Raw genomic sequence first — 72,089 nt, forward strand, 5'->3', positions numbered from 1 at the left:
AGATACTACTATGTAACTCCTCCTCACCTTGCAGCAAGTACAGCTGAGCTGGCTCTCTTTATGATCGGATCATACAGCTGGATTCAATACTTGGATATGCTAAGTTAAACTGTATTATCTCCCTTGCTGATTAGAGATCAGCCTATTTTGCTTCATTTTTTTCTCGTTTCTATCTGTTTAGACTTTGCAGGACAATACATAAAAGGTAAACTATTTCAGCCTTGAGTTGCTTTATTGTCCCCACAATACATTATGTTTCTCTCAATGTGGTCTTAGAAGTGTGAGCAATATTTTAGCCACAGTTTAACAGTGTTTGAGAATTTAACAGAAGCAGCAGCCATATGACCCCTTTCTATGCCAAACATGTAAGTAAAAAAAGCAGGGTACCCGGACACAAATGTTGAAAACTAACCAAGTTAAAGGAACAGTAACACAAAAAGATGACAATGTTTTAAATGATTGCCAGTATAATGCCCTGCACTCGTAAACTGATGTATTTGCTTCAAAAATCACAACTATAGTTTATATAAACAAGCTGCTTTGTAGTCACTGGGGCACAAGGCTACACAGTAGACAACAGATAAATTCTCAGATAAGAGCTTATCTGTTATCTGCTGTGTATCCTGTGCCTTTTCTTTTTTCAGATGTGAATGGCTGCTCCCATGGTTACACAGCAGCTTGTTTTTATAAACTATTGTAGAGTTTCTGAGGTAAACACACCAGTGCAACACAATAGTACATTATAGTAGGGGTTCCAAACTTTTTGCAACGAGGGCCAGATTTGGTGAAGTGAAAATGTGTAGGGGCCGACCATTTAGCCCGACATTCTTTGAACCATTAACACCATTTAACTCATTTAAACAAGGAATCGCGTAGACGTAGCAGTAATATTTGGGTACGTGAAATGATCTGCCACTTGGTCTATACTGCTGCCTGTGTGCTGAAGGTGTTAGTAATAGACACGTACTGGCACGTAGTGAGGCACCGCTCTCGCATACTTCTTTAGCTCTGAAGGTGCAATAGCAGTAGTGACGTGCCAGTACAGTAAAGACATATGCGAGAGTGGCGCATCACTACTTGCCAGTACGAGTCTATTGCTAACACCTTCAGCACACAGGCAGCAGTATAGACCAAGTGGCAGATCATTTCACTAATGTGCCCAAATGTTACTGCTACATCTATGCGATTCCTGATAGAACTATGCTGGCGGGCAGATTTATTATTAATTTCATGATGGAGGCTGAGGGCCAGTGTAAATTTGATAAAGAGCTGCAATTGGCCCTCGGGCCGCACTTTGGACATGTCTGCATTATAGTGTCATTATTTTAAAAGACTTTCATTTTTTGGTGTTACTGTTCTATTAAGATAATGGTTCAGGCGCACCAGCCCCAGACCATCAGCCCAAGTGAAATAGAAATAGGTTACATAATGGCTTTGATTACTTGCCTCCTGGGTATAAAACAGGCATGGCTGAGATGGAGCTATACATAACCTCTAGCGTGCCCATTGCCTATTTTAGCTTTCTACGCCAACACTGATTTTATGGTTAGGCTCCTCTTGACTGGTTGCATATGAGCCCCATATAACAGAAACTAACTTGTCATGCGAGCAGGTCCAGACTGAGATTCAAAATAGTCCCTAGCATTTTAAGTACACAGAGGTCCAAATAGTCCCCTATTGGCCCAAGAAATAGTGAATGTCTATGGCAGTGCCACTGGTATTTACCAGAATCTACAGACTGTCAGTTTTGGCCTACATATGGGATAGTTTATACTACAGAGCAAGTTCTGGGTACAACAAACTTTTTCTTCATGAAACCGGATATTAGAAGAGGTTTAAAACCGAGTGAGGGAACATTGCTTTGTTAGACAACAGCTTGAAAATAATTTTGACATGCATCAAATTTTACACTCGACAAATTTTACACTTGCAACTTTTTTGCCCAAATGCATTAAAGTCAATGGGCGTCAAAATTATTTTAACGTGTGTCAATTTTTACACAAATTTTTTAGGCGGCGAATTTTTGCAGCAGTTTTGGGGAAAAATTTGCAGGTGGCGAAATGCAGAAATTCGCAGCAAATCCATGCCTGGCGAATGAATTCGCTCATCACTAATGGTGAATGCAAGCTGTTGGGGTGACAAACATAATAAACAAATACACCAAACAAATCCTAAATTGGATTCTTCTAGCTGAAACATATAGTTCCATGCTTCACTATTATGTAAAAGAAACTTGTTTTTATAATGATGTATCTACTGTTTAAATATCTTCTTCATTTTTCACTCCCCCAAAATATTGATAAATTATTTTATTTCTTCTAGTGTAGTTGGAGCCTTCCTTTTAAAGTAGCTTTTATATACATACAGGGCAACACCACAAGGTCGGAGCTTTATTCCATTCAGTAAATCAGCAACTTTCAGTCAGTCTGTTGATATTTGTCAAATGCAAGAAGGGCTGCCATAGACCGCGACTATTGGGCCTGTGTGGCCTCTGTGTACTTGAAATGTCATGGCCTATTTTGAATCTCAGTCCAGACTTGAATGCAGTCCTCTAGTAGAGATTAACCCTACATCATCAGGGTGATAACAGGTTTTTAAAACCAGTAAGTGGTAACATAATATTGTATCACACATACAGAGGGGCACATTTACTAAATAGTGACTTTTCTCTTTTCCTCTTCACCAAAGTTCACCTCACTTCTCCAGGTGTATTTTCACAACAAATCTCCATATTTACTAAAAAATCGTAAGTTCACTTTTTCAAGAGAAATGTGGTGCATTTTCTCCTGGCGTTAAAGGTAAGTCTTTTTGCATTTGGGGGTGCCAAATGTTAGGCTCCCCCAAGTGATTGTATTTACTTACCTGAAACCCCGGGCTGGTGCTCCTATCAGCAGAAAACTGCATCCGCCTGGGGGTTATTCTAGTGAGCACCACGGAGCGATCCTCTTCCGCCTTCTTCTTTCTTCAAATTTCCCAGGGCAGACACATGCACAGTAGAATGAAATAGCCGACTTTTTAGTTAAAGTTTGGCTTTTCAGTTTACTGCACATTCGCAGCCGCGCAAAGAAAGAAGATGACAGAAGAGGATCGCTCAGTGGTGCTCATTGGTATAACCCGGGCCGGTGCAGTTTTCTGCTGATAGGAGCACCGGCCCGGGATTTCAGGTAAGTCAATACCATCACTTGGGGTGCCTAACATTTGGCACCCCCAAGTGCAAGAACACTTTCCTTCTTTAACTCTCTACGAAACTGTGCTAGTATATTTCCCCATACTATAGTAGTAGGGAACATTGTCTAGAGAATTTTTGCTATGGAAAAAATTTGTATGGCAAGGGCGATGTTGATTGTGATTTAAAAGCGGCTGCTCTATCTATAAAATGGGTGTTCGCCAGCCTGAACCTGGTGAACTACACTTTGGTGGAAAATTTTGCATTTTGATGAATTACCGCAGTTTCGATTCTTTGACAGAGTCAAAATTCGCCCGGGCAAAACAGTGTGTAAGTTCTCTTATACTGAGCTTTTTCACTAGTGAATAGTCTTATTTGCCGCAATGTTGCTGCAAATTATCTTTTTAGTAAAAATTAGGGATGCACCGAATCTAGGATTTGGTTCGGGATTTGGCTTTTTTCAGCAGGATTCGGCTGAATCCTTCTGCATGGCCGAACAGAATCCGAATCCTAGGGGTGAGGAGGGAAATCGCGTGACTTTTTTTCAGAAAACAAGTAAAAAATGTTTTCCCCATCCCACCCCTAATTAGGTCGAATCTTTCGCGAAGGATTCGGGAGTTCAGCCGAATCCAAAATTCGGTGCATCCCTAGTAAAAATTTGGCAATATACACAATTTGTTCTTTAGTAAATGTGTGAGTGAATCTTTTTAGCCTAATAACATGAGGTTATTTTGCTGCAGCCAAGGCTGCTATAGGGGTCTAGTAAGGAGAGGCCTTGGGGCCCAAGACAGCATGACTAGTCTAATGACTATCTCAGCGCTGACAGGAATCTGGCTAGTGGTCCACCACATTACAGCACCAAGAGATGTCATCCTTAACATTAACTGCATGGGGCCAAATTCTACTGATCGCCTGGCTGGTACCCCAGCCATAGTGAGCAGATTTCAATCGAAAGCTGACATTTGCAGTTTACAACAGCTGGTAGGCTGCAGCTCTGACTATATACTGTATATTACATTTACCCCAGGGCTGGTTCTGGGGAAGAGCAGAGAAGACATTTGCTTTGGGCACATGACCACTTAGGGGCCTTTAGAGCAGAGGAGACAGAGAATATTTGTAATATTTATTCATATGTCATATATATATATATATATATAAACACGCACACATATAGTAATATGTCGAATATATATATATATATATATATATATACACTTCAAAATAAATATATGAATAAATATTTAAATCTATTTTCTATCTCCTCTGCCCTAAAGGCCCCCGGGAACACAAATGCCTTCACAACAACAGAACCAGACCTGGGAAAACTCACATCATTTCAATACCAAGTTCTTCATAAAATTCCACTAAGAAGTGTCGGCTCAGTACGTCCTCACGCTGCCCCGTCCTGCTAAAGGTGCACGTCTAATAAACCCTCCGACATTATCTTTTCTCTCTTTCTCGATACCAGCCTCCCATTTTATCAACCACCCCCAATTGCGTGCTAAGCCCATATCTCCTGGCAATGACGTTTCCACCTCACGCCCCGCCCCCTCACGGCTCTAAGCCCCTCCTGTCCGTGCGTGGGGTTTCCCAGCGTAGTCCGCAGGGTTACCGCGCCCATCTCCGCTTGATGGCTGAAGGGAATTGAAGGGGAAGGCGGTGTGAGCGCGTTGGTATTTTGGTGGCAGATTGGGGAGACGGAAGCAGAACCGAGGCGCACGGCGGGGATTCAGAAAGCACCTTTACCGGAGACTGAGGGCCAAGAAGAATCTGCAGAAAGAAAGGCCTTGCGCTAAGCAGCAGCCCTCCCTTCCGTCACCGCCCAGCACGTCTCTTTTTCCCCTCTTCCTCCCCGTCCCCCCCACCCCGCTCCGGCGCCCTTCACCTCTCACACGCCCTCCTTTCTTGGGACAAGCCGCGGGGCCTCTAGGGGAGGAGAGGGGCAAACGAGTAAACCCTAAGGGGGGCCGCACCGACACATCGCCCGGAGAGGCCCCGGTGGGAAAAGAAAGCGAGTGGTGCGAGCGAGGAGCCGGTACCTGAGCTGGGGGGAAGCCGTGGATGGTCACATCTTCGTAGGGCACAAGGTAATCATTGGTCCTTGCCTCGTAGCCATTCATATAGCCCCCCTCCCCCAATTCCTTCCTCTTATAGCTTAGCAACGTCCAGCTGCTGGAAAACTACAATACCAAGCGTTCATTATCCAGCGGGGGATGCTGGGAGTTGTAGTTCTGCATGAGATTGGGGCTCCTATATTTTTGTTCCCCAGAAAACTCAGTGGGCGGATGTTGAGAATGTGACTGCATTTCCTCCCCCATCCTGCAGAGAGGCAGTCTCCCCCACATCTTTTTATTAGCCCAAAGCCATACAGCTGCTGTACAAGCACAGCTCCAGCATCCCCCCACCCTGTGCTTGTGGTTGCACCCTGGCTGATGCCTAGGGATCACTGAAGGGATCCCAGATTTTTCATCAGGGGGTGAACCCCTTTCAGCCTCTGTTTGAACTACAACTCCAGTATCCTTCGATGTTGGAAGTTCAGCAACAGCTGGAGGGCTGCAGGTTGGACATCCCATATTTAAGGGTTTCTTCCCCACCCCAGAATGACTGCAGAGAAAGAGAGAGCGGAAACCAGCTGGTTGTAGGAAGGGATGTTTGTTTTTCTATTTATTTTGTTACAATGTAAATCTCCGATTTCGCTGTAGCCAGGCGGCACTATTTGCATCTGGGTTCCCAAAACCTGGGTCCTAGCCATAGAGATAAACAACGCTGTAAATGGAAATCAAACAATGGTGGGGGAGGAGGTTGGGGAGTATCTTGTAGGAAATCCATAAACTGTGCTTGGGGGAGATTTACTGCTGGACATTTGTGAACTGGATCTGTTCTTTAAAGGCAAACACCCAATGCTCATTTTGGGGAAACCATTTGTTCTCTGTATGTGCTTGTAGATTTAATTGATCAGCTTTGTGAGATGGCTTGAAAGCTTTCCATGGGCAAGGGCCATGTCTTAAAGCTGATTGGATGGTAAATCTGGCTTGATAGCCCTCCAGGCAACAATCAGGATTTCTGTGCTTGCCTTAAACAGCTGTGTGTATATCCTTCCTGGGGTGCTGGTCTGTATAGCTGATATGTGTAAGGATCCAGTGGATGCTAAATAATGGTGGATTTTGCCCTCCAAGGCAGCGGAGAAAGGGAGGGACCTGCGAGGCAGGAATATCCGTGTATGTATCATGGAGGAGGGGAGCGCACCAGCTTTGTGTGGCAGTCTCCTCTCGTCAAGCCTGTGACTCGTGTGTGTGTGTAAATACACAAATTGCTTCATATCGATTTCAGAAATAAGATCTATTTGTAAGGGAGGTTGGTTTGTGCAAGGTTCCCCCGTTTTCCTACAGAGACTCGGCAACACTACAGGATTTGATACTTTAACGGAGCGTCTGCACTCTGATTACACGCTTAATTCAGATGCACAGAGGAACGTTTCAGTTGTCTTCTGTTTTTCTCTGTAACAGGAAATGGCAAAATGGGGAAGCAGTGTCTTCAAACCTTCGAATCCTGCTCCTTGTAATCAGCAGTCTCTCTCTGTGGCCTACATATCATACACTGAGAATGATTCCATAGCCGTTTTGTCTTCTGATGAATAGAAATGGGCTTTTGTAGTCATAGACGGGCACCGTGGCAGCACCTCCTTGGAAGGAATATGTTTCATTAATGTACGCTGCTTTTATTCAAGGCTGCACTGGATGTTTTACTTTAAATCTATTCCTGAGTGTGGCTTTTCTTCAGCTGTGAATGAATGGGAAGTGTCAGATCTTAGGCCCAGCTACTGCAACAAGATGGCGTTTCAGCATTTTGGTTTTTCATATTGAGCTCCTTTTCTCTAGTGTGACAAGGCAGCCTTGCTTCCCGTCTCGGCCTCCTTTTGTTGCCTTTTTTTTGGGCAGGTTTTAATGCACGGCGGCGGCACCTTCTGTCTCTTTTCTGTAGCAGCTCTGCCGGGTTTTTTTTTTTTTTTAACGATTTCTATCCGTCAACCCTCCCCTTGTTTCACAGAACCATACTTGTAGGAGGAGTATGCACCCATAAATGATACACGATTAGGTGGACACAAAAACCTGACTATTAAGACTTTTAGCATATGTTTTACTGTTTTTGGCCTCAGAATATGAAGCTTGTGCATTCAGTTTAAAGGAGCTGTGAAAGATACATGAGAATTTTATATTTAGTTTAACTCTTTACTGGTAATGTCAGGGGCTTCTTGGATTCTTTTGTAGCAGCATTTACTTATATCTGATCTGAATAACTGCTTTTTGCATGCGCGTAGCAAATTGTATAAAATGCTGGATTTTTTTTCCTTGTCAGAAAAGCAGATTCGATTTTCATTTGCCATTTGTAATCTTCATGAGAAAGGGAAAGTCAAAACTGGAGGAATTACTACAAATATGTGTATTTCTAGCTCGGTGTAGTTAAACTATTATTGGTTTCTATGTTGAATGAATCTAGTTTAAAAAGTACTGCACTGTCTTTAGATTTAGAATACTGTTTTGTCCTTTCAGATGCTTAATTCTTTTTAAGATGTAAGGATCTCGTAGGGCACTTTTTAATAGACAGGAAATGTACCATGACTTGTTTCCTGTTTGCCAGCAATATACAACTAATTTATTCACTTTCTGGCACACATGCTTCTGTCAGCCATTTTGATTTTGTATCCATTCTTCTAATTGAAAAGAGCTGCAGAGAGATTCCCTACTTTGGTAAAATAACTTTCATATAGTGGAAATGGTTACTAGGCCCACTTAGTGTTACTCACAGGATTCCATATTATTTACTAGTTTTACTAGGGAGCTTTTACAGGTTAATGGGTAAGAGGAAATTTCTGTGACCCACGTTCATTTTACAGGATTCCCAATCAAGATGCATCATTAACAAAGTAATATCATAAGCAATTCATGTAAACAGAAGCAAATAACTAAAGAGCCAAAGCTAAAAGCCTGCTGTGCATTTTCATTTAAATTGAGACCACCAGTTCTTGGACTACATTACACAATGAGCATTCCTCACTATGCATATGTAAAGATTTGTTCTCATGTTCAGTAGGGTGTTCGTTTATTCAGTGTTAAATGTTATGCAATGAAGGGTTTTAAATAATATAATTTAGGATTAAAATCTACCCCCAAAAATGTGGTATAGGTCCCATTATCCAGAATCCTCAGGACCTGGGGCTTTCCAGATAACAAATCTTTCCATAATTTGGATCTTCATACCTTAAGTCTACTAGAAAATCAAGTAAACATTAAATAAACCCAATAGGCTGGCTCTGCTTCCAATAAGGATTAATTATATCTTAGTTGGGATCAAGTTCAAGCTACTGTTTTATTATTACAGAGAAAAGGGAAATTATTTTTAAAAGTTTGGATTATTTGGATAAAATAGTCTATGGGAGACTGGCTTTCCTTAATTTGGAACTTTTTGGATAACAGGTTTCCGGATAACTGATCCCATACCTGTAGTATAATTTTAACCAATGACTAAAGTTATGTAGGAATGTAATTGCAGTTGAATGCAGCACTTGTTTATCCCATTAGATTCTGACTGTTGAACCATTGTAGCAGAAGTCCGTTGGCTTCTGCTCAATTGTTTTAGAAGTCAGAACCAGTAGTGCAACCACACTATTTTTAAATAGGAATTACATTTTAAAATAACATCTATAAAATATTAGTTATTTAAAAGTAACTAAATAATATTGTAGATGAGAGCAACATAGTTTTGATGACTAAACACATTGCTTCACGGTTCAGATAAGGCACAGTTAATTGTCTATTTACATGTTAATTCAGCCAGAGGATCTTGTACTCTGAGCTGTTCAACACTGATCAGCATTAAATGGTGTTATCCCTTTATTCGCTGCCCTCTAAAGCTGGCCATAGATGCAAAGATCAGATCGTACGAATCATCATACGATCGGACTTTCCCATCTCCCGACCCGCCACTAACCATTCAGATCAAAGTCTTACCAGTCAGATTAGTTAAAGAACAGATCAGCAATGTTCTGCCCCTGACAGCAATCGTACGATATCTATGTCCAACCAAAGCTAGTGACAGTCTCCCACTGAAAATCCTACGATCGGCAATACACGCAGAGATATTATCGGCAGCCGACAGAAATCTTTTAACCTGTCCGATCGACCAAACGACCGATCTCCGCCGGACGAAAAATGTCGGGACTCTCCACACATGGTCCGAAAATCGTACGAATCCTCGATTCGTACGATCAGATCTTTGCGTCTATGGCCAGCTTAAAGTGGTCAGCAATGCATAGATCTGTAGGAAAGTCACTTGACAGATTTTTAGTCTAGTCTTGGTTTTTATACATGCATATGCCATTTTCCTGTGTTTTTGAGTTTTTTGATCTTTTTTCTAGCATAGTGTAGGTTTTTGATTTTTCTTAACCCTGCACAATGCATCTGTTTTTAAGTATCTACAATTTTTTATTTTATTGAATTGGGCAGCAGTGCTATAAATCATAAAATATTTTTTCTTACATTTCAACTTTTGTGTTTTGTGTCTTTACATTGGAGATTTTTATTCTGATTTCCTGAAGAGCACAGTGAGCATATTTACCCTCTGTTTATCTTCTTGTGAAGTAACCAATTTACTTTCAAGCAAACACAATTTTTTTTTTTACCACCAGCACAGGGTAGCAAACCATATCTATGTAATATTGTGCTTACTTGCCCTTTATTGTTGTCGACAAATGTGTTTTACCTCTTCAAGCGCTTTTTCTAATGAACAGATGTTTTGAGCATGAAATCTAAAATCCCCACTTTCCATTGGTACTTATTGCCACTGAATGTATCAATCATTGTTAAGCTGTGCTCAGAATAACAAAGGTCATTTTGGAATATGGATCCTGACTCATGGTTTAGTCCCTAAATTGGATTATATTCTTACTGGATTTTGGCTCTATCTCCGTAATTAATATTCTTGGTTTTAATATCCAGTTATGAGCCATATGGCATGTTTTGTGTAGACACCATTCGTGTATGCGTGTTACATAGATATATCGAACATAGATGTACTTAGTGATTATTAAAGCACAAATCCGTATCTTCCACGTTTACTAAAGAGTAGTGGCATGTGAAGATTTCACTGCTCCATTTTGTCCTGCAGAACAGAACATCATAAATCACTTGGAATTGCTTCCCGTTAAAGGGAATACAAAACCACCAATAGACATTTCCCTGATTATTAAACAAAGACTTGCTCACTTAAGTCATGGGAACTGCTGGAATATCTCCAGGTTCCATGTTGCCCAACAGTTTCCATTTATTAGCATAGGGCATTCTAAATAAATTGTGCATTGCATTTTTTTCTGCCTGTGTTTGTTTTTTTTTTTAGAGCACTGACGTGCCATGCCAGTCTGTGCATACTGAAGACAGGTGTAAGGCAGCAAATTGTCAATTTTTTGGGGCACAGCATATGTATGCCAATGGAAAATCGTCCGATCCCAGGTTTAATATTTGTGAGCGAAAGCTATAAGGCATAGCGTAGGCAAATTAAACAGACACACAGGTATGGTACCTGTTATCCAGAATGCTCGGGACCTGGGGTTTTCCGCATAACTGATCCTTTATGTAATTTGAATCTAAGGTCTGCTAGAAAATAAAGTAATATTAAATAAACCCAATGGGCTGGTTTTGCTGTTAATTTTGGCTGATCCTATATGTATGCAGACACACATATATATATATATATATATATATATATATATATATATATATATATATATATATATATATATATATATATATATATATATATATATATATATATATATATATATATATATATATATATGTATGTATATATGTATGTATGTGTATGTGTCATACTTCACAAAGAATCCGCACTCTTGGGCGTTTTACTTTGAAAGCATCAAGTAAGTTGCGGTTAAATTGTAGTCTCTTTGTAAAATGTATAATGAAGCAATTGAATTCTTAATGATGCAGATGAAAGTTGAGTGTAGGACTGGTCATACCAGCGATGACTGACATAGCTGGCCAGCTTAAATATATTGCAATATATGTTCAAACAATCACTGTTTTGTTTAAAGGGTAAGGCATTTTTATAGCTTAAAGGAGAAATAAACCCTAAAGAAAAAAATCCTACGCCGCTGCTCTACATAGACATGTAGACTTCTCCCCCCCCCCCCCCCCCCAGCCTAGCTGCTACCCCGGGCAAATGCCCCTAACTCTTTACTTATCTTTCCGTGCAGATTCTGTCCAGCGGAGTTCACGGTAGCCATCTTCTTCTTTTCGGTAATCTTCGGAATGAGATCGAGGTGGCGCATGTGCAGTTGGTGCATTTTCTGTTTTGCAACAACTGCGCATACACTGAAATTCACGATAATGGCCGAAGCACCAGTCTCATTCTGAAGATTACTGAAGAGGGCGCCCGTGAACTCCGCTGGACAGAATGTGCACGGAGTGGTAAGTAAAGAGTTAGGGCTAGCAGCTACGCTGGTAGGGAGGTGGTCTATCCACCTGGAGCACTCCAAAAATATGTCAAGGTCTATTAAGGTGAAAAAATCATAAATGCAAAATCAAAAATAAAATCATATTTATTTCAAGCCGTTCCTGAGGACGGCTTGAGTTAGGAGCCGAAATAAATATGATTTGATTTTTTCACCTTAAAAGACCTGGAGTGCGTTTTCTTTGCTATTTGGCGATATCAATCAGGGCAGCCTGTTAGAGGGCCCCACACACAGGCCAATGAGCTGCTGTCGGCAGCTTTTATCAGCCGTATATGACCAGCTTAAATGGTTGTTCTTCAGCATAAACAACATTCTGGTACCACCACTTACTGCTCCAGGTGTGCACAGACTTGAATGTGTGCCTGTCTCCACACAAGTGAGGTGGATTTTGAGCTCCAGGTGCCCAATTTATGGCTTTATGGCCAAAATCTGTCCCATGTATGTTGTAATAGATCTTTAAAACCAGGTACTTCACACATTGGGCAGAAGCTGCATTTTGGTCTCTCAGTATTTTTCTCAGTGTATTTGTACTAGTGCAGCACAAGTTAAGGGCTTTTCTTTTTTTTTGCCAGAAAGTTATCAGAAAATGTATTGTATGTGAGCATGACTAGTTCCAATGACATTTGCAACACTAAAGTCACATATCTTCCAACTAAACTACTTTTAAAATATTACACATTGCTCTCCATCAAAAGTAAGTGGTTATTCCAAATACCTGGACATGCAAATCTAGCCTTGGGTTCAGGTGTTCCCCATTGAAATGAGCAGAGAATTTTTACTAGCGTTTTGTTAATCACCCGGTCCTGCTCCATGTACCATACTTTCATAGCAAAGTTAGTGATTATTAGGAAAGCACTGAATCCTTCATGAAAGATTTAGCCAAATACCGTACCGAATCCTAATTTACATGTGCAAATAAGAAACAGGAAAGGAAAAAGTGGAAAAAAGCACCTTGTTTTCTGACAAAACGTGATTTCCCTTCCCGACCCTTAAGGTGGCCATACACGGATAGATCCGCTCGTTTGGCGATGTCGCCAAACGAGCGGATCTCCCTCCGATATGCCCACCTTGAGGTGGGCAATATCGGGCTGATCCGATCGTGGGCCCTAGGGCCCAACGATCGGATCCTAGCGTTCGCCAAACGGGCGGTCGGATCGCGGGACCGCATCAACTAACAGATGCGGCCGCGATCCGACGGGATTTTTAATCCCATCCGATCGAGATCTGGCCGACTTTCGGCCAGATCTCGATCGGGGAAGCCCGTCGGGGGCCCCCATACACGGGCCAATAAGCTGCCGACACGGTCTGTCGGCAGCTTTTATCGGCCCGTGTATGGCCACCTTAATTCGCGAATGCAAATTAGGATTCAGTTCAGTCAGGCCGAAATCTAATCTTGCTGAAAAAGGCCGAATCCTGGATCCGGTGCATCCCTAGTGATAATAGTGAGGTTTCTCTCATAGCCCCCTTGATCCCTAAATTGTGGGATAGTATTAGCCAACTTTAACATGGTAGCATAGTAAGTTAGGTTGAAAAAAGACATGTCCATCAAGTTCAAGGATACTTGTTTTGAGCATTGGGGCAAATGTTGCCAGCCATTGTGTAGAGTGTGTGTTTTTTTTTCAAAGATGTCACTACCTACCTATTTTATTGCTGTGAGGTGCAAAAAATAAAAAAAAAAGACGTTAATAGCCCTGACGGTTGCACGCACTATCCCAGTTTAGGCTAATGACATGCAGGACTAATTGTGGATAAACAAAGGCCGAGAATCAACCCCTACACTGGCATCAGTTGTTCCCTATGCCAACATAATGGCTATATGGAACGCAGTTCCATTCCCATGGAGAACTACTTACATAGTAACATAGTAAGTTACGTTAAAAAAACACACGTCCATCAAGTTCAGCCTTTTAACTTTTTTTTACCCTGCCTAACTGCTAGTTGATCCAGAGGAAGGCAATAAAACCCCCATCTGAAGCCTCAGTCTACAATTTGCCTCAGGAGGGGGAAAAAATCCCTTCCTGACTCCAAAATGGCAATCGGACCAGTCCCTGGATCAACTTGTACTATGAGCTATTTCCCATAACCCTGTATTCCCTCACTTGCTAAAAAGCCATCCAACCCCTTCTTAAATCTATCTAATGTATCAGCCTGTACGACTGATTCAGGGAGAGAATTCCACATCTTCACAGCTCTCACTGTAAAAAAACCCTTCTGAATATTTAGGCGGAACCTCTTTTCTTCTAATCGGAATGGGTGACCTTGTGTCAGCTGGAAAGACCTACTGGTAAATAAAGCATTAGAGAGATTATTATATGATCCCCTTATATATTTATACATAGTTATCATATCACCCCTTAAGCACCTGTTCTTCAGCATGAACATCCACAATTTTGCCAGTCTTTCCTCATAGCTAAGATTTTCCATACCTTTTACAGCTTAGTTGCCCTTCTCTGTACCCTCTCTAAAACAATTGTGTCCCGTTTGAGTGAATTTCATCTTTAGAATTTTTTTAGAATTTTTAAAATATATATATCTCCAGTAACATCTCTAGGAACTGCATCTCAATGTGGTTTCTGCAAAGTGGCCAAAATATGACTGCATATGTGGGACATGGTGCTCAAGAGAAGCTCCTCGCTATGGTTTATCTGGGCTGTGGTTGTGACTTCTAGCATTAGCGGAAGAGTTTGATTGGCCAGTTAAAAATGATTGTATGCAGACCAATTTGTGTATCACAGTGATATCATTCTACAGCATAGAACCAAAGCTTGTGTTTTTCTATAGTTAAAAAATTTACTGGTGGATTTATTGGTTTCTCTGAAGTTGACCTTTGAGTTGTGAAAGTGCTACAGGGAATTACATCGGATAGCCACCCATGCAATTTCCAGCTTGGTGCATGCTTCTTGATGAACATCCATGGAAATGATTTTACCCTGCCAGGGCACCTATGGGTCAGGTGACTGCTGCTAAAACGCTCAGTGATGAATTTCCAGGTACTCTCCTAATCCATTGATGCAGGCCAATTGCCTGAAAAATTGAGAAAAATGAATGTATTTTCAAACTTATTTTTAACTGGAAATGACGCGGGCAGCAAAATGTTCAAATTTGTTCCTTGTATTCTAGGGTGTAATTATACAACTTCTTTTCATTTGGTTTCCATTGTTACTATGAAAGTATTATAAACTCTGCCCATAGTGTAGTCTTCACCTAATATTATATTATTCTTATTTTGTATTGTGACAGTTGCCATATATACAAGCCAGGGAGAAATTTACAAGTGGTGTTTGTCAGGTTTATCTTAAGTAGACGTTAAATCAAAATATCCACTTTCTACTTATTTGTACTGTATATCCGAATTTCCCTGTTTGCAGGTGCGTTTTTAATAAAGGGATTAATATGCTTTCTGCTGAACCTGGTCTCATTGAGTAGGGCTAAACTTTTTTTTTTATTTTTTATCTATTTTATTTAACATTTCTGGATATTGTTATTTCTTGACTGAAACAGGCCCTCTGTATGTTTTTTGGCTTTACTTACCTGGCAAGTCCCAGCATGAGCGCTAGCTGAATCGTCGGATATACAGGTAGAAACAATAGAATTCTACCTGTATCTGACGATTCAGCACTAACAATAGCCCATGTTCGGGCGCCCAATCAAGATTTTCCGGCCTGATCGACAAGCCAACCAATATCCAAGTCTTCTGCCGATATCGGTCTTACCTCCCCCCCCCCCCCGACAAATGCCCCTAACTTGTTACTTACCCCTCCGTGCAGTTCCTCTCCTGTTGAGTTCATGGCAGCCATGTTTGCCCGTGCCCTCTTCTTCTTGTATTCACCGGCATTTGGTGGCGCATGCACAGTAGAGGGATTTACCCGTAAGTATCTACTGCGCATGCGCCCGAAAGTCACGAAGTTTCTGATTTCTTTTTTCGTGACTTTCGGTGCATGCGCAGTAGATCCTTACCGATAAATCCCTCTACTGCGCATGTGCCACCAAATGCCGGCGAATACAGGAAGAAGAGCACACGGGTGAACATGGCTGCAGTGAACTCAACAGGAGAGGAACTGCATGGAGGGTTTGTAACAAGTTGTGGGCATTTGCCCTGCGGGGGGAGGAAGAGGGCAACACAGGGGAGAGAGAGGGATTTTAGTGCCAAAGGGGTTGAATTCTCCTTTAAGAGAGCAGCTCTGCATTTGTGCACATCACTGATCACAGCTGAAACTCGCCCAGTGTAGATTAACTAGGCTTGTTAGCCATTCTCCTTACACAAGATGTTTGTGAATGCTACTGTAACAACTCATCACAATCTGTAAATTCCATCTCCCCTCATCAACTTGCTTGTATGCTTGACCTGCTAGTCATCTCTCTTCTTGCAAATCTCTCTGTAAACCATGTGGATTTCGTAAGCTTTTAAAATGGTTTCAAGACTGATAGAAAGATATAGTTGGAGCTAGATGATCTTTTTTTTCATGCTTTGCTTTTTTTTTCCTCCTCACATGCTTCCTGGACAAACAAAACGAAAGGGAAGCATTGCACACCCTTTTACCAACAAAGTACCAGTCACTTTGTAGCAATAGCCCTCACTTTTTTCTAACTTACCATACAGCTGTACCAAACAAGAGCAAATACTTTTTTGTGTGTATGTTACTGTAAACTCTGACCTAAAGCTGGCTGTTCGAATCCTCGAATGATCGCACTTTCCCATCTCCAGACCTGCCACTAACCATTCAGATCAAATAAAGTAGTAAAAGAACAGATCAGCCGATGTTCTGCCCCTGACGGCAATTGTACAAAAGTTATGTCCGACAAAAGCTGGTGACAGTCTCCCACTGAAAATCGTCCAATCAGCAATACATGCAGAGAATTTTTTGGCAGCCGACAAATCTTTTAAACTGTCCGATCGACCAAACGACCGATCTCTGCCAGGCGAAAAATGTCGGGACTCTCCACACACGGTCCGAAAATCGTACGAATCCTCGATTTGTACGATCGGATCGTTGGGTCTATGGCCAGCTTAAGGGCAGATATTGGACAATTCATGGTTTCTCCTTGTAGACTTCAATGCTTAATCTAGGTGTTACATCTATCCATTGTGTATCAACTGCAAAATGGAATGCACCATACCTCAGCCAAAGCTTGTAAAGCCTGTGGAGCATGCATTGTGTCCATCTGTTTCTGCATCTTGTTTATCTTTAGCCCTGGTAGTCTCCTTACAACTGGTAGTGAGCTTGAGCAATAAATGATGAATAACCAGTTACTACGTTAGTTACGTGATTCATTTATAAACATCATGTTAAATGTGAATGAAAGTAGAAAGGACTTCTGCCCGCTCTTCAAGAGAAAAATCTGTTCTTAAAGGGGTGGTTCACCTTCAAACAACTAGTTGTTTTCAGATAGATGACCATAAATAACGACTTTTCCAATGACTTTCTATTTTCTATGTGTGAGCTTTGTCTAATATTGAAGTGTAAAGTGTCTCTTTTCACCTTAAGAAGCAGCTCTGGAAGGGGGGGGGGGTCGCCAACCCTGTCAACTGCTCTAAATGGTTACATTTAGTTGATATATTGCTTATCTTTGTCCCTGCTGAGCAAAATTGTAACAGTTTAGAGTCTGCACGTGAATTACTGAGCTGCCAAACACCAGAGACAGGAACTTTTAACTTTGATTTTGGAAAAACAGTAAAATATATGTAATGGAAAGTGATTGAAAAAAGTCTTTATTTCTGGGAAATCTAAAAACAACTGAATTGAAAAAAGTGTTTGGAAGATGAACAACCCCTTTAAATGTTTACCACTGTCTCTTGGTTAATCCAGCTGTCTTTAACACTTCTATCTCGTTGTGGCAGATTTGGGGAGATTTATTTGCCTGGTGACTAATCGCCTCTTATTCGGGGCGACAATCTCCCCGAACTGCCTTCCGTCTGCTAAAATGAAAAATCGCCTGCACCAATCTACTCGTTGCACTTCGATTTCTCGAGTCGCCCAAAGTTCCCTCGTGAGGCAACTTTGGAAATCAAAGTGCTGTGAGTGCCATTGCGCTAGCGTTTTCTCATTATAGCAGGAGGAAGGCAGTTTGGGGAGATTGTCGCCCCCCAGAAGATTTGATTAGTCGCCAGGAGACTAAATCTCCCCTAATCTGCCCGTGTGCCCCTGCCCTTAAACCCCTCCCAACCTGTACTTTTTTTTTCCCCCTTCTCATGCATTTCCTTGCGCTGCCTCTTCCATTTCCTTTATCCACTGCACCTTTTTTGCCGAGCAGTAGTATGTACAGAAAGCAAAAGCTCCTTTCTTTCTGCTGTTCATTCGTCTTACCATGTATCTTTAACCTTTATCTCTGTGACCCTTTACATTTGCTGTGTGCAAAGTCCAAGTGAGCACTGAATTGTTTGACATTCTGAACTACTTTTTACTGGCTTGCAGCACTGTTGCTTAGCATTGAGATGCATCAGCCAGTGTATACTCTGAATTTGTACACCCCTTAGGGTCAGGCCAAATGAGCAGATTCGGGGAGATTAGTCGCCCCAGCCACAAATCTCCTCTTCCTCGGGGCGATAATCTCCCCGAACTGCCTTTCACCTGCTCTCCGCCGGCTAAAATTAAAATCGCCTGCGGCAATGCACATGCGTCGCTTCGTTTTCCGAAGTCGCCTGTGTAAATAAAAATTGTGTTGTCTTGTGAAGATATATATATATATATAATATATATATATATATATATATATATATATATATTATATATATATATATATATATATATATATATATATATATATATATATATATATATATATATATATATATATATATATATATATATATATATATATATATATATAGGCTCATAAGAAGCTAGCACACACAGGACTTATGGAGAAAAAAAGGTTTTTATTTTAACAAAAAAACTAATGTTTCGGCTAGGTCCCTAGCCTTTCTCAAAGTGTGTGTGTATATGTATATATATATATGTATATATATATAATTTATTTATTTTTTTTTTGACAGTCGTGGCAGTGCACTATTCTTAAAGGGAAACTATACCCCTGAACATTGCAGGGCTCTCTAAATATATATTTTGTAAAACAGCCCATATGAAAACCCTGCTTCATCTAAGTAGATCATTCCTAAAAATACTTTTCTATCATTATGTGCCATTGGAAAATACTAAATAGAAAATTGAAATTTTTAAGTGCTAAGTGTCACCTCCTGGCTCTAATGCTTCAGTGTACTGCATTGTTTCCAGTTAGCTGATCTTTGAGGGAGCACACAGACTACTGCAAAATGGTGTGGGTCAAGGAATGAGGTAAAAGGGCAATATTTACAAATAAATATGCCAGTATGGTAAGATTCTTTAATAGGTTGCTTATAAATATCTAAATGATCTTTTGGTCTAATATTCATTATGATGGTATATTTTTCCATAAAAGGGACTTATCATGAAAACAAATTCTAAAGGGATCTTGAGCTTAAAGGACCAGTAACATAAAAACATTTTTAAAAAATTTATTTTGTACATAACGAAAAAAAAAAGCCAAAACACATTTAACTTTAAATTCGCAAAGTCTTTATTAAGAAATAACTTTCCGATACTCTGCTTGTACTCCTTCAGAAAAGGCGACAGGGCGACGATCCATTGTGCGGCACTCGATTTCTACTCCCTGGCCTTCTCCTATAGAAGGCAGGAAGGAGAATCGAACGGCACACAAAGGATCATCGCCTTTTCTGAAAAGGAGTGCGAGCGGAGTATCGGTAAGTTATTTCTTAAGAAAGATTTTACACATTTAAAGTTAAATGTAGTTTTCGTTATGTACAAACAAATTTTTTTTATGTTACTGGTCCTTTAAAGGTGTTGTTAACCTTTAACTTAACTTTTAGTATAATGTGTAGTGATCTTCTGAGACATGGGAAATCTGCACTATCCATGCAAAGTGTTTTACCGATGGTGAGCGTCATTGTTCTGGGTATTTGGGGCAATTTGTCACCCTCCACGGCAAATTGCACTGTGCTATCACACTAAAAGCAATTTGCTTATTCATGATCTCCATTAAAGGGCCATAAACGCCTACCAAGGAAAATTGTTAATTTGTCATATCTATGCTTTTTAATGCAATACCTTTGCTGCCAGCTATATGGTGTTCAGTCTATCTGATCTTTAAACTAAACCATACATTGTATAAAAAGGTCTATTGAAGACAATATAATAAATATTATATATATTGTAGATCAGAAAGTCCTGCAAAGCTGAAGCTTCCCATAGTGGTAAATGGAGCTTAATGCCTTACCATTTCCTTCAGGCTAAAGGCACATGAGGTGTTCTGACCACCACTATTATTCAGAACGCCATTATGCTTTGAGTACAGCTCTGCAACCCTAACTTCCAAATTGGTCAAATTGACACAAAAATTGAAAGTTCTACTTTTGATTTGATTGCAGATTTCTTTTGTCCCCCATGTTTGCCTGCCATTACCTTGTTTGCTCTAATTTCCTCCTAAAACATACTGGTAGACTTCCAATTTCTATACTGATCATAGCCTTTCTCTGAAAGGAAAATTGGGTGCAAAGCTGTTCTGATGCAGGGGTCATAGGGAATTATTTATTTGGCGATTATGTATTTTTTGTTTTGTTTTACCTGCACATTCTGCAGGAAGTGGATTCGGCTTAATCATAATTTTTTGGGCTAAGGTAGCTGTTAGCTGTTAGCACTTCCTTGAGTCCTGAGTTTCATTTCAGTATGAACAACATTTTTGCAAGAAGATTCCATCTTCCACTACCAGGCCAAGTAGTATTGGTGATATTGTAGCACCCCCTACCTATTCTCTCAACCACAATACAGTACTGCTTCTCCCCTCTCCCTAGGGTGTCCAAAGGCAAACCCCTCTACTACGATCCTCAATCATCCTGGTCCCCTGGTTTACCCCGTTGCTCCCCGTCCTCTCCTTCACCTGCTGGGTATTATCCCTCCAGTTCACCCAAGACAAGCCTTTAATGTCTACATCTAGGGGCAGATTTATCAAGGGTCGAGTTGAAAGTTCTAATTTTCTAAATTTGTTATGGTCAAAACTGTCAACTTTGACTAGTTATTGAAATTCAGTTTTTGTTTTTTTTTTCTAAAAAAAATGATTTTCGAGATTTATCATACTCTGGCCCTTTAAGAATTCGAATTTGACTATTCACCATCTAAAACCTGCTATTTGAGTCAATGGGAGACGTACAGGGGTCAATTTGGAGCTATTTGCAGCCTTCCTGACTTTCAAGTTTTTTACATTCAAATCGAATTGGATTAGAGTTTTTCAGCACACAATATGCCCCCATGTGCTATAAGCTTTAAACAAAATCAGTGTTCTATATTCCTTGTATGAAATAGTATAATTTTTTTGTTAAGGAAAAGCCTGCACTCTACAGTCTTCTATTAGTTTCAAATAATTTCAGATTTCTTAGAAATGTTTAAGGTCTGGAGAAAGTGTGATCTCAAGCTACATCCACTTTTTTTTTTTTTTTTTGAGTGCCCCTGAAAAGTAGCTTTGTTGTGGTTATTTGGAAACTCCTATTAAACAAGGTTTTTTTTTTCTGAATATGGTCTTTGAGTAAGCGTGGGGGGGGGGAGAATCCGTTAATGCAAGTCTGTTCAATAATTTCTAGCTGATGCGTCCTAGATCTTTTGTGCCTCTTATCCCCAGGGATAGCTGTGAACTACTTTTTCAGAATAAGTTTCTTTGTATCTTTCCAAACAAATGTAATTTTTCTTGAAAAGGATCTCTAAATGTTATATTATGCATTAAAAAAAAATCCATATTCACGAATGGTATTCATGATGTTGCGTTCTGAAGACTTGTGTCTGTATATACAGTACCTTGACCAGTTCTCTCATTTTACTGAATAACAAATTCTGTTCTTTAATTTTACTTAAAAGAATTATTATACAACAGCACTTTTAACCTGATACAAATTTGTTAGAAATACATAAAAACGAATTTCCAGTTTTTACATTTATATTTAATCCCCACGATTTTATATTTCGCCAGGAGTAATTTTCCTCCATTCTTCCAAGCAGATTTGGTTGGATTCGGGTAAAGGTGGCCATAGACATTAAAATTACAATCTTTCCTGGTGCCCAATTAAATTTTTTCAGCCAGCCCTATCAACGAGCAGATCCAAGTCTTCTGCCGATATATGTCTGCTTGTCTCCCACCATTCACGCACTGATTATCATAAGATTTTTTTTTATATGATATCGGTGTGTCTATGGCCACCTTCAATTAGTCAGGTTGGATCTGACAGAAAGTGAGGGGCTGGGGCTTCCCTAGCTTCTGACTGGGGTGTATCAACAGATTTTCTAAAGATCATATGAAAATATGAAACTTTTTAAATATCAATTAATTCTGCACAATGTCTGAAATAATAATAGATACATAATTGCCATTTAAACAATGTATTAAACTGACTTTAAACTGAAATTAAATTGACTCATTGTCAATTAAAATCAGACTCTGACTCCTGCACAAAGAAAGAATGTAGAGAGACAGATTGCTTGGAAGGGAGTATCAAGGATAGTCATGATAATGTTAGTAACCGTACTAAATAGCAATCTATGAGAGCGCAGAGCCAGAATCTCATGTGGTGTCTCGTCATTCATACACTTTTTTTAGGCACACGTTTCCTATAGATTAGTGTGGGAAGCCGTGATGGCACAAAGGGGTGTTTTCCACCTGGTGGCAATGAGAAGTGATGACCGTAGGGAAAGGGGTGTTTTACATCTGATTTCCGAAGCAGTCTTGTGTCCTGTCTGACTATAGTGTTGTAGTTGAGCAGTCATTCCCTGTATTATCATATAGGCCTTGCAAACAGCAGTGGTTGACAATGTTAAAAATGACCATCATGTGTGGTCATTTTAACTAGTTTGCGGATTTCACTTTTCACTAGGAAAGCTTATATTTGTATATATCTGCAAATGCTCCTGTAAGTCATACCTTAAAGGGGTATTTTCACTTCCGTTGTTTTCTAATAGTACATCAGAGATGGCACCTTATTTGAATTGCTTTTTACATTATATTTTTTTTAATTATAATTACTTTTTATATTGTATATAATCCATTTTACCTTCTCATGGCTCCCTGGTTCTGTCCTAATTTTCTGCATTAGTTGATGCATTTTGCTACATTAATGAATCTGTAGTTTAGGGTCTGCAAGTAGAAATAGATAACTCGCCACACTTGGGAAGAGGCCCAGGTGCACCGCACTGAGCCCTCAGCACGGGGAGCAGACAAGCTGAAAAAAACTTTATGGAGCAGGCACTCAATGAAGGCAATCTTCCACCAGGCAGATAAATATCAAAGTGAAGTTTATCATGTCCACAGCCTTACGCGTTTCGTGATAAACACTTAATTATAGGCTTAGGCATTTTGCTACATTCACAGATGCCTTTTTTACTCTTCACCTTGCTGAGCAGAATCCCTGAGTTCTGTTAAAGGGGATGTAAAGTCATTTTTAAACATGCAAGTATAGATTCTTACCACTAAGTAAAACAACTTTGTAATATATGTCTGGTAAAACTTTTTTGTACCTGCTTTGAGGTGATTGTTTCTGCAGCTTTCTCTCCTCTCCCTTGATCGTGATCCCCCTTAAAATTCAGCAACCTAAAAATAAACAAGTTTCCTTTAAAAAATTAGATTTCAGCATTCACCTACAAGATAGACGTAACAATTATGATCTTTCTTGGAAAAGATCTTTCTAAGAAAGATCGTTCGTTTCAACACGCATGTAGATCTGAATCGTCAGATCCATCGTACGATTCAGCGCTAACAATGGCCGATGTTTGGGTCCCTTCAAAGGCACCCAATCAAAATTTTCCATCCAGCCTGATCGATGAGCCGACCGATATCCAAGTCTTCTGTTGATATTGGCTGGCTCGTTTCTCACCATACACGCACTGAATATTGTTCGAAAATTAGTTTCATACGATATTATCTGTGCGTCTATGGCCACCTTTTGATAACATGCTAAGATCTATAGGTTGCTACAGGTAACATCACTGGTGATACTGGTCTCCAATGTTTTACACAGAATAATAAACAGGCCCCTAAGTCTTCTCTCTGGCTACTGTATCCACAGGAGTGCACTGACATGCACAATATAAATAAAATAAAATTGCACTTGCACCATTTTTCAGTGTTTCTGTGCCCTCTGGTATCTGATACCAGACTACTTGGGTCAGTTAACTCCTGTGTTTCTGTTTGCGTTGGCAACCTAAGAGATCACTAAATGCTTATTTTCCATGTCAGTGCTCCTTTTTTGGAGGGGGGGGGGTGTAATGGCCTGGGGTTCTATGCTATGCCACCATTTTATCCCAAGGGATCTCTGTACCATTAGTTCAACTCCCTAGACTTGCATGTGAGCAGTACAGTAAATGTTGATTTATTTTAATACTGCACATGTACAATTCTAATGTAGGCACATGAAACCCTGAAAAAAAGGTTTAAATGGAGCCACTATAATAGACCTAACACTGGACCAGTGCAAATTTTGTTTTTGTTTTTTTTGATCCTCTCATGATGCTAACTCTGTTGTACAGTTGTTGGCCTGTGGGCTGCCAGAATGGACAAAGATCTTGCATAATGAGTTTTTTCTTCTTTTTTCTATGTGTATGCCCAGTTTTAGGCTGGTGTCGCACATGAAGATTCGGGGGAGATAAGTCGCCCAGCAACAAATGCCCTCTTCTTCGGGCGACTAATCTTGCAGCAAAGACTTCCCGCCAGCAAGAGTTTGAATCGCCGGCAGGATGGCATACGTAACACTTCGGTTTTCAAAAGTTTCCTTGTGAGGCAAATTTGGGGACTTCGGAAAACAAAGCGCTATGAATGCCATCCCACCGGCGATTCAAATTCTTGCCGGCGGAGAGATTAGTCGCCCAAAGAAGAAAACATTTGTCGATGGGCGACTAATCTCCCTCGAATCTTAACATGTGCCACCAGCCTTAGTATCCTCTCAATAAGGCATTATAGTAATAAACACCAGCATGTATGCTAATGTGCACTTTGCCTTGCACTATTGTTTATATAAATAAGCTGCTGTGTAGAAATGGGGGCAGCCATTCAAAGGAGAAAAGGCTCAGGTTACACAGCAGATAAGATCTGTAGAACATAATGGTGTTATCTGTTATCCACTATTTAACCTGTGCCATATAGACTTTTTTTCAATTTCCACCATTGCTACACAGCATCTTGTTTATATGAACTATAGTAGTGTTTCTGAAACAAACACAGCAGTTTTACCAGTGTTGGACAACAGTTTGTGATATTTTCATTACTTCAAAACTCTTTCATTTCTTGATGTTACTGTTCCTTTAACTCTACTGGTGAAGAAAGTAACCAGTTAAGGCCCCTACCACCATATAGGTCTGCACCTATAGCTTTGAATTATGGAATGGCTGTCTTCCGTAGACTCCATTATAATGAAATAATCCACATTTTTAAAAATTATTTCCTTTTTCTCTATAACAGTAAATCAGTACCTGATACTTGATCCAAATTAAGATATATAATTAATCCTTTTTGTTAGCAAAGTCAGGTTTTTGGGTTTATTTAATGTTTACATGATTTTCTTGTAGACTTAAGATATGAAGATCTAAAATACAGAAAGATCTGTTATCTTGAAAACCCTAGGTCCCTAGCATTCTGGATGTTGGGCTGCATACTTGTATTGAATTTGCTGTTTGCTGTGCACATGGGTTTGGTCAGAAATTACCTAGAGATGAATCTGTCCGTAAACCACCCCTCCTCTGCAATGACCTGCAGATTCTACTTTAAATGCTTACACACATATAGAGTGGTATTGGGCCATCTCTGCATAACACAATCTGTGTCTTAAAGGGATTCTGTCATGATTTTTATGATGTTGTTTTTATTTTTAAATTACACTTTTTTTTTGCCTGGTCATGTGCTTTCAGAAAAAGCCAGCACTTTCTGGCAGGCTGTTGTTTCTCCTACTCAATGTAACTGAATTTGTTGCAGTGGGACCTGGATTTTACTATTGAGTGTTGTTCTTAGATCTACCAGGCAGCTGTTATCTTGTGTTAGGGAGATGCTATCTGGTTACCTTCCCATCATTCTGTTTTCAAGCTGCTGGGGGGAGAGCAGTGTGATATCACTCCAACTTGCAGTAAAGAGTGACTGAAGTTTATCAGATCACAAGTCACATGACTGTGGGCATCTGGGAAACTGACAATGTCTGGCCCCATGTCAGATTTCTCTTTTGAGAAACTGATTTCAGTGCAGAATTCTGCTGGAGCAGCTCTATTAACCGACGTGTTTTGAAAACAACATTTTTTCCCATGCCTGTATCCCTTCAACTTAAGTTCAACTCTGATTTCATGTATCATTTAGATGCGTGCACTTTTTTGTGTAACCTGATCAGATCTGATTTTACTGTTTTTTTTGGGGTTTTTTTCACTCGACACCACCCCACCCTTCCCCCGCTGGTATGTGTTAATAGTTGAGGATGCAATGTTTCTGACAAAAAAACGGATAATAGCATTTGTCATGCTTAAAGATTTTTTTCTTTTGAATCACAATCTTTTTGTCATGCATAGTATTGCAATTCAACAGACCTCACAAAGTAACTAAAATTATGGAGTTATGTAACAGGGCTAAAGTCCAAGTCCTGTAACCCTTGAGAGCCAGTTAGCATTGTTTGTTTTCAGCTTTTACCTTAACACAAGCAAACATCTGATTTGTGGATAGGAGAAAATGGACCCAGGATACTTACCCCTTTAATTTAATAGTGATCTTGATTTCACCATTGTATTGCCTTAGGGTCAGGACACACAGGCAGATTCAGGGAGATTAGTCGCCCGGCGACAAATCTCCTCGTCTTCGAGGCTACGAATCTCCCCGAACTGCCTTCCCGCCGGCTAAAATGACACTCGGATCGTTTCGTTTTCCGAAGTTTCCTTGTGAGGCAACTTCGGAAAACGAATCTCGCTGAGTGCCATCCTGACAGCGATTTGCATTTTAGACGGCAGGGAGGCATTTTGGGGAGATTAGTCGCCTCGAAGAAGAGGAGATTTGCGAGGCAACTTCCGGTGACTTTGGAAAACGAATCGCTCCGAGTGCAGTTTGGGGAGATTAGTCACCCCAAAGAAGAGATTTGTCGCCAGGCAACTAATCTCCCTGAATCTGCCTGTGTGTCCTGACCGATATAGTGTTATCTGCAACATGCTGTTATTAGCTGTGTGGCTATATTTGTAAAAGGGGAATATCTTGATGAATTGGCTGTTTTCTTTATTGCTATGCTTGGAACCATCATAGTCCACACCCATTGCAAGTTCCTGCTTTCTTTCCGGATTGCAGCCTTGTACCCGCTGCTACAAAAACAAAGTGCACGGGGGGGGGTCACTTATTTATTAGCAGGGTAAAATTACTTGCCTACACTTGCTTTCAGTATTCTACCTACAGTATACTAATGATTGTCTTTATTAGCCTATCTGCTTTATTCGCAAGTCTGCTTTGATGAGGGCTTGTACTGGCAGGTTAGACTGTCGGTGTGTAGCCAGATTGTCCAATGATCTACTTTTTGATGGTCCGGTTATGTGGGCAGATGTGAGTGTTTGTACCTGGCTTATCCAGTTAACCGGAAGGGAGGGTACCCCGAGAGTTCATGTGTCTCAGAGAGAAGAGCTGTTTCCTGTGCAGAGAGGGAGGGAAGTCAGCTTTTTATGTCTGCTACATTCGGCCTGATACATGCATCTCCTGAGGACACGAAGGGCTGGCTTAGATTTGTATCTCCAGCGAAAGATGGTTTTCTGAGAACTTGAGCTCTAGTACTGGAGGGGGGGGGGGGGGTTACACGAGAATTGAATTTCCTGTAGGGAGGGAACAAGTATTCTACAACCCTTAATCATGTTTTTTTTTGTGTTTATGTATTTAAAGCAGGGGTGTCCAACCTTTTGGCTTCCCTGGGCCACATTGGAAAAAGAAAAAATGTCTGGGGCCACACATGAAATACACAAACACTTTTAATTTGTAAAAATAAATAAAATACACAGAAAAGAACTACAATACCAGCTGGATAACCAGACGGAGCTATACACTGGAATATGGGACACCTGGACATTAAATAGACTTATTATAATTATTAACTGGGCAATGGGCAGAGTCCCCCATCCTCCCTACTCCATAGGTCAGCACATTGTTACAACCTGGCATAGTAAGCCTGTTCCTAACAAGACGACAGACTGAGGTGGTTAATGTGCCTGAATTTAGAGAGCACAAAGTGTTTTCACTCTCTCTTAAGCTGTCTCCTATTTCCATACCTTTATTTCTTCTGAGAACATGCAGCAGCTTAGGAGGAATACAGTGCCCCAACTGAGTGAAACACTTAGCACAAGTAGCTAGAAACCACACTGATTTTGCTCAAAAGCCGCTCCCTCCACCCACACGCCTGTCTCTGATTCTCCTGCACGTGAAGAGCACAAGTCAGACATGCGCACAACAGGAGCACAGCAGGAACAACAAGCTCAATTGCCAATGCCAGGTATCAAGTAGTGGCAGCCCATTAGGTCCGGGGGGCCATATTCTTTGCGACATGACGTTTCCTTGGGAACCTAGTGTTTCAAGCTGGGCCACATTCATATCCATCCTTGGCCGCAGGTTGGACACCCCTGAGTTAAAGGGATATCTGGCTTCTCAAAAGGATGTTCTTTGAGTTTAATATTACAGGGGTGGTTCACCTTTATGTTAACTCTTAGTATGTTATGAATTCTAATTAACTTTACAATCTGGTTTCATTATTTTTTATTTATTTTTTATAGTTTTTGAATTATTTACCTTTTTCTTCTGACTTTCCAGCTTTCAAATGGGGGTCACTGATCCCATCTAAAAACAAATGCTCTGTAAGGCTATAGGTGTTGTTATTGCTACTTTTTATTACTTATCTTTCTATTCAGGTCTCTGTTCATATTCCAGTCTCTTATTCAAATCGATACATGGTTGCTAGGGGAATTGGGACCCTAGTGACAGATTGCTGGAACGGCAAATGGAGAGCTGCTGAATAAAAAGATAAATAACTTAAAAACCACAAATAAAAAAAAATTGTAAATTGTTTGACTATCCACCTCCATGTCATACTTAAATTAATTAAAGGTGAATACTCACATGTGTCCCTTTTAGTATACCATTTATGTTTTTACATTAGCTTTACTAGTCTTCTAATTTTTATATCACAATGTGTCAGATATCCCATTCGTATCGATCAGTGACCCTATAGATTGTTTTGCCTTACCTAAACACCCTCATCTCTTAAGTTAGCCGTGCAGTCACCAAAAATATCACGTTTTATGCTATTATTGATACATGTATGGGGGCCCAGAAGTCCTGTTTTGGAATCGGGCAGGATTGAATTCAATCCATACAGTTACTGTCTATTAACGTATGCACATTTTATTGCTTCTGATGGTCAAGTTAACCGATCATAAATATGTCCAAAAGTGATTCTTGAATTGTCTAGATTTGTTACTAGGGTTATTCAAATCTTTTCTTGACCATTAAACTTGGAAACACTCTTCTTAATTTCTTTATATATATATGGGCGTCTAAAAAAAAAAAAAAATACCAATATATTTCAGTGGTTTTATAAATGGTGTTGGCAATATTGTGCCTTTCCTTAACCTCATCTTGCCCTCCCTGGGGCTCTTGAGAAGCATAATCTTGCTTAGTCCTGACAAAGCATTTTTGAAGATCCTCTTTGCAGTTAAATAATCTCTTGTATATACGAGTGCATTCAGCCTCTTGTTAGTGTAGTATGTAGTAAGTATCAAAGGGAAACTAAATGATTTTTTTTCTTGTACATTGGCCTGTAATCAAAATCACGTTCCAAATATATTCACTCAGTGGGGAAATAATCCTAATATAATCCTATATAGCACATATAAAACTCCTTTGTAATTTTATTATAAATCTGTGAAGCTGTTGGCACCTTGTGTTCATAATAATCCCTCTGGGTGATTATATCAGCAGGATATCTGGTACGCAGGTGACAAAATGTCTTCAGTTTCCTTCCTGCTGCTGCTTCCCATTTCCAAAGTAGCCAAAAGTTGCCCGTGAGGATATTTTGGGCCACTTTATGCTGCCCTCCCATTGGTGATTTACATTACTGCGAGTGGGAAGAATGTGTTGTCACCTTTTCATTGGATATACAAACAAACAATCACGTGCACACCCGAGCCCTATGGAATACTTGACCCGGGGCTTGGACCCTAGTAAGTCGGCACTTCCTCAACACAGCAGGAACAAAGAAAACAGGTACCGGCACACAGGGCGCAATTCAAGTAGGAGACTAGCCCACAAGTTTCGGGGGCAGTTCCCCCTTCGTTTCCTCTGACGAAACGGGGGAACTGCCCCCGAAGCGTTGTGTTGACTAAATAAACACGTATGGGGCTAGTCCCCTACTTGATTTGCGTCCTGTGTGCCGGTACCTGTTTTCTTTGTCACCTTTTCATTGAACATAGTTGTAATACATACTTGCTCTAATATTTGGATCTTTCATTAGGGGTTACCTAGGCATTGGCAGCGTGAGCCCAGTCCCAAGGTAGAATTGGCGGTTAAAGGGAAAGCAAGTCATACAATAAATGTTATTTTGTTTGGTTTTCTTTTACCCTTAAGACAGCTAACAACTTTATTTACAAACTCCTCAACTTCTTTGGTGCAGCCATTATCACTCAAGCCTTATTCTAATGCAGTGTGCTGCCTTTGGCTGCAAGATTCCTAATGTATTGTAGCTCTGAAATATGCCCTAGATCAGTGCTCACCTTTTTTTTTTTTGTTTTTACCAATAAGCCACAAATGTAAAAATGTTGGGGTGGCAAATATGCTTTGATTAGTTACGTAGTAGCTCCAGATTTGGACTGGCAGCCTACGGCAGTCTGTTTGGCAGTACAACTGTTTTTTATGCAACTAAAGCTTGCTTTCTAACTGGGAATTAAAAAATAAACACCTGCTTTGAGGCCACTAGGAGCAGCATCAAATGGATTGGTGAGCAACATGTTGCTCGCGAGCCACTGGTTGGGGATCACTGCCCTAGATAGAGTAATAGAAGGATGGCTGATGGGACCTTGAAGGGAAGTAGGGTGTTATGCAAGTCTTTAACTTGTCAAACATATGGCATCATGTAGAATCTATTATCTGGAATGCTTAGAACGCGCTGTTCTTACGATAAGATATGGTTATTCAAATTACAGAAAATAAAGTCTGCAAAAAATCTTTTAAACATTAAAGGGATACTGTCACGGGAAAAAATGTTTTTTTGAAAATGCACCAGTTAATAGAATTCTGCACTGAAATCTGTTTCTCAAAAGAGCAACAAATTAATTTGTTTAGTTTTGAAATCTGACATGGGGCTAGACATATTGTCAGTTTCCCAGCTGCTCCCAGTCATGTGACCTGTGCTCTGATAAACTTCAGTCACTCTTTACTGCTGTACTGCAAGTTGGAGTGATATCACCCCCTCCCCTTTCCCCCCAGCAGCCTAACAGAACAATGGGAAGGTAACATAATATATACACTTGGTTAAGAATTTACATTTTATATTGTAGAGTGAATTATCTGCAGTGTAAACAGTGTAATTTAGAAATAAGAACTACAGCACAAAAATCATGACAGCATCCCTTTAAATAAACCCCATAAAATTTTTTGTTTTCAGACAGGTTATATGACCTGCAGAAAAAGGAAATGGCTTTTAAAAATTTAAATGGTGTGCTTAAAAGGAAGCTGTGCGGTTGCCTTCCTGTAACTTGGATCTCTTTGGGTAATGTGTTTTTTTGAATATGGGATCCCATACCTGTACAGAAAGGAAGAATGTAAAAACTCCTTTCACACAATGCTATTCAGACGTGTTATACACCTACTACCAGGCTTTATGTGAACAAAAGTTTTAGTTGCTAGGTGAAGCAGACTGTTGTACTAGTGGTGGAATGATTGATAGGTGGTTTGAGTTCAGACCCTTTTTCTTGCTATTGGCTTGACCGTGCACAAGAAACTAGCACAAATGGAAATGTTCTAGCTGTTTCCGCATAGCTATGCTGCTATTTTCACAAGTGTGTTTTGCTGAGGAGAGAACTGGTTTGATCAGTCAAGATTCAAAAAATGCTATTGTTACCTGCTGGTGTTTTTTTTTTGTCCTGTAGTAGAACATAACATGGTTGCGTCTAATGAAGTAGAAACACGGTGTGTAAAGGTGGCCATACACGGGCCGATAAAAGCTGCCGACAGACCGAGTCGGCAGCTTATTGGCCCGTGTATGGGGGCCCCCGACGGGCTTCCCCGATCGAGATCTGGCCGAAAGTCGGCCAGATCTCGATCGGATGGGGTTAAAAATCCCGTCGGATCGCGGCCGCATCTGTTCGTTGATGCGGTCCCGCAATCCGACCGCCCGTTTGCGAACGTGAAGGATCCGATCGTTGGGCCCTAGGGCCCACGATCGGATCAGCCCGAAATTGCCCACCTCAAGGTGGGCATATCGGAGGGAGATCGCCAAACGAGCGGATCTATCCGTGTATGGCCACCTTAAGTGCTAGTAGTTAAGAGCAATGCTGTGAAAGGGGATTTTGTCATTAGTGTGTACAGCATTGTTAGGACACTTATCTGGCAGGTTTTAACAAGCTGCTAAGTATATTAGACTAATAACAAAGGTAGCCATATGGCAATTTCTCATAGCTTCCACATTGACAAGCTTTTAGCTTCCACTGGCTGTACACCTCTGAATAGAAGTAATATGTGAACTGCATTATTTCCCTACCTTCAGGCAGCCTATATATAACATTGGATAGAAATTTAAATATACTGGCGTCGGTAGCAGAATTGAAAACTCGCTTGTATTTTTTAGTGGATATTTTGTTTAGTCTGAAGTCTTCGTTCTTTCTTATTGTATAAACCTACTACATTCCATTTTTTCTAGCGTTGAATGTAATTAAAACTCGTACTTTACTTTGAAGTGTGTAGTTCGCATTTTTTCTGTATCATTTAACATGTTTAGCTGCTATCATGTTCCTCCATTCCCCTTGCTGTTGGTAAGTCTGCATTACGGCATGAATCAATGAGCATTCTTGCCATTTATACTCAAGTAGTGTTTGCCACCTGCCGATTGGCTACTGTATGCCTAGGGTACAATTAAACCCAGAATACCTACTAGAGTACTACACCAGTCTTAATGTAAGCAGTTATGGGATCTGTTATCCGGAAACCAGTTATCCGGAAAGCTCCGAATTACAGAAAGCTCATCTCCACAGACTCCATTTTATTCAAATAATCCACATTTTTAAGTGTGATTACCTTTATCTGTGCAGTAATAAAACATAATCAAGCTTTATTGGTGGAGAAACCAGCCTATTTTTTTTTTTTAATATTAACATGATTAAGATATGAAGATCCAAATTACGGAAAGATCTTTTATTTGGAAAACCCCAGGTCCCGAGCGTCCTGGATAACGGGTCCCATAACTATACTAGTTGTCAAGCTTGCAAGAGTTGAATTGCTAAAGTTTGCCATCTGTGAAAAAGCTTTTTCTGTTGAAAATACACCACTACCTACTTAATACAACCGCTATAAAAAGGCAATCTGTAAATGTCGTCTTTAACTATATAATTGAGAAAAATCTGACCAAGAAATAACTCTTCAATTGCCTTTGGATCAAGGAATATTCTAAAGAAAAGAGATGTTGGATTAGGGTCAGAAGGATAGTACATAGTTTAAGACTCTCAGCCGGTTTTGTGTTAACCGGATTTGAATGAGTAACTGAGCTTATTCCACCCTCTATTGGGGCTTAAAGATGACATTGGATGGAGGACAGGTGAAAGGAACATAGCTTTAACAATACACATGCACCATATCGGGGCTTTCAACGCATAGTATCCAGTGGACTGAAAATCTGTTTCAGGTAAAAAGACTTCTGCAAATTGTTTTAAATGCTACATTTTGGGTTTACTTAACAAGCGTGAGGTTTAGAGGGACGTATATTTTTGGGTTTTATAATATTATTCTATTCCACTACAGAATGATAAAGGGGAATCATGGAAACTTTGTGTTGTTACTGCTAAACACTTTTCACATTAGTGTGCATTATGCCACTATTCTCTAGGATGTTGGAAAATGGATTGTTTTTTTGTTGAAACCTTAAGGTAGAACTGTGGGAGGCAGTTGTTGTATACACAATTATATTTTAAATAATTTGAAATGTCATTTTTGTACCAATATTATACACTTAATTCAAGACAAGAACATTCTTCCTAAATCTGCTGTCTTTACTTACAGCCTTTGCCATTTTTAAAATGTGGTTTCTAACAATATAGCTGGTTAAAGGTGCAGATAAACTGTATTTTTCACACAGTAAATGTACATAATTATGGATTGATGATTTAAGGGCTCGTATATGGGCTTTTTTTTTATTGTGACAGCCTTCAAATAACTGTCATTTGTTTTCCAAAGAGTGAAATTATTGAAAGCTAATGCCTTGCTGTGTGTACAGAAGGATTTTAGTTGTTTCCCCATGCGTGTATAGTATGCTATGGCTGTAATTCAGGGTTTTGAATAAAATTTCAACTACAAATTTGAAAAAAGAAAAAAAAAATTGATGGCCCAGTTATGTTTGGTGGTCTTGGGGTAACAAGTTAAAGTTGTGCTTAGCAGTAAATTGAATATTGGCTTTCCCTCTATGGTTTGTGCAGAAACACTTGTCATGTAATTAATGTATTCAATTAAATGGGTGTGTGCTATATGAAATATAGATTTTTATTGTTGCACATGCATCTAACTATTTTCGTGAAACTGATATACAGTATATATGTCAGAGGACTGTTGAGACTGCATGTCATAGCTATAAAATATCTGCTAATTTTTTTATTTTCTCCAGAATTATTTTAATCTGTGTATACATTTTGTCTTCCTTACAGAACCGAGTGTTGGTGGTGGTAGAGAAGCTCCATTTTAGGGACAAAAATGAGTGAACTAGATCAGCTACGCCAGGAGGCTGAGCAGCTCAAGAACCAAATCCGAGTAAGTGTTCCAAACAGTTTTGCTTTATGCACTGTAAAATGTATTGTATAAATTGTGCTTTTGTGTTTAATTCAACATTTTACCTTACATCAAGATATGTATTCGTGCGTAGTACACTTAGTAATAAACTTTATTTGGAATTTTTCTTTTTTTTTTCTTTTTTTTTTCTTTTTTTTAAACAAGATCTTCATAAAATTAGCACTTTCAGCACAGGTACCCAATATAAATAGAGCATAATATATCTTTTTCCTCTACTATATTTGAATTTAGCTTTCCCATTCTGGATCACCTACTAACAGTGAAGGGGAAAACATTACCCCCTTGTCAGCTGGTGAAACCGAGCATATCTCATATGTAGCATTTTGCTTATCTCCCAAAACTTGAGGCATTGTTGTTTTCCAGTTGTTATTGTCAACATATAGACATGACATTATCACTTTTGTCTGCCCAGTATGGCCAGATTTTCTTATTGAACTATATTTCGAATCAGTGGGACATCAGCCATGAATAACACTGGCCTAGAGTTTGTAATATGCAGAACTCTTGGCAAGACTTTCCTGGTTATCCAGTCATTAGCAGAAGGCCAGATTAGTGCAGTTTGTTACTCTGTATGTCATGGTAATATATTTGGCTACCCATACAGAGGACAATATTGGGCTGGTTTTATGATGAGCCCAACCATCAGGTTGTGTAAATGTGACTGCACTGCTCTACCAACCGAGCGACTCGTTAAAGGGGGACTATCACAAAAATTAACATTTAATATGAGCATCATACTGAAATAAGAAATGTTGTAAATACAATCAATTAAATATTCTGCATCATTTATGAAATAATCAAGTTTATCTTCACTATCCCTCTCTCAGCATAACTGCCTTTTGCACAAACTCTGCATGTAGAGAGACATGATGTCCGGTGATTTTAATAGTGAGCTCCAATACATCATCTAGGCAAAAGGAGTCCCCCTATAAGATATATTGGATCTAACTGTCCAATGAATATCTGACTGCTGCATGAAGAGAGGATGAAGAGAAAAAGATGTTGAGAGAGGGATAGTGAACATAAACTTTATTTCAGAAACAATGCAGAATATTTTTAATTGTATTTAGAAAGTTTATTTCAGTATGCTCAAGCTTATATTAAATTTTCATTTTGGCGATAGTTCCCTTTAATGACCCAGTGTTATTGTCTGCCAGCTTGTACTCAACTGAGCCCCTGTGGGCAACGTTTTGATCTCATACATGGGACCTTAGGCAGCGGACTGTCACGAGTGCTCCCTTCATCAGCTGTTTGTCAGTCATTTTTAAAGGATTGCTAGCCAATGTAAGCTGGGGAAAACTGGCATGTGTCCTGCATTACCACAAAGTCAAGCCTATTCTCTTTCACAGTTCAATGAAGCTTCCCTCCAGTGGCCATTAAATAGAATGCTTACTTGGCATAACAACCTTTAAACAAACAACGTCTTACAGTTAGGCAATTATTATAATGTCCATTTTAGTTTTATGGTATGGCAATTCTTTTTGCCTCTATTAAAGGGGAACTATCGCAAAAATGAAAATATAGTATATGCTTCATCACACTGATTGTATTTAGAAATATTATTTCAATCAAATATTCTGCACAGTTTCTGAAATAATCAAGTTCATCTTTACTATCCTTCTCTCAGAACCTGTTTCTATTCATTCTGTCTTCATGTAGTGTCCAATATTAATTGACAGATCCAATATATCTTATTTGGAGGCTTTATTTCCTAGTAGATGTATTTGAGCTCACTCAAATAACTGATTCCAGTAGAAACAAAATCTAACAAAATAACCGACTTTTGCACAAATCCTGCATGTAGAGAGACATGATGTTTTGTGAGCTCTAATACATCTTCTTGGCAAAAGGAGCCCTACTATAAGATATATTGGATGTAACTGTCAATGAATATCTGACACCCAACACCTGCATGAAGAGAAACAGATGCTGAGAGAGGAATAGTGAAGATGAACTTGATTATTTTAGAAACAGTACATCATTTTTAATTGATTGTATTTAGAAAGTTTCTTATTTGAGTATTTCTGAATCTTATATTAAATTTAAATATTTGTGATCGTTCCCCTTTTAACTCTGTGAGTTTGATGCTTTCTTCCAGCAGTTTTGGCCTTTGTATTTCTAAAACCTACACTAAAGTGTCATAAACTTTTAGCCAGAAATATTTAATTTTCTGTTTTAACGGAATACTTGAATATTTGCATCCAACCTCAATATGTGATCAGCTGTGTTCCACTGGATTTTCCTGCTGTTCATTAATTCTGAACACCTAAACAATTACAGAAAGATTGGCTCCAACAAGAACCAGATTTCCTGAATGTTCTAAGTTCAGAGTTTCCGTTAAGAGACTGCTTTGCAGGGCTCTGTCTTATGTTAGTTGTGCTGCTGTTAATGTAGAAATGTAAACACTCGGGAGCTTTGCCCATTTGTCTCAGGCAAAAGTGAAACATTTCTTTCAACAGGATAAATATTTTGTAGCTTTTAACATTATGTAGGTAAGTATAAATGATTTCATATTTTTAGCTGTGGCCGGTTTTACCAGCTAGCATTTTAAAGAATGCATCTAATACAAGTCACTTGTTATCCAAATACGTTGTGGTCTCAGTAATTCTAGGCAAAATCCCATCAAACAATTGAAAAAGTTCTTTAAAAATAAAAAAAGCTTCTAGTTGGATACGTTAACGGGTGCAAAAATATGCATTTGTTAAAAAAAGTTTAAAAAGATTGTATTTTTCTCACTTGAGATATTAGGCTCTTGACTAGGCACAACCCTTTCTGCCAGAAGTATAAATGATCAGTATTGTTACTTTGGGTCCTTGGTTGGAACATGCATGGTCTAAATGCAAGAACAGGTATGGCATCTGTTATCCGGAAACCCCTTGTACAGAAAGGCTGTCATCCATAGACCTCATTTTATCCAAATCTGACTTTTTCAAAATGATTTCCTTTATCTATAATAAAAAAACAGTACCTTGTACTTGATCCCAACGAAGACATAATTAATCCTTATTGGATTCAAAACCAGCCTATGATTTTCCAGTAGACTTAAGGTGTGATGATCCAAATTAGGGAAAGATCCGTTATCCGGAAAACCCCAGGTCCCAAACATTCCGGATAACCGGTCCCATACCTGTATAGGGAAGGAAAGAGTCTTCTCATGTGTATATCCATGAATCTACAGAAGGCCAGTCTTCTGTGTATCATATCAGAAGTGAAATAACTAAAGGGATACTGTCATGGGAAAACTTTTTTTTTTTCCAAAACACATAAGTTAATAGTGCTGCTCCAGCAGACTTCTGCACTGAAATCCAATTCTCAACAGAGCAAACAGATTTTTTTATATTCAATTTTGAAATCTGACATGGGGCTAGACATATTGTCCGTTTCCCTGCTGCCCCCAGTCATGTGACTTGTGCCTGCTCTTTAGAATGGAACTACTTTCTGGCAGACTGTTATCTCTCCCACTTAATGTAACTGAATGTGTCTCAGTGGGACTTGGCTTTTACTATTGAGTGTTGTTATTAGATCTACCAGGCAGCTGTTACCTTGTGTTAGGGAGCTGCGATCTGGTTACCTTCCCATTGTTCTGTTGTTAGGCTGCTGGGAGGAGGGGGCCGATATCACTCCAACTTGCAGTACAGCAGTAAAGAGTGACTGGAGTTTATCAGAGCACAAGTCACATGACTGGGGGCAGCTGGGAAACTGACAATAGGTCTAGCCCCATGTCAGATTTCAAAATTGAATATAAAAAATTCTGTTTGCTCTTTTGAGAAATGGATTTCAGTGCAGAATTCTGCTGGAGTAGCACTATTAACTGATGCATTTTGAAAAAACATGTTTTCCCATGACAGTATCCCTTATACATTAAGCTGGGCCGTCATTCAAATGTTAAAAAATAGACTCCTTAGGTCAGAGACACACATTCCGATTCGGGGAGATTAGTCGCCCAGCGACAAATCTCTTCTTTGGGGTGACTAATCTCCCCGACTGCCTCCCATCTGCTAGAATGTAACTCGCCGGACGGATGGCAATTGGTGCACATAGTTTTCCGCAGTCGCCCGAAAACAAAGCGCTCAGAGTTCCATCTATTTAGATTCTAGCCGGCAGGACTAAATTTCCCCCTAAATCTGAGCGAGTGTCTCTGCCCTTATTAAACAGGAAGCTATTGGTGGTTTAAATGTAATGGATTTACCATTATTTGGGATCTGCCCCCCCACCCTTCTTCCATTTACCATTATCTGGGAACTACCCCCTTACCTTCATGTCTGACTTTTTAGGCTTTAGTACAGAACAATGGAATTTGGTTGTGAATGTGTATAGCCATAGGCTATCCATCCCTTAGGCCTGTGTATGGCCATCTTATGGCAACTAGTTCAGGGTAAAAATGTTCACCCAAATAAAGGCTTTTAAATACATAGGATTTTTCTTTTCTTTTTTTCCATTTTTCATACTTGTATGTTCAGTTTAAATTGAGATGAAACCTTGTCATACTTCATTTTTTTAAAGGTCATACTTAATTTAAAGGTAATTTTTCTGATTCTTATCCTTGTGGCAGTTTTTTTTAAATCTGTAGAATTTAACCTCCCAATGTGTTTTGTTTCAGGATGCGAGGAAAGCTTGTGCAGATGCCACTTTGGCTCAGGTAATAACGCATGAAATACTTTTCATACGGTATAAGTTTACAAACGAGGGAAAGGTGGGCATACAGTTTAATATCCACTCAGTCTGAAGGCAATGAGTCAGTAGCTTTTATCAACCCTTCATGCTTTGGCTTTCTGAAAAGTGCTGGCTTTAGTGTGTCTTTTTTTAATGTTAATGGGGGTTTCAGGCATTTTAACGCAGTGGTTTTGTGCTATTTAAAAATACTGTGCTTAAAGAGCCTGAAATTATCCTGTCTGACGTTTTCCAAAGATTGCTGAACAAATCCCAGAAGTTGGGTAACCATGACTGATAAATGTGCCCACTAAAGGTGGCCATAGAGGCACAGATAATATTGTACGAAACTAATTTACATAAGATATTCGGTGCGTGTATGGTGGGAAATGAGCCAACCGATATCGGCAGAATACTTGAATATCGGTCGGCTCGTCGATCAACTGGACGGAAAATTCTGATCGGGTGCCTTTGAAGGCACCCAAACATCGGCCATTGTTAGTGCAGAATCGTCAGAAACAGGTAGAATTCTATTGATTCTACCTGTATATCGGACGATTCGCCTCTACGTGTGTGTGTTGAAACAAACAATCTTTCTTGGAAAGATCTTTTCCAAGAAAGATTGTAATTGTTACGTCTATGGCCTCCTTTACACTTTCCTGCTGGGATTGAAACATACCTGCCTAACTGTATATGACATGCTAGCATGTAGGCATTCATCAGAAATGACAGATCTAGACTTTTTATAAACATGTCCATCAGTTTCTTATGAAATTGTTGAGGAGGGAAAAGACCATTACAGAGGCCAACGGGCAACTGCTATTCTGCATTTTGTTTGCGTCTGTTTTTTTCCCCTTTCTTATATTTCTAATCTTATTTGCATTTTTTTCATGTTGCATGTCATTAATTATGAATTTTAATTGCACTTTTGTAGATCACAGCCAACATTGATCCAGTTGGTCGAATTCAGATGCGCACTAGACGTACATTGAGAGGGCACCTGGCTAAAATCTATGCTATGCACTGGGGTACGGACTCCAGGTAGGTGTAAACCAACAACCACAAAAATAGGAAAACCTACTTTTTGGGTATTGCCAAGTTTACATTAAATGACGACCGTTCTGCTTAACAAATGTAGGTTTATCTTGTATGGATCCAAAGAAAGACCGATCATATTCATGAGTTCTTAACGCACTGTATTGCTTTAAAAAAGAAAGTGTTAGCCACTGCTTTTGGCAACATGTTCCCAGGAAGCAGCTGCATGTGGGGTAAGCATGCTTTTGTTGTAGTGCTGTCTGAGATATACAAAGACGGACAGATGCGATCCGACTGGATTTTTAGCTCTGCCAGATCGACATTGGGCGACATTCGGTCAGATATAGATCTGCCAACTCGGTCTGTCGGCAGCTTTCATTGGCCCCTGTATGGCCACTGTAACTTTTCAAACGTATGTTGAATGCTCTGTGTATGGCAGATGCTGCTGAATGAATGCCCTCTTCAGATTTTCCCCAGTCAGTCCCTGCCTATCAATACTAACATCTGCCAACCATAGGCCAGGTACTCTGCCAGTATTTGGATGATTTAAATTCTTGTCTGGGTGAGGGCCTTCTGATGTTCTTTTCTGACAGACTTCCATAGGTAACCGTTAAGATCAGCACAAATTGTCCTGTTGTGTAGCCAAATCAAGCAGAGATCCAATAATATGGAAACCTCTATAAGCCTCTATGAATTTGTCCAGTTGTGTAAAGGCTGATATAGGGATGCACTCCAAAATTAAAAACAGTAACCTAGTTGCTAGCCACATGAACACTCGTGTACCTTGACTAGAATATTTTCACTTTTTTAAGCCCAATGCTTTACATAGCTCCTCATAGCTTGTCATTTGTCCCCCAGCAGCAATGTGAGCATTGTTGCACCTACCCTTTACTCGGGAGCTGTAGTGAGAAAAGCAGGTACATATGTGAGAAATTCCTAAAGGCTGAAGAGTAGCTAGAAGCAATATTAGGCTACTATTTGTACACAAAACAAAATCACCAGCACTCTTGTTTAACCCACACTGAAGTATTGACCAGTTAAGATTGAATTTAGAGCAAATAGACTTCCACCACTGTATATTTTGTGTGTTTTCCCACAATTTCTTGACTTTCAACTGTGTTTTTGTTTCAGGCTGCTAGTTAGTGCCTCCCAGGATGGCAAGCTCATCATCTGGGATAGCTACACCACAAATAAGGTAAACACCACACTTGCATCATTGAACACTTTTTCCCATGTTACACAAATGTTACACAAATGTTAGACAATGTCCGCTATGGTTCCATTTCACTTTCATTGTAACTTTTATAGTCTTTTTGGATTTTCTTTATTTGTAGGTAAAACCATGCCCAAAACTTAAAGACTGAGTTGTAAGGAACTACGTTTATATTTTAAATGTTACTTCAATTTGCATGATGCGTTATTTCTTAAAGGAGAATTCAACCCTTAGCTTAAAAAACCTACCCCCCCCCCCCCCCCCCCAGTCTAGCTGCTACCCCTGGGAAATGCCCCTAACTTTTTACTTACCCCTCAGTGCAGATTCAGGGATCGCAGTTCACAGCAGCCATCTTCCCGGTCTTCGTGTCTTCTGGCGATTCTGCAATTTCTGCCTATTTTGTCGCAAGCGCAATTGTCGCAAACCGGGAAATTGCTCCAACTGCGCATGCGCCGGTATGAGTCTCAGATTTCCGAAGACCCGCAAGATGGCTGCCCGGAATTCTGATCCCTGAAACTGCACGAAGGGGTAAGTAAAAGGTATGGGGCATTTTCCCGGGTTAGCAGCTAGGCTTTGGTGGACGAGGGAGCGGGGTCTATTTAGGGTAGGGTTTTTTTTATTTAAGGGTTGAATTCTCCTATAAGAATTCTGCAACTATTTATTTGCTGTCCTCTGTAGAGCTTCTCTCATTCCTCATAAAAGCTATTATTTTAAATATGTATCTGGTGGAGTCACCGTTTCTAGAGAAAAGAAATGCCAAACTTCCCTTTTGTCTTGTTTCTCTCGAATAGTAACGATTATTCAATATTTTTTGCAAGACTTGTAGAATACAGGTGAGCCGTATATAAAGCTTTTCCCTTTTTATATAAAATACTTGAATTGGCAATTCTTGTCTTAAAAGGGATGTAAAGGCAAAAAAATTAAATTGCCTTGTTTGGTTAGGTCGCCAGACAAACAACTTTATCTTTGTGCCACACATTTGCAGGGCCAAATCAGGCTGATCTATTTGATTCTGGGGTCAACAATTGGCTCATATACTGTGGTGAACAGATGCCTATGGGACACAAGCCACATAATTGTGCCAATGCAGTCCATATCCAATATCTAGATATTGGTCAGGCAGGATGGCCCCATACATGTATCCGTAAAGACAGCAGTTTTTATCAGCCATGTGTATAAGCTTTAGTTAAAAAACACTTTTCTTTTTTTTTGCCACAATTTTCTTTCTAGAGCTAACTACCCTAGCAATCAGGCAGTACTTCGGAAATTAAAGGAACAGTACCATCAAAAAATGAGTGTTATTAAGTAATGAATAAATAATGTAGTGTTGCCCAGCGCTGGAATAACCGGAGTGTTTTCTTCAGAAAGACGATTACAGTTAATATAAACAAGCCATTTGGGGCAGCCATTCAAACACAAGACAAACAGATAAGCTATGTAGAATCACATTGTATACTACAGAGCTTAAAGCTGTGTGTCCTGCGCCTTTTCTCCTTTTTCAGCTTTGAATGGCTGCTCCCATGGCTACACAGCAGCTTGTTTATATAAACTATAGTAGAGTTGCTGAAGCAAACATATATAGATAGAGATAGATATGGCACAGGTTAAATAAAGGATAACCGATAACAGCAGATAAGCTCTGTAGAACATAACAGTATCTGCTGTGTAACCTGAGCCTTTTCTCCTTTGAATGGCTGCCCCCATTGCTACACAGCAGCTTATTTATATAAACAATAGTAGTGTTTCTGAAGCAAAACACATCAGTTTTACTATTGCAGGGCAACACTGCATTATATTTGTGTTACTTTAAAACACTAATTTTGTGATATTACTGTTCCTTTAAGTAAATTAGTATAGATCTATGTTGTTTGCAAACAAAATGTGCTTCACATTACAGAAAGACCCCTGATTCAAGAAGCCCATGGCCACAGTATTACAGAATAGATCTCATACCAATCTGAGTCTGTAAATGTTTTGTTTATTTGGAAAGAGTTAAAATGTTCCTCTAAAAATCACTGCCTACATTCTATAGTGTATGACGTTCAGACCCTTTCTTCTGTCACGTGTAACTGTGTGTAGTCTTCTGGCTGGATATAAGGCAGCCTGGCTTCAATCAGCTCTGAAGCATTGTGGCCTTTGAATTCACAGTTTAGTAGTACAGGAAAGAAACAGAGGTTTGAAATAAACCAGCAGTAGGTTTCACATTAGCCTTTATCCTTTGTGGACTTGCTCTAAATATTTATACAGTCTGTGTATTCCAGATATTATTTTTGGAGATGTAATCGGCATCGCCAATTACTTTATTTTGAACAGATTATCAGAAGAGAGAAAAGTCGGCTCACTTAACGTGAATTTGAAGTTGAACTACCTCACAGATTAAGTGTCATTTAAAAAATGGCAGCGTTCTTTAATAACTTGTCAGTTTTCAGCTTTAATATTTTGGGATTTCAGATGCTGAAATTTCAAAATCTGGTTTCTAGGGTTTTGTCCTAGCAAATGTTCACAATGGAAAATTAAAGGGGTTGTTCACCTTTAAATGAACTTTTAGTATGACATGGAGCAGTGATCCCCAACCAGTGGCTTGTGAGCAACATGTTGCTCTCCAACCCCATGGATGTTGCTCCCAGTGGCCTCAAACCAAGCGCCAAACAGAGCCTCAAGTAGGTTGACAGTCCACATAGGGGCTACCAAATGGCCAATCACAGCACTTATTTGGCACCCCAAGAACATTTTTCATGCTAGCGTTGCTCCCCAACTCTTTTGATTTATTTAGCTTTATTCAGCAGCTCTCCAGTTTACAATTTCAGCAAAAAAAATAAATAAAGTAGCAATAACTATGTATTTGTCTTTTAAATGGGGTCAGTGACCCTCCCATTTCAAAGCTGGAAAGCGTCAGAAGAAGGCAATCAATTAAAAAAAACTATAAAAAATAAATAAATAATGAAGACCAATCTAACAAACTAAACGTTAACTTGAAGGTGAACCACCCCTAAAGAGACTGCCACTATCGAAAAATGAGCAACAAATATATATCCTCAAGTATTTGCTTGTGGGTTTGGTTGGTGACCCTGACAACTAGAAAGCCCTTAAAGTGGACCTGTCACCCAGACACAAAAATCGGTAAAAGAAGTCCTTTTCAAATTAAACATGAAATCCAATTTAAATGTTTTATTAAAGCATTCATAGCTGCTGTAAGCTCATTTAAAAATCTCAGCTATCAAAAATATTGTCTTCCCCTTAGGCATAGAGGTGGGGCAAGCAAATACTAACACTTTCCATTCAGCACTTCCTAAATGGCACTGCTCTCCCCATATTCATTCTCTTCACCATTTAATTGTGTAGCCAGTGCATAGGGATGGACATCAGGTCCCCCATTCTGGTGCACAAACAAGATTGTGAGATGATACAAGACTTGTCTTAATAACAGTGTCCACAAAATGGCTCCTGCCTGCTTGTTATTATTATGAATTCCCCGACTGAAGGAAACACGATTCAAATAATTTATATAGTGTAATTAAAGTTAATTTTGCTTGACTGACGTGATAAAATAGTATTTTGAATAATGTTTTTGGATGGCCAGTCCCCTTTAAACTTGGAAAAAGAAAAGACGCAGAATGAATAGGAGACCAAAAAAATAAAACCCAGTTGAAATGTTGGTGATTGTAGGTTGATTGAAAGTGAATGTAAATGTGAATTTTAAGATTTAAACTTGGAATGATTTACTGTGTTGAATAATTAGTTCCCCTTTAAGTATTAATGTATATTTGAGTGAATAAAAATATACCTAATTTTCATTATTCGTTTATTTCAACTTTTGGTCACAAAATCAGTTTTGTCTTGTTGATTTTGCATCACCAGTGTCGGACTGGGACTCCATGGGCCCACCCAAAAACCTTAGACCAGGGGCCCACTCTCAGTACTATTTATATTTCTCTCCTCACTCAAACTCTATTCTCCTAGTCTCTATTCTTTACATACTATAATCTATTATTCCATCTATTTAGCCTCTTTTGTTATCAAAGAAATAGGAAATGACCATGAAATAGGCCAAATCTTTAGCAGTACAAGGGCCCTCTGACACCTGGGCCCACCGGGAGTTTTCCTGGTATCCCGGTGGGCCAGTCTGACACTGTGCATCACTGATTCTAACTCTTGTAGATAGTATAGAACTACAGCAAAATAGCTCCACGCTATAAATATCAGTATCCATTGACAGTTTAAAAACACTGTATGTAGAGGTTTTTTTGCCTCCTATATCTAACCATTTTCCTTTAATTAGCTGAGTGTTGCTTTTTAATCTGCTTCTAAGCATTCATTGGTCACTTTTCATATATCCATTAAGGTTCATGCCATTCCTCTGCGTTCCTCTTGGGTGATGACCTGTGCATATGCTCCTTCTGGAAACTATGTTGCCTGTGGTGGTCTTGATAACATCTGCTCTATTTACAACCTCAAAACTCGTGAAGGAAATGTGCGGGTGAGCCGTGAGTTGGCTGGGCATACAGGTGAGGTTTAACTTATTTATTGTTTATGGATTCTATTGTTTTAAGTTGTTTCATTGGTGAAATTCATAATGCCATAGTGTGGGACCCACCATATTGTTTTCACTCTTGGATATATACCTTGGAGCCTGATCTAAAGCTTGATTTGGATTGGACATTTGTGTTGCAAACTTCTTGTTTCAGATATCCCACTGAACTATACAGAGAAGACTGATGAATTTGCAAACCCAACATAATTTTGGCGCCTGAAGCAAATATGTTTGGGAGCATTAAGGCCTTTTATCACTCCACAGAGAAATCCTGTGTGTACTATAGTCACTGAGAAGCAAATATTCTATAGCCTTGCTCTATATGACTGCAATAATTGACTAATATGAACATTCTGCAGGCTTAAATGAATATTACCTGAATATTATCAGCAAGAGACTGTCTCAGATAGCTAGTTTATCTCATAGCTGTTTGAGTCAAAACCACAGGGCTGAATATAGGGGGTACATTTCTTTAAGAAATTGCTTCTTTGGGAAAAAAATTTAATACAAAGTGAACAAACCAATGTTTTGACAATTAAAGGAACAGTAACACAAAAAATGTGTGTTTTATAGTAATTAAAATGTACTGTTGTCCTGCACTGGTAAAAGTTCTGTTTGCTTCAGAAACTCTACTATAGTTAATATAAACATGCTGCTGTGTAGCCACTAAAGCTGAAAAAGGAGAAAAAGTACAGAAATCCAGAAAACAAATAAGCTCTTTAGTATACAATGGGATTCTTAGGGTCAGGGCACACACTCAGTTCCGGGAAATTAGTCGCCCGGTGAGATGGCACTCGGAGTGCTTTTTTTTTTTTCCTCATGAGGCATCTTCAGGCGACTTCGGTAAACTAAGCGATTGGAGTGCCATCCTCTGGCGATTTGCATTCTAGCCGGCGGGAGGCAGTTTGGGGAGAATAGTCGCCCCGAAGAAGAGGAGATTTGTCACCTGGCGACTAATCTCCCCGAATCCGAGCATGTGCCCTGAACCTTAAGATATGTTATCTACTGTGTATCCTGTGCTGGAGTGGCTGCCCCCATGGCTACACAGCAGCTAGTTTATATAAACTATGGTAGTGTTTCTGAAGCAAACACACCAGTTTTACTAGAGCAGGTCAACACTACATAACTTATTCACTTTTTTAAAACACTTTCATTTTTAGACGTTACTGTTCCTTTAAAAGGGTTTTCACAACCCCTTTTGCACAATAAATATACTTTGTTTTAATGGCCAGTCTCCTTTTCAAAGTAAATCTACATTATCCACTTAAAGCGGGTTTATTCCACCCTGAGATTCAAATATTCTTTTCATTCTTAAATTATACATTGGATTTTGTATCATGCAAAAGCCTTTCTGGATTGGTATCGGTGTAACCTATTTTGATCATACCTTTCATCTGTTTTTTTTCTATAGGGTATCTTTCCTGCTGCCGTTTTCTGGATGATAACCAAATAATTACCAGTTCTGGAGATACCACTTGGTGAGCTTATTGGTCTGCTCAGTTTGCTTATAGTCTGAAAATAAATCTACTGTAGAGCGGTCAGCATAGTTTTTCTCCAGGGCTAAGTAAGCACTATACAATGTCCCTTAGAGGAGAAATAGACTTCTGTTCATATTTAGGATTTTTGTTTACTTCTCACTTAACAATTTAGAGACAAGCAATTTCTTTAGTGCAGTGCAAGTGTGTAAAGTGGTGGATTGCATAAAGTTGGTTATGCTCCGTGACAGCAATGTAAAAGGGGAACGGTCGCGAAAATGAAAATTTAATAAAAGATTGATCATACTGAAATAAGAAACTTTCTAAATATAGTCAATTAAAAAGTCTGTAGTGTTTCTGAAATAATCAAGTTTATATTCACTATCCCTCTCTCAGCATCTTTCTCTTCATTCTCTCTTCCCGCAGCAGTTGGGTGTCAGATTGTCATTGACAGACAGATTCAATATATTTTATCTTATAGGGGGGCTCCTTTTGCCTAGAAGATGTATTAGACCTCACTCAATTAAAATCACCAAACCTCAATCTATTTAACTCACCAGACATCATGTCTCATGCAGAATGCAGAATTTGTGCAAAAGGCTGTTATTTTGTTTGTACTTGAATCGGTTACTTGAGTGACCACTAATTCATCTGCAAGGAAAGGAAGCCCCCCCCCCCATCATAAGATATATTGGATCAAACTGTCAATGAATATCTGACACCCAACTCCTGCATAAAGGCAGAATGAAGAGAAACAGAGGAATAGTGAATATAAACTTGATTATTTCAGAAACCATTAATAATTGTTTCTATTTAGAAAGTTTCTTATTTCAGTATGATGCTTATATTACATATTTATTTTCACAATAGTTCCCCTTTAAAGTACGAGGAAAGGCTAGTTTAATGGGGGGGTGACAATATGATGCTGCTCTGTGTATGGAAAATATCTAGGATGTTGGAGGCAGTATGGCTGCATGTCGTGTATCAGAGAGAACAAGTCGTTTGCACATAGCGCTATACCTGCATGTTACATTTTGGGGAAATTAAAGGAGCAATTTAGTAGTTAATGTATTTCTTTTTTCACTTTTAAAATGTTTGTTACTGTGCCTTCTGTTGTTCTAAGCTCATTTGTCTTCTTTCAGTGCTCTTTGGGACATTGAAACTGGCCAGCAGACAACCACCTTTACTGGACACACTGGTGATGTTATGAGTCTGTCCTTAGCTCCAGATTCTAGGTGCTTCGTGTCTGGAGCCTGTGATGCATCTGCCAAACTTTGGGACGTGCGAGAAGGAATGTGTCGACAAACCTTCACTGGACATGAGTCGGACATAAATGCCATCTGTGTAAGTCGACATGACCACACGTTACTAACCCAATGTGTCTTATCCCATTCACTACCAAACGTTTCACCATGTTGGGGGGAGTGTTGCTGAACAACCTGGTTTTCATGTATCCTGGTTTTCTCCTCACATGCACCCCCTGCTCTTTCTGGTTCATTCCAGATCACAGCAGGGCTGGGAGGAAGAGCAGGAAGACTTCTCTGATACTGCTAATGCAATGTAGCTAAACTAACAGCCCTTTCTGAATTTATAATACATTTTAAAATGCTTAGGATTGTTATGCCTGATCTTCCCTCTGGTTGCAAAACCTTTTGTGCAGTGAGTTATTGTTCAACACCATAGAAAGTATACGTACCCAAGACATCTATAACAACTTGTTTTGTTGAAAATCTAATTTTAAAAATTTTTTGCAAATTGATAGTGCATTGAGTTAAAGTTCAGCACCAAAGTTGTATCGATTACGATGCAAGTGCTATAAATAGTGAATTCATACCAATATAAAAACAACATTTTATCACTAATTAGCAAATATTATGCACCAGCATTTATTTTGTTGAAAAGATACAGCATCAGTTGACTGAATATTTTTAATTGCTGTAAATTCTGTAATACTAAAATCGCAAATTTATAATCACAAATTTTCAATATTTGCAAATGAAATGATAAAATTCAGTATATTTATTGACCAATTCCTTGTACTCCTTGCTTGCAAAATGTTTTAAAATTAGATTTTCAAAAAAAAATACATTCGGGGAGATTCGTCGCCCAAGCGACAAATCTTCTCTTCTTGGGGGCGACGATCTCCCCGAACTGCCTTCCCCTGCTGGCTAAAATGAAAATCGTCTGCGGCAATGCACACGCAGCACTTCGTTTTCCTTGTGAGTCAACTTCGGGGCAACTTCGGAAATCGAAGCGCCACAAGTGCATTGGCGCAGGCAATTTTTTTCATTTTAGCAGGGGGAAGGCAGTTCGGGAGATTGTCGCCCCAAAGAAACGGTGATTAGTCGACAGGCGACTAAATCTCCCCAAATCTGCCCGTGTGCTGAAAGCCTTAAGGATCGCATAACTGTAGGTAACTAACCAGTAAGGGTGAATTAAAACAACACAGGAACAGTACTACATTTATACTGTGGGCTTCTGTACCAGCCCAAATACACCACACCTCTATAAGTGATTATTATTGAGGATCCTTATTAACTAATTAAAATAGCACAGAAGCCAGTGCATTCTGCCTCGGTATTGTCGGCTCTAACATTGGATTTTTATGACACCTAACCATTATTTCCAATGATCCCTAAGCTTAACTTCTCAACCACTGCACAGAGCAAGATTCAAGAGGGTGAGCTCTTGTGGTTACCTATTCCATCCCAGAGGTTCAAAGACCCTAAAACCGTAATGATCTATGCCTTCAAAAAAAAAGCAATTATGGTATATAAATTATAGCATTTTTAGCTGGATTGTTAATTAGGGCTTATTTCTTCTTTAACCGCAAGTTGGAAGTTTTGCAGGTAGACCTTTGCTGGAATTGTTACCAGTAGTGGACCAAGAGCAGTATAAACGCTATATTTTATATGTATATGTTTTTACTCATTCTTTCTGTTACAATAGTTGTTTTAAGCTTGCATCTCCCTATACATGCCATAGTTCATCTCACTATACATTGCATTCCTTTGCATCTCCCAGTTCCATATTGAGTACTTTTGGCATTATGGAACCGTAACACCTTTATTCCTAGTTTTTGCATCAGGTGCACTTTTGTGGGTTTATATAAAATATTATAATTGGTGTTTGCTACAATTCAAATCACCTACAGCAGCCAAACGGCATGTAGCATTCCCTTTGGTTGCTATTGGTTACTGCACATGGACAAACACCTTTATGTAATTAAAGGCACAATTACCTCTTGATGTAAAGAATTACCAAATGATCTGTCATACGGATGTCTGTGCTGATTGGCTGTTTCTGTAATAGTCATGCTACAAAGTTTAATTACCAAATTAAATTCCTTGATATTGTTTTAGTGCTAAATATAGATGTATTAATATATATATGTAAATTTGCCTACATATTAACCGATAAGTTTTATTCTGTTAAAGTTCTTCCCCAATGGCAATGCTTTTGCCACTGGTTCAGATGATGCCACCTGCAGGCTGTTTGACCTCCGGGCTGACCAGGAACTGATGGTTTATTCACACGATAACATTATCTGTGGCATCACCTCTGTAGCATTCTCCAAGAGTGGACGCCTCCTCCTAGCTGGATATGATGACTTTAATTGCAATGTCTGGGACACACTTAAGGCTGATAGAGCTGGTACGACTGTGGATTATTCATTCTTATTGTATTATTATCAATCTGTTTTTTTTGCCTAGGGAAACGGGCTTGGCCCAGGCCTGAGCAGAGATTGCGATGCAGAGTACTGATGTGATACCCGTAGCTATTCTCTGTACCTGCTGACTATTGAATTGATTTGCTGTAGCTTTCTGGAATCCCTTGCTTTGCATTGGATGCTTAGTTGCTTAAACTGTTTTAGTCACTTAATAGAGGAAGCAAAGTTCAAATGCGTAAGAGAAGCAAAGTTCAAATGCGTAAGAGATATTCATTTAATAAGAGCTCTAGCATTTCAGCTCATAGAGCAGTTCCAGGTGTCTCTTTACACTCTTGTTGCATCTTTCTGAGGCGCAATTCATATGTATTCCTCTATTCAAATGTGGCTTTGATGCACATGTAGTATTTATGGGTTCTCCTTTGGCCTCGATTTGGAATTGTTGCAACTGACCATTTTTAAGTCAAATGTTAGGCTCTGTGGGGGTCATTTAACAACACTGGGCAACCAATCTAATTGCTGCATTCATTGTTCTACTTGCAGCTGACTTTAAAAAGCTAATCACAGATTGGTTGCTATAGGTAACTGCCCATGGGCAAATTTGCCCAGTGTTGATAAATAAGCCCCTGTGACTCTTAGGGAAAACAGTGTAGCAGAAACAAGTCCTTTTAACTTTATTTTAACTAGAATACCCTGTTGTCTTTGCTGGTAAGGCATCAAATTACTGTATTGCTTTATATGAAGAACACCTGCACACATCTTATATTAGTGCCTAATTCAATCCAAATTCCTCTCTTATGACCCACCACTTGTTTTGGGTCCCAATATATATGCACAAAGAAGGGCCCATTTTAAACAACTTTTCAATTGGTCTTCATTATTTTTTATAGTTTTTTAATTTGCCTTTTTCTTCTGACTCTTTACAACTTTAAAATGGGGGTCACCGACCTCATCTAAAAAACAAATGCTTTGTAAGGCTACAAATTTATTTTAGTTGCTTTTTATTACTCAGGCCACCTCCTTTTCATATTCCTGTCACTTATTCAAATCAGTGCATGGTTGCTAGGGTAATTTGTACCCTAGCAATCAGATTGCAGCAATTGCAAACTGGAGAGCTGCTGAATAAAAAGCGAGCAAAATAGCTCAAAAACCACAAATACTACAAAATTAAAACCAATTGCAAATTGTCTATCACTCTCTATCATACTAAGTTATATTAAAGTGAACAACCCCTTTAAGTCAGAGAATAAATCTAGCAATGTGCACAATACATTCAATACAAAGATCTAATCTTTTTTTGTATTTAGATTGAAAGGGAATCTAAAGGCAAAAAAAATTAAATCCCATTTTTACTTTGTTTAATAAAAATGAAATCTATTTCCAATATACTTTAATTTAAAAAATGTGTACCGTTTTTATAATAAACCTGACTGTATGCAGTGAAATTCTTCCTTCAATTACTTGCTCTGACAGTTGCAGATAGGAAACTTCAGACGGTCCCAACCAGCTTTGCAGGGAAACAATCATACTTTAAAACAGCAGGGGGAGGGGGAGCCCCCCCCCCCCACCTTACATCTCTGACCTTGAGCAGCTTTGTTTGTTTCCCTGTAAAGCAGCTGGTGACTGTGTAGAGATTTGTTTCCACAGACCCAGTACAGTCTGCATATTCTGATTATTAATCAGTCTTCTGTGATATTTGACTTGTGCTGTTTTGTTAATTTATGACGATCCCTAAGATTAACCTCCCAACTAAAGCCCAGACTGCACTGAGCATGTGCATAGTCTTAGTCTTGAATAGATGTTTAACAAAGTTACAAGATGACAGCCCCCTGCAGCCAACTTTGAAAATATAAATCATTAGACTTCTGGTGCAGTAAGTTCATGTTTATGTTTAGAATACAAAATACAGCATTTCTAGCATTATTATATTTGCTTTAAAGCTTCTTTATCATTCACGTCACTGGTGGTTTCCATTTTTTTGTGCCTAGGTGTTCTTGCTGGTCATGATAATCGTGTAAGTTGCTTGGGAGTAACAGATGATGGCATGGCAGTGGCAACAGGCTCATGGGACAGCTTCCTCAAGATCTGGAACTAAAGTAGGTTCATTTATAAATAAAGTAGGTTCATATATAAATAAATGATGATGTGGCACTCGCTGTTATTGTGATAGCTAATACATCTAACCAGAAACCTGCATTATTGGAAACTTCTACTTCATGGATAAATGTAGCAATTCTGTATAATGTAACATTTTTCACAGCTGCAGATTTTGCATGCTCTTGTCACCATCACAATATGTGTTTGTATATAATATGTATGTATTTTGTGCCTTGCAAAAGTAATAGTTAATAGGTTTCTTTCTTTTGGGGAAGTTGTGTTTGACTGCAACAAGCAGAAAATGTAAAGTTTGGTGATACTTTTTATTGGCTAACTGAATAAATAACAACTTATTCATAAGTATTAGCCAATAAAAGGTATCCTCAAACTTTTCTGCATTTTTTCAATGGCTAACAGGGTACAACATCTCAAAACTATGCAACAATCAAGGGCATTCACCATATTGTTTTTGAACCATTCTGTTGTTCCTGTTGCCTTATTGGAAAGATGTGCTTCTACCCAAATTTCAGTTTTATTAGACTCAGATTATCTTTGGCTTTCTCCCTGTATATCATACCCTACATTCTTTTTAATAAGGTTCCCTGTCCATGTGGATGAAACGCAGTCCACAGCATTAAAATAACCCATAATTCCAAAAGAACTATATGTGGGCATAGCTGGAGCTTGTCATAAAACATTGTCACCCAGTCAAGATGCGTTGGTTTTTACAGTTGAATGCCAGCTCTTTGGTACAACTCAATCATCTCAATTCTTACACCTCTCAAATCCCTATGTCTATAATGAGGTGTGTGATAGCATTATGCTGGAGACACTTTTTAACACGATACAGTGCATCTTTTTAAAAAACCAGTAACACAAAAAATTGTGTTTTTTAAAGGAATGACAATATCATGTAGTGTTATCCTGCACTGGTAAAACGGGTGTGTTCCGAAACACTACTATAGTTCATATAAATAATCTGCAGAGTAGCAATGGGGGCAGCTGTTCAAAGGAGAAAAGGCTCAGGTTAGATAACACCATTATGTTCTACAGAGCTTATCTGTTATCCACTATTTAAAGGAGAACTAAACCCCAGTTAATCAAAAATCACCATCCCCTTCTGTCAATTGGCCCTCCTCACTGCTTTCTCTCCTTAGTAACTTTGTGGGAAAAGTGTCCCCGTAATGTACCTTGGCATATTCATGCAGAGTTGCGCAGCGGAGCTCTCTGGCACCATCTTCTGGTTCCTCGCGGAAGTGAGCACCGGCACGGTGCTTTTTCGCACATGCGCAATTGGGACCAGTCTGGTATTCATGCCTACTTCGCATGCGTGGAAAGCTCCGAAGATTGCCGAAGGAAAAGGGTTTAGTTCGCCTTTAACCTGTGCCATATAGCCTTTTTGTCAATTTCTACCATGGCTACACAGCAGCTTGTTTATATGAACTATAGTAGTGTTTCTGAAACAAACATACGTTTTACCAGAGCAGGGCAAAACTACGTGATATTTTCATTACTTTAAGCCACTTTCATATTTTGTTGTTACTGTTCCTTTAACACAGAAGGATAAATGGATAGCGATACTTATTTCAGAAATAACTAAAATAATCATCCTTTAGCTTGGTGCTAACCTACCACAAGACCCTAGTAATGTGGGATTGGCTCAAGAACAAAAGGTGAATGGCCAATCAAACCCTGATATCGGTCCAACTGAGAATCTGCTACTTTTTATAAAGCTGAGATGTCCACATCTTCCCACTAAAATAAAGAATCCAGAGCAATTCTTCTGGGGGCCAATGGTGGGCCAAATTCACTTTACTAGAGTGTATCCGGCTAACACACAAGCCCGAATGTAAATCTGCTATTGCTGCAAAAGGAATACTTTGCAAACACCATATTTATTTTTATATAAGGGTAATTTCCCTAGTAACCTGTTACTTCTACAGTTTCTATTTTATCATTCTATTTTAAGGAGCCCAGTGTCAGGGGACATACTGGAATGTTTCTAGCTGAATGGGCCCTTAATGGTGCTCTTTATACTAGGGGATAATAGTCCATTTTCAAATTTTCAAAGACATACCATGTGTATTGCTAGAATAGGAACTCCACTGTAGATTTATGGGACCTGTTATCCAAAATGCATGGGACCTGTCGTTTTCTGGATAACATCTTTCTTTTATTTGGATCTTTTCACCTTAAAGGAATAGTTCAGTGTGAAAATAAAAACTGGGTAAATAGATAGGCTGTGCAAAATAAAAAATGTTTCTAATATAGTTAGTTGGGCAAAAATGTAATGTATAAAGGCTGTAGTGACTGGATGTCTAACATAATAGCCAGAACACTACTTCCTGCTTTTCAGCTCTCTAACTCCGAGTTAGTCAGCGACTTGAAGGGGGGTCACATGGGACATAACTGTTCAGTGAGTTTGAGTTTTTAATTGATCCTCAGCATTCAGCTCAGATTCAAAAGCAACAGATCTGACCCATGTGCCCCCCCTCAAGTCTCATATTGGATACTGCCTGGTAACCAGTCAGTGTAAACCAATAGAGCTGAAAAGTAGTGTTCTGACTGACTTGTTATACATCAAATCACTCCAGCCTTTATACATTACATTTTTGGCTAACTAACTATATTAGAAACATTTTTTATTTTGCACAGCCTGTCTATTTACACAGTTCTTATTTTTACACTAAACAATTCCTTCAAGACTACTACTATTAGAAAAGCATGTGAACATTAAATAAACCCAATAGGCTGGTTTTACTTTCAATAAGAATTAATTACATCTTAGTTTGGATCAAGTACAAGTTACTGTTTTATTATTACAGAGAAAAAGGAAATCATTTTTAAAATTTTGGTTTGTTTGGATAAAATGGAGACGGCCGTTCTGTAATTGAGCTTTCTGGGTAACTCGTTTCCGGATACCTATACTAAGCATTACTCTTCTACTAAATCAGAGGTTGTCTGATTTTATGAGAAAAAAAAAGCTATGTATATAGGTGTAAAGAATTCATGCCCTCACAAATCCGTGTTTGGGTGGATCTTGAAAGAAAAACCAGTGTCCTCCTTTCAATAATCACCCAGTTTTAACCACATGATTTACATGATAACCAGTGTTTAATTATTTTGTATTTTTTCCCTAACCTCTTTGATCTCCATGACACCACATGACAAATAAAAAAAGGTTTTTTTTTTTCTTCTAGATACTGAGCGGGCTTCTCCATGACTGGAAGACCATTCCAACCTTCAAAAATTTTAAATCATAGCATATCCGATCCAACCATACTAACGTGGACACCCTTTCTCCCTATTTCTATACGAAAGGGCAGAAAACTCTCCCCTTATTTTGCTGAAACAAAGAGCACAATTATTTGCTATAGGAAGATTATTTTGTTTGTTTTGGTCTCTGACACAGAATTGTGCATTCCTTTTGGGACCGTTTATTCCATTACTCCCTCTTTCCTTTTTGTTTTTTTTTTTTTTACTATTCTTTCTCTACTTTACATCTGTCTTGAAGAATAATAATGATACAAAACACTATACAGTAAGACATAACCAAGAGTTAGCTTGTTAAGCAGAAAGTGATTTCCATGAAAGGTTACCCGAAGGTCCTTGATAAGTCTGTCCAGAATACCACCATTTTGTAGAGTCTTCTGCGTTTGCAGGTATGGAAAATCTGCAGCTATATAAAAGAAAACAGGATTTTTAAAATGACAAGTTTACTTATTGTGGTTTTTATTTTTCCACTGTTGGTCCATAAAGTGAAGGTGGGACTTAAGTGTGTGTGTCAGAGCATTCTGTTACTGCTGTCCCTGTAGAGTTTCATGTGAAAGCTTGCAGCCAATTAATGCCCTCTATTAAATGATAGAAATGGCTAGCTTGCTCCAGCAATTGACTTATTTTTTGATGGCCAAATGCTAGGAAATGGTTATAACATAACGCAATTATTCATATGGGGCATTTGAGAATTTATCAGTTTATTCACCAGGCTGCCCAAAATGTTGTTCCTTTGCTGGTAAATAACCTGTTCTTTTTCCAATGAGTACATTGCCTATGCATCGCATTATATACTATAACTCCTCTTTAAATGAGAGCACGCAGAATTGCAGTGTTCCAGAGCCCAGTCTGTTCAGGATAATCCCAGATTCTCTCTTAAAGCCAATAAAGGTTGCTGCAAGGGTTCCAATCAGAGGAAAAGACAGAGGAAGACTTATTTCTTCCCCCATTTGAACCTGTATCAAGCCCAGCTCAATTTATTTGAGGTTCCCATTTTTTTAAAAAAAAATACCTTTTCTTATGTGGATTCAAGAAAAGTGATCCTGTAATGTAGAGGAGTCTTATTGGTGCTTTACGCTATTCATTTTACAAAAAAAGATCATTTAACACCGACCTTCACTTTTTTTTGAGCATGTCAAATCCCTTAGTCACAAAAAACCTGAACTATAACCCAAGTTCCCCTTTAATAAAACACTGGGAAAAGAAGTTTAAGCAAGTGGGTAATTTTCTCAAGCACTACCCTAGTCCCATCTCCTAGATCAGAGTCAGCCGTGGACAGAAGTCCATATCTGTTCGTTGGGAAACACATTCAGAGATGTCTATGAAACGATGTACAAATTAATGTTTTTGAAAATAATGATCTTGAACTTTCTAAGTTAAATCTTACGAAAGCTTTTATTCTTTTGTTGGCGGGGGGGGGGGGTGTTTGCCATAGGGACGGGTTTTCCTCTTAGGGTTGCATGCTGTAGAGTTGCTTAATAATGTGCAAATAGAAAAAAAAAAAAAGTCCTAGATGTTTTGGTTTTTTTTTTTTTCCTTTTAAAGAAATAACCTGTTTAAAAAAACAAAAACATAAAAAAAGAAGATTCAAATAACTATTGCGGTTGTGCTCATTTTTTTTTTTTATTTTATAATCACCGCTACTCTGTGTATACATTTTCAAAGACGTTCAGTGCAAATAAAAAAAAAATACGAGCACTTTGAAGGGTAGCCTAATTCATTTTTTTTGTTAACAAATAAACATCCTGTTGAAACGATTACATAAAAATCAAGTTTTTTTTGTCAGGAAGGGTTGGGAAATGTGAAATTAAACTTGATTCTTCTGGTTTAAGTTGATGCTTCTCAGCCAGTTCTTGTAGAAAAAGGATCTTGCATCTGATTTTTTTTTTTGTTGTTGTTGGTTACAAGAACAGCTTTCCCTGCCTCTTATTTCTCTTCTCTCTCAAATCAACCTGCTGCTCTCTTGTTGGCTTCTGGGAGCCACAACAAGCGAGTGGAAAAATATAACTTGATAGCCCCCCACATTGTATATGAAAAATACTCAACCTTCGCAGTAGAGGCTTTTACAATTTTTTTTTTTTTTTCTTCTTCTGAAATTTCTGTACAAAAAAAAAAGTGCTGTCATTGTGCGTTAGGCCGGGACCTGGCAGAGAAAGATGCCCCTCCCACTTCTTGCATAAATTACTCTGTAGAGCTCTCTGCACCCCTTTCCCTTTCACCTTTTGTATTTAATTTTAAAGTCAGTGTACTACAAGAACGCTGGATGCAAGATAGATACTATATTAAAATGTACTGTTATTTAAGATGTAATAAAGCAGTTTGACATGAGTTTATAACTTGTGATGGTTTATTGATTTCCCACCATCAAGAGGGTTAGTTTGCCTTGTTCTAAAGATGCCCATACACTAGAACAGTGATCCCAACCAGTAGCTCGTGAGTAACATGTTGCTCTCCAACTCCTTGAATGTTGCTCTCGGTGTCCTCAAAGCAGGTGCTTATTTTTGAATTCCAAACTCGGAGGCAAGTTTTAATTGCATAAAGTATAGTGCAAAGTAGAGTCTCCTGTAAGCTGCCAGTCCACATAGGAGCTACCAAATAACTAGGGATGCACCGAATCCACTATTTTGGATTAGGCCAAATAACCAATCCGAAACCTAATTTGCATATGCAAAGTAGTTGTGGGAAGGGGAAAACATTTTTTACTTCCTTGTTTTGTGACAAAAAGTCACTAATATTTCCCTCCCCGTCCCTAATTTGCATATGCAAATTAGTAGTCAGTTTGGCCGTGCAGAAGGATCCTGCTGAAAAAGGCTGAATCTCGCTGCTGATAGGAGCACCGGCCTGGGGTTTCAGGTAAGTAAATACAATCACTTGGGGGTGCCTAACATTTGGCACCCCCAAGTGCAAACAGACTTTCCTTCTTCTTTAACTTCAAGTGCCCCATGAAAAAATAAGTGCCTTTTCCCAATATGCTTTCAGTCTTAAACATGCTTTTATTTAAATGTGCCTCTTCTCCCTCACTTGTCTCACAGTTCTAGTCAGCTGTAGGACTTTGGATCTGAGATCTGAATCAAAGGAAAGCTTCATGCTTGTCTCAAAGGAACCTACTTATTTTAAAGACGAAAAAGATGAGCGATGAAGCTTTCCTTCAGTTCAGAGCAATACAGATTGTTCCAAAGTCTGGTAAATGTCCTAGAACAGTGGGAAGAGGCAAAGCAATGTTGCAAGAACCTGTTTATTTAATAAAATGGTGCATCATTGTTCATTAAAACATTTTTTAAAACGTTTTTTTTCCCTTATGATATTTAAAGGAACAGTAACACCAAAAACAAGTGTATCAAAGTAATTCTGTACTGGTGAGTTTTCTTCAGAAACACAACTTTATATGATTAAGCTGCTGTGTAGCCACGAGGCCGCCATTCAAAGCTGAAAAAGGACAACAGGCACATGATACACAGCAGATAACAGATAAGCTCTGTAGTATACAATGGGATTCTTCAGAACGTATTGGTGACGTGTTTATCCTGTGCTTGAATGGCTGCTTCCATGGCTAAAGAGAAGCTTGTTTATATAAACTATAATATAGTTTCTGAATCAAACACACCAGTTGTACCAGTGCAGGGCAACACTACATTATATTGTAATTTCTTTAAAGCACTTTTATTTTTTTGGTGTTACTATTCCTTTAAGCACAGACATGTGACGTCATTAAAGGGATACTGTCGTGGGAAAACATGTTTTTTTCAAAACACATCAGTTAATAGTGCTGCTCCAGCAGAATTCTGCTCTGAAATCCATTTTTCAAAAGAGCAAACAGATTTTTGCTATATTCAATTTTGAAATCTGACATAGGGCTAGACATATTGTCCGTTTCCCAGCTGCCCCCAGTCATGTGACTTGTGCTCTGATAAACTTCAGTCACTCTTTACTGCTGTACTGCAAGTTGGAGTGATATCACCCCCAGGGCCGGATTTACATAGTGGGCGCCCCTAGGCCCACTGCTGTTCGTCGAACCTGTCCCCTCCCCTTTATTCATGCAAATTTTCATCTGGGCCAGAACAATGGGGATTGGCACATGGGAAATTTAAAAAATGATTGTATCTCCAGCGCATCCCCAGTGTTTTTGAACCAATGTGGATGGATTGGGCAGCCTGCCGCCCCCCTAAAATCCGGCCACCCTAGGCCCGGGTCTTTGTGGCCTTTGCACAAATCCGGGCCTGATCACCCCCCCCCCAGCAGCCTAACAAAAGAACAATGAGAAAGTAACCAGATAGCAGCTCCCTGGTAGATCTAAGAACAGCACTCAATAGTAAAAGCAAAGTTCCACTGAGACTGATTCAGTTGCATTAAGTAGAAGAAATAACAGCCTGCCAGAATGTAGTTCCATCCTAAAGTGCAGGCACAAGTCACATGACTGGGGCAGCTTGGAAACTGCCAATATGTCTAGCCCCATGTCAGATTTCAAAATTGAATATAAAAAAAAAATCTGTTTGCTCTTTTGAGAAATGGATTTCAGTGCAGAATTCTGCTGGAGCAGCACTATTAGCTGATGCGTTTTGGAAAAAAACATGTTCTCCCATGACAGTATCCCTTTAAGTAGCAATGAACAGTGATACACTGATACAGTCATGCACATCACTAATATTCTGCATGTGCCATAGATCAGTTAATAAGATTGCTACATAGGAGACAATGGAGATTTGTTTTGCCTTATGTATTATTTCTTGAGCTTCCAACAGTTTTGTTGCTTAATTTAGTTTAGTGTGAACGTTGCTTACTTGCTGAGGCAAAGACAAGTTGCAGATGCCCCCTTCTGTTGCACTTCTAAGACTTGCAAAGGGCAAGCAGCGGGAGGCGGTCAACTGAGATGAGTATGAAGTCAAGAGGGAAAGACAGAGGTTCTTGAATGAATTATTCATGCAACGTATTTGTCCCCTGCGCTCCATTCCTGTGAGTCTTTTCTAAACAAGGCTCTTTTTAGCCTTGTTCTAAAACTGCAAAAGCTTTTCAGCTCTGGCCAGTGAGGTGCTTGTATTTGACACCAGCTTGGAATTTGCACCCTGCCACATTATCTTAGAGGCATATTGAAACCAAATGAACCCATTCTCACTATATGCCAATATTGTATAGTGCTCCCTGCTGTGCACCACGGGGGTGGAAAGGCCACACAACCTGAACACCTGTGAGATGACTCAACGTGGAAGTTATTGAATTGTGCAGCAGCTGCTAACATAAAGAATTCATAAGTAAATACTGGCTTATAACATACTGCCTAACCGATGATTCTCTCCCATTAGCAGACGGCAAAGTCTCTTCTGCACCTCCAAGCCCAGAATAAGCAGAACTTACACTTTTTCTATTGGTCGTTGCAGATGTGTCCCTGGTTGGCTGGTGCCCCTATAACATGTCAGCTAAGTTTTCAATTTGGACTGAGCCGCTTTCAGTCAATAGAACCAGAGTGTTAATTGTTCATCAGCCTGTGTCCATTAATATTGTGCTTTGTATAATGCCAACAGATTGCACAACACTTACAGGTTATACATAATGCCCAAGTCCCTCCCCAATGAAGTGTAATTAGGTAGTGCAGCACCTCTTTCAATATAATTGCAATGTATAGGGCTTCTGCTGAAAATACTTTTACTTATTAAATAATTGTTTTTGTTACTAGCATTAAAGGAACACCAAAAATGTAAAGTGTATTAAAGTAATACAAATACATTGATTGTGCAGCACTGGTACAAAATAGGGGTGGGGAGGGAAATCGCATGACTTTTTGTCATTTCCAACTGCTGCTGCGCACAATATCCAGAGAGGATACCCTGTAGAAATGAAATAAAGGCATGCCTTGGCTAACTTCTCAATGGATTTACCTTGTATAATGCTGGGAGAGGAGGCCCAGACCTTCAGCTGAGGGATATGACTTGGCCTTTGTGCATTTTGCCTGTAGCTAATAGTGGTCACACCCTGCTGCTTAATATTTTTCCTGGGGCTTATGATTTTACAGCAGGTCTGAGAGGAACAAATGGAAGCATAAGAATAGATCCTAAAATTATCTCTAAATATTTCCATTAGCCAGGGGCAAAGATAAAAAGCATACTGGCCTTCCAATCTCCCATTAGCTATTATTAGTGCATCGGATGTATGATGGAAGCTTCCTGTGCTGTTGATAATCAGCAAGATTTCAGCATTATACTCCTAAACCCTGTGGTTTGCACTCTGAAGTGACATCATTATGGACCAAGCTGCTTCCTCCTTTCCCTAATGAGCAGCTCTTGGGGAATTAAATGGCTGGTTCATTACAACACGAAAGACCAGGCAAATGACTACAGAGATGGTAAAGCAGCAGTCTGCTCTTTATGGAGTGATACCAATGGACCAGCTAAAGTCTCAAGCTTTAAACCTTCTCTTGCAGGTGAAATGAGCTGTAGAAAATGTTAGTGATTTTTTTTTTTTTTTTTTGCACCTTTCTAGAAAAAGCCTTTTTTTCTTCTAATTCTGGTTTGCAAGCTGCTGCATTATGCATGACTAAGTCTAAGCAATAGAAACCAGTCCTAAGGTCACCATTTTTCCCAAAACCCCTTACACCTTGTTGGTGTGATAAAGATCATGTATTCAATAAATACAATTGAATGGTTGTATTCAATAAATATATAAGTCCATAAAATAGCCAGTTTGCAAGTAGTCATGGTTATCATGTTTCAATGTCAAGGAAGGCTTCAGACACTGTGGTGGCAATTGGGTACCAGCTCCTAGGTTGATGCAGCACACGAAAAATGCATGTTCTTGTGTTTCCATGCTGTAATTTGCTCCACGGGTAGGTTGCCACCTTTCATTAAAAAAATTTACCGGCTGGTGGTGGGGGTGGAAACCAAAGGGGCAGGCTGTGATGTAAAAGGGGTGGAGCCATGTCGCAGCAATGGCCAGAAGGAGGAGAAAAGTTACATTTCCATTGGATTGGGGGTGGCCAATGGGTTTTGCTAAGGGTATTACAAATTTACCGGCAACTACATTGCTGGTAAATTTGTAATACCGGTCTTGGCAGGTGTTTTACCGGGTGGCAAACCTATGCACAGGAGGGAGGAGAGACCAGTGCTGGTGTACTTTTGAAAAGAAGAATAGTGCTGGGGCAAGAAAGGAGGTAAGTGAATAGCTTTTTGTGGTGGTGCCACATTGGCGCACAGACTTTCCATGTCCTTTAAAGGAAAACTATACCCCCCCGCACAATATAGGTCTCTCTAAAAAGATATTGCATAAAACAGCTCATATGTAAAACCCTGCTTCATGTAAATAAACCATTTTCACAATAATATACTTTTCTAGTAGTATGTGCCATTGGCTAATCATAAATAGAAAATTGCCGTTTTAAAAAATAAGGGGATTTATCGTACGATTCGCGGTGCACACAAACAAACATACATGTTAGGTCACATGAGCCAATTAACAGACAGATTTCTGTCTTCTGCTTCCACACTTCTTCCTGTAACAGTTAGAGCTGCAGTATTTCTGGTCGGGTGATCTCTGAGGCAGCACACAGACCATCATGAAATAGTGGTTCAAGATACGAGAAGTAAAAGGGCAAGATTTACTTAAATATATTAAAGAATCTTATCAAACTGGAATATATATCACTTAATATGTATCTTAAATATTCATTTTGGGGGTAAAGTTTTCCTTTAAGGTGAACTTACACAGTGGTTAAGATTGCTGCTTTGTGACACTGGGGTCCTGAGCTGAATTCTCACAAGGTATTACGAAGGCATTTGTATGACCTCAGTGGGTGTATGGGTTCCCCAGGGTACTCCAGTGTTCTCCCACATACAAGCAAGTTAAATGGCTCCTAATAAAACACCCTAGTGTGTGTATGTGATAGGGACCTTAGATTGTAAGCTCCACTGAGGCAGGAACTGATGTGGATGATCTACAGGTACACACAGAGTTTTAATGGCCTTGAGAAAGCTCCAAGCACAGAGTGAAACCTACGTCGGCCTAGGTACAATGATGTTGATCTGTGACCTGCAACAGTGATGCCAGAATGGAATGGAGGTTTAAGCTGAAGGCAGAAAGTCTGATACAGAAGCCCATGAGTACACAATAGAAGGAAAGAAATGCAGTGTTTCTTTTGACAGAGGACTCAGAGCAGCATTACTTTCAGGGTTTACTGGTAGATTTAGGTGGACAATGATGAGGCTTATTTAGTTTTATCCTCTCCTTCTTTAATGAGCTCATGGACAAACTGTTTCTATAAGAAGCATATGGTGGCCATCCAGCAGGTCTAGCATTGATTATACATGGTGTTTTTATATTATAATGTATTAATAAAAATGGTTTTAAAAATTAATTGAGACTGTGTTTGCAGGATGCACTGCACCATAGACCACCATAGTAAACTTAAATGGTATTGAAAAAATCCTGAAGGTTGTCAATTTATTGAGTGCTGCTAGTTGGATCTTTGGTTCCTCTCCTTTTAGCAGTTCTGTTCAGAATAATAGCAGTCCGACATCATTAACCTGATCAATGACTGTTATTTATAATAATTTACTAGTAGGTGTAGTAGAGAAATAGAAAAACAACAGATCCAACAGTCATGACGTGCATGCTGCTCATTCTGTGTCACTGAATCATTAATTAAGGCTTGTTCCAAATAATAGCAGTGTGGGGTTCAATTAGTGAGGTCATTCATTCTGTGAAAAAACAGGTGTTAATCACAGCCCTTATTTAAGGAAGGAAGGCAGCAAATGTTGTGCATGCTGGTTATAGTGCATAAAATGGGTCGTTCCAGACATTGTTCAGAAGAACAGCTTACTTTTATTAAAAAGTTGATTGCAGAGGGGAAAACTTACAGTATAAAGAAGTGCAGAAAATGATAGGCTGCTCAGCTAAAATGATCTCAAATGCTTTAAAATGGCAACCAAAACCTGAAAAACGTGTAACAAACTGGAAAACTACCATTTGAATGGATAGAAGAATAGCCAAAATGGCAAAGACTCAGCCAATGATCAGCTCCAGGGAGATCAAAGAAGGTCTAAAGTTACCTGTGATACTGTTACAATTAGAAGACTCCTATGTGAAGCCAAGATATCGGCATGAAGCCCCTGCAAAGTCCCATTGTTGAAAAAAAGACGTGCTGAAGAGCTTACAATTTGCCAAAGAACACATTGAATGGTTTAAAGAGAATGGTGCAACATTTTGTTGACGGATGAAAGCAATTCTTTTTGGGTCTAGGGGCCGCAGACAGTTTGTCAGACGACCCCAAACACTGAATTCAAGTCACAGTACAGTGTGAAGACAGTGAAACATGGTGGCACAAGCATCATGATATGAGGATGTTTCTCATACTATGGTATTAGGCCTATTTATCTCATACCAGGGATCATGGATCAGTTTCAATACATCAAAATATTTGAAAAGGTCATATTGCCTTATGCTGAAGAGGAAATGTCCTTGAAATGGGACAATGACCCCAAACACACCAGTAAATGAACAACATTTTGTTTCCGACCAACAAGCTTCATGTTATGGATACCTGAAAAATTTGTGGATGACCACAAAAAATGCTGTTTCTGAGGCAAAACCAAGAAATGCAGAAGAAACAGGTGCCAGAAGTTGGAGGACTCCATGTAACACAGATGAGCAGCAGTTCTCAGAAACACTGATTATACAACTAAATATTAGTTCAGTGATTCAAAGGAAAGCAAAATCTTGAAACATTTTTCAGTTTATACAGTGAATGTTTGAGTTTGTAAAGAAGAATGCAGACACTGCTAATTTTTGGAACAGTCTAAAATTCCCTTTTCTTCACTTTCTGTAAAGGAATAACACTTTTTATACATTTGATTTGGAATAGAATGTGCAGCGTTCCCAGTGCATTTGCATGTATGGAATAAAAGTTATTATAAGGATTTTGAACTTTTTTTACACACACTGCTATTATTTGGAAACAGCTGTATAATCTCTGTAAAATGCTGCGTAAATAAAGGGATATTAAAAATAACTATGCTAGTTCTGATCGCTTCTCTAATATAGAAGGAGACAAACAAGAAGATTCAGACAATTAAATTTAACCCAGAGTAGTGAAGAACCAAAGTGCTACAAAACGTCCAGCACAAATCAAATTGTAAATGTATCAAATGATCCTTGCCATTACAAAATCTTATCCTTACAGCTACATTGCCATAAATATGACAAAACTACTTAGTGAAAAACAATTTGTAGGCTTTTAGACTTAAATGAAAGCTGCAAAGTCCCTCAGGCGGCAACACTCAGTACAGATGTTTCCTAAAGTGAAGCATGGAGGTCAAAGTGTTTCAGAGCAGTTAAAGTTAGGACGAATCTGTAAATAGATGCACAAAAGGCAGCCCTTTATTAGTATGCCCCCATTTTGACTGGGGTAGATCATATAATAGTAGCCAATGCCCTAGGGGCCATTTGATCCAACATTGTGGCATGGTGTTTGGTCTACTTACGTATACTAAGTAGAAGCTAAAGTCTGGGAGCTGTACATCTGTTCTTGCTTAGACATCTACCTGGTAAAAAGAATTTACTGGCACAACCATTCTCCTCCAGCAAGTCAACCACAGAAGAAAAGCCAAACTTTTGTTTTTACAAACACTATTTAATGCCTGTGCAAAATGCAACTCCTGCTTCTTTGTTTCAGAGCAAGAGCATCAGTCCCAACAAGACCTGAAGATATTGGTGCTTGAGGGGGATTAAACTGAGGAGGTATTTGTTATGTAGTATTTAGACTGAAGGCCACCTATCACCTGAAAATGTTTTTCACCCACTGGTGGTTCAAGCTAACAGAACCTGCACTCCAACTAGAGGAAACAATAGTCAATTTCCTATGGAAAAAAAAACATCTATTGAGTGCTCTTGCCCCTCCACCCCCGATATTACCTTACACGTCTGTGCATAATGTGAGTGCTGGGGTGCTTACACACTTGTCCCCCAACACAACCGCCTGCACTTTGAGTTTCCTTACATGAGGGGGCCAGAATGCCATATAGGGGTCTTTTTTTACCCCATCTAAAGTGCAGGTTCTATTAGCCCACAGATCTGGTTAAGGAAACACTTTGCCCCTAACTCTTTACTTACCCCTCAGTGCAGATTCAGGGCATTGGAGTTCACGGGCACCATCTTCTTCTTCTCTGGTAATCATCGGGTCTTCTACTGGTGCTTCGGCAATTTCCGTGGCTTTTGGAGCAATTGCTCAGGACCGGCAGATTGCTCCAACTGTGCATGCACTGACATGCTGATCACTTCCCGAAGAGAAGAAGATGGCACCCATGAACTGTGATGCCCTGAATCTGCACCGAGGGGTAAGTAAAGAGTTAGGGGCATTTAACCAAGGTAACACCTAGGCTGGGGGGAGCAGGGAGGGGGTTCTATGTGGCGAAGGGGGTAGGGGATTTTAATAAAAAGGTTTTGGTTCTCCTTGAAGCATGCATTGTTTTGTAATGGAATTCGATGAAACACTTCTGCCCCGTGGTTCCAGGCAAATATTATTGGTAGACTTTGATAGGAATGCTAATAAGTACCAGCATACCCAAGCAACCTTCCCTTGACCAATAACAAATCTTACACTGACATTCTGTATAATTATTTAGTCCCATATGTTAATATTCTGAAGACATTTTTGCAGCAATAACAGCTTTAAGCCATGGTACCTGCCAATAAAAGCCAGTGCATCACAATAATGCCCAAATGAACAAAGCCAAAACAGAACTGGCTTGAAAAAATTGGCCTTTTAATCAAAGAAAATGAACACCTGTGGGTTGAACTGGAACACCAACCACTAAGCCAGGCCCGATTGTCCAGCATCAGTGCCCAACCTCACTTGCGGCTGAATGGAAGCAAATCTCACCAACAATGTTCTTCATAATGCTGAAAGCAAAGAGTTGACCATCTTCATATCAATACCCTTGTGAGTGAGGTCTGGAGAGTACAGTGTAGATCATCTGATCAAATTATCCATATAGAAATACTAATTTACAAATTCTGTACAGCTTGTTTTGAGACATGTTAATTGCATTAAAGCATTATGCACAAATATTACATGTTACTTTAGGAACATACTGGGTTTTTTCTTCTTTATAAACTTGATTCTTCATTTTTTTGGCGGAGCTCTGAAGTGCTCTGGTTACAAAAGCGCAAACACCGATTCTTGCATGGAATACAGGTACGGGGCCTGTTATCCAGAATGTTTGGGACCTGTGGTTCCATAATTTGGATCACCATACTCTGTCTACTTAATCATTTACTGAGTAAATGAACTGGATTGTTTTGCCTCCAATAAGGATTAATTACAGCTTGGCTGGGATCAAGTACAGTACAAGGTATTGTTTTATTATTACAGAGAAAAAGGAAAAGTGTTACATTTAAAAGGGATGTAAAGGTAAAAAAATAAAATCCAATTTTTACTTTAGTGAAAAAGACATCTATCTCCAATATACTTCAATTAAAAAATGTGTACCGTTTTTATAATAAACCTGATTGTATGCAGTGAAATTCCCCATTCGTTTTACTTGCTCTGACAGCTGCAGCTAGGAAACCTGAGATGGTCCCTAACTGCTATGCAGGGAAACAATCACACTTTCAAACGGCAGGGTAGCTCCCGTCTTACTTCCCTGACCTCGAGCAGCTTGGTTTGTTTCCCTGTAAAGCAGTCGGCGACTGTGTAGATATTTGTATCCGTAGACCCAGTGCAGCCTGCATATTCTGATTATTAATCAGTCTTGCTATATCAGTTTCTATGGCAGATATTATTTAACTTCTGCTGTTTCGAAAATTTATGACGATCCCTAAGCTTAACCTCCCATCTGAAGCCCAGACCACACAGAGCATCTGCGTAGTCTTGGTCTTGCAGAGATGTACTGTATAACATAGTTACAAGATGGTGACCCCCGGTGGCCAACTTTGAAAGCATAAATCATTTGTTTAATCAGGCTTCTGGTGCAATAAGATCATGTTTATGTTTAGTATACAAAATACAGCATTTTTAGCACTATTTTAGACTTTACTTGCCCTTTAAAAATTTATTAAAATGGAAGTAATGGGAGGTGGCATTTTTGTAATTCTCAGCTTTCTGGATAACTTGTTTCCGGAGAACAGATCCTGTACCGGTACCACTTTCTTCTGCTCTGCTTTCCATTGCTGTTTGGGAGAGGATCAGAGGAAAAAGCCTTTAATAAATGGTTTATAGGAAGTAATAATACAACCTATCGCTCTCACCTTATATGAGTGTGAGATACAATAACTGGCTGCCTCCAAGCATGGGCGGTAAAATACATTGGGTGCAATTTAGAAATTTGTGCAGGATTGGTACAATATTCCCTAACCTATCAAAATACCCACTGCATGCCTAATAAATTAAGCCCATAAGCATTATTTAGATTGATTCAATGTGTTTTGGAACTTAATAATTATACAATGTATGTATTGAGTCGAAGGATATTTTAAAGAGACAGTACTGCGATTATCGAATGGACGAACGATTTTTACTTCGAATCGTTCGAATCATTCGATTCGATCGAATTTGACCAATTCGATGGTCTGAGTACCCAAAAAATTACTTTGAAATTTGAATATTTTTGGATTCTAACTATTCACTCGAGCTTAGTAAATCTGCCCCTAAGTGTGGCTATAAAGGGTCACTTGCTCAGTCTTTCACTCACCTTGCACATGGGCTAGACTAGCACAACATCACCCCACAGAACAACCAACACCCAAAAAACTCACAAAAACTTGCTGCCACTAATTTCAGACTGGAGATGAAAGATGCCAAGCACTATAGTGGTTAAGGGTTAAGATAACTGGAACACACTCTTCCTACCAGTAATCAAAGGGCCAATCAGCAGACACACAGACTATCAGTTCCATTCAGCATGCAGTGGGTTAAGGCTCTCAGTTGCACACTTATGTGTTAGGGTCGTTGAGAGCTTTGAAAACAAACATTACATTTTATATTTAACATAACTGCATTTATACAAAAGATATTACAAAAAAAGGTCATATATTAAAATATGACAGTTTACAAAATAAAAGGGAAAAAACAGAAAACCTATACTCAGCTCCCAATATAGAATTTCCTGGACCTTGAGGCAAGGGGAAACAACCCCCATGGAAATGGGTCCTTCTAAGTAAATCCAAAGTTTAGTCAGAAGAGCTGACAATTTAGCATTGATTTCAGTGGCATCAGGCAATCAGTTTTTTACTCATTCCCCACAATTCCGCTCTGAAGAATTTTATTAAACATTGTGAAAAAAGGCCAAGCGAAAAAGTGTATTTCCAAACCTGTCGATCCCATAGAGCTCAGTAATATGGTGTTTCCTTGGCGTATTGCAGTTTCTGCTGAAAAACACAAATCCTGGCATCTTGAGGTGGATGTGCATATTCCATTATTTTCAGTAGGGCTTCACTGTGCGTTTTTAAAAGCACAACTTAAAAATAGGGATGCACCGAATCCACTATTTTGGATTCGGCAGAATACTGAACTAAATCTGAATCCAAATTTGCATATGCAAATTAGGGGTGGGAAGGGGAAAACATTTTGTTGCTTCCTTATTTTGGGACAAAACTTTACACGATTTCTCTCCCTGCCCCTAATTTGCATATGCAAATTAGGAAACGGCTTCGGTTGGCCAGGCAGAAGGATTCAGCCGAATCCTGCAGAAAACGGCCGAATCCTCACCGAATCCTGGACTCGGTGCATCCCTAATTAAAAACGCCTCATGTGACCTTGCCCTAAGTTCCCCCTCCATGGGCTTCCACTCCCCCACATGGCATGGCTCTTATCAGTAAGTTATCATTGGCACACGGGAAGATTTGTCGCCTGTGATTTTTTTAAATGCGGCTGCGGGCGACAAATCTTCCGAAAATGTCTCTCCAGGAATAGGAATCACTGGCGGTATGTCTAACTGATCGCTAAATGGTTTCCTCTGGAGGTATCTTCAGGACATTTAGTGATCAGTTGATCTAGTGATCAGAGGCATTTTCAGGAGATTTGTCGCCCGCAGTCGCGTCTAAGAAATCGCAGCCACTGCCCTTAGAGTAGCGCATCACAGGTTGTGATCCCTTTACACATGGCTAATTCCAGACCTTACTGAGCAGTGGTCAGCTAACTATCTGTTGCTGTTTTTCATGATACCTTGGTCTTCTTCTTTATTTGGTTTTCCAAATTAGGAAAATCGGGCAGGATTCCCTATGATTGACGTGGCGACCTGACATCAATGCCCCGCCCCGTTGTGTCATTGCCCCGCCTCTGCCATGTCACAGCCCCACCCCCTGCCTGGGATGGAAATGGTGAAAAGGTGGCAACTCTAACTACTACCCTCATTTACTGCTTATTCTTCCAGAACTTCATATATATGGCAGTAATTTCGATCAGGCTAGACAA

General features: G+C 39.4%; 1 protein-coding gene across 2 annotated transcripts; it reads left to right on the forward strand.

Annotated features, from left to right (window-relative positions):
* Window positions 1-4,798: 4,798 nt before the first annotated feature.
* gnb1.S (guanine nucleotide binding protein (G protein), beta polypeptide 1 S homeolog) lies at window positions 4,799-59,026 on the forward strand. 2 transcript variants are annotated; one of them, NM_001090671.1, is given in 11 exon segments: window positions 4,799-5,253; window positions 34,616-34,718; window positions 39,358-39,396; window positions 40,342-40,448; window positions 41,574-41,637; window positions 45,998-46,160; window positions 47,598-47,664; window positions 48,804-49,005; window positions 51,099-51,315; window positions 53,317-53,424; window positions 56,626-58,190. In NM_001090671.1, coding segments are annotated over 9 exon segments (1,023 nt in total). In that variant the 5' UTR covers window positions 4,799-5,253; window positions 34,616-34,661; the 3' UTR covers window position 53,424; window positions 56,626-58,190.
* The last annotated feature ends 13,063 nt before the right edge of the window (window positions 59,027-72,089 follow it).

The sequence above is a fragment of the Xenopus laevis genome, chromosome 7S (assembly GCF_017654675.1).
Source record: "Xenopus laevis strain J_2021 chromosome 7S, Xenopus_laevis_v10.1, whole genome shotgun sequence".
NCBI lineage: Eukaryota > Metazoa > Chordata > Amphibia > Anura > Pipidae > Xenopus > Xenopus laevis.

Coding starts and splice junctions, on each gene's coding strand:
- gnb1.S (XM_041570441.1), top strand. CDS start 34,662: ATGAGTGAACTAGATCAGCTACGCCAGGAGGCTGAGCAGCTCAAGAAC. Junction 39,397..40,341: donor CAGATGCCACTTTGGCTCAG/GTAATAACGCAT, acceptor GCACTTTTGTAG/ATCACAGCCAACATTGATCC. Junction 41,638..45,997: donor ATAGCTACACCACAAATAAG/GTAAACACCACA, acceptor ATATCCATTAAG/GTTCATGCCATTCCTCTGCG.